The 65859-nt window shown below is 39.4% G+C and overlaps 1 protein-coding gene across 1 annotated transcript; it reads right to left on the bottom strand.

The window, feature by feature from the left end:
* Positions 1–14695: 14695 nt before the first annotated feature.
* On the bottom strand, positions 14696–48115 carry LOC105033119 (phenylalanine--tRNA ligase beta subunit, cytoplasmic). Its single transcript, XM_010907782.2, has 19 exons — positions 47912–48115; positions 47764–47819; positions 47574–47674; positions 46785–46914; positions 46484–46599; positions 46294–46360; positions 45779–45820; positions 40964–41005; positions 40704–40780; positions 40268–40394; positions 40012–40179; positions 36957–37085; positions 36720–36830; positions 30523–30657; positions 27298–27372; positions 24753–24860; positions 20679–20765; positions 20476–20559; positions 14696–15026 (listed from the first exon to the last, which is right to left on the bottom strand). The coding sequence occupies exons 1-19, from the start codon at positions 47967–47969 to the stop codon at positions 14958–14960; spliced, it is 1782 nt and encodes a 593-aa protein (XP_010906084.2). The 5' UTR covers positions 47970–48115; the 3' UTR covers positions 14696–14957.
* Between the last annotated feature and the right edge of the window lie 17744 nt (positions 48116–65859).

Below are 65859 nucleotides of genomic sequence, written 5' to 3'. Positions count from 1 at the left end.
GTCAAGTCAGAGAGGAGACTGGGCAACAGTGAAATGAAGACAGAGAGCTCAATCGAGAGAGAAAGAGGAGCAAGCCTGTGGTTTTTAAGTCGAGAAGTCGAGGGATCCTTTGCACTGTTGCCTTCCCCGATTTATATAGTGGAGCACGGTATGGCGCCGTCATTAATGGCACGGACAATTGAGGAATTATCAACTCACTGTAGACTGTCAGAGTCGCCGTAAAAGTGTCATGTCGCCGTGGGGCTGTCAAATCACTAGGGTTGACAATGCCCTAGGCGGGATAATGCCCCTAGGTGGCAGTGCCGCATGTTGCTGTTAAAACTGACAAGCTCTGGCGACTGTACGGCGATCGGAGGAGTCGACCGACCCTAGGTCGGTGGCCAGCTGAGTGGCGTCGGGTGGAGATTCGGGCCCCTCTGTTGGTCGGCGAGTCTTACGTGAGTCGGCCATCAGACTTCCAGGTTCAGTCGGTCGGGAAAAGTATGTCCGACCGACACATCCTCAGTCGGTTGTGGGCCGTTAATTGGCCGGTGATGGCGTCCGTCGGTCGGTCGCTCCGGCTGTCGGTCGGTCGGTCGATCCCTCCGGCCGTCGGTCGGTCGGTCGGTCCCTCCGGCCGTCAGTCGGTCGGTTGGTCCCTCCGCCTGTCGGTCGGTCGGTCGGTCCCTCCGGTCGTCGGTCGGTCGGTCGGTCCCTCCGGCCACCGGTCGGACGGTCGGTGGGTATTCCCCAATAGTTGCCCCCCTCCACTCCTGAGTCGGACGGTGAGCTGGCCGATGCCTTTATTTGGGCAGCTATCCCGGGCGAAAAGGAGTGGATTCGTCGTACGCCAAATTTCGACCGTACAGTAGGTTGATACGATGTCAGGCGTCTCATGCATGCCGAGCGATTCGCTGGCGTCAGACGTCTAGTCAGTGTCAGATGTCACGTCGGCGTCAGGTGTCACGTCGGCGTCAGTCGTCAGACGTCCCGTCTGCGTCAGGAGGTCGGGTGCCGGACGATTCGGTGTCAGACGATCGGATATCCGGCGCCTTCTGGGGAACGCAGACCGTCGCGGTGCCCTGTCAGGCATCCCATCGGGAACGCGAATCGCCGCGGGCGCTTTAATTCGGAACCGCGGCCTCGTTCGCCACGTGTCGGAGGTGGTTGGGCCGGCGCCCTTCCGATTTAATGCGGGGGTGCGGCCGTCCCGGGATGGGCGCGCCGAATCATCAGGCCGAAAGGAGGGCCCGGAAGCCGTCACGTGTCGCACATCCGTGAGGCTTCGGTCGGCGCGGAGGCATCTCGACCGTCGGACGGCCCTATATATATAGGACCATCCGGACCCAGGACCTCATTGTTGACGTTTTGCTGCAGAAACTCTGCCCGGGCGATTTCTCAGTCGTCGCCGGCAGTCGCCTTCCCTCCTGCTTCCAAAAGGGTTCATTGCCGGTTCGTGGACTTCCCTTTCTCTTCTTCTTCTTCCTCTTTGCTTCTTCCTCTTCTTGTTCGGTTCTGGTGCAATGGCCGGAAATCCGACTCGGGGAGCTCGATCGGGAAATCCGACCGATGACTCCCGGTCGACTCCGAAAGTTGAGGTTTCCTCGCTTTCGGGGCCGAACGTTGATCGGCTTCGGGAGCAGTATCGCATCCCGGAGCAGTTTCAACTCTCCGCCCCAGGGGCCAGCGGTCGGGTTAACAACCCTCCGTCGGGCCAGCTGGCGCTGTATGTCGAAGATCTTCACGCGGGTCTTCGGCTTTCGATTCCGGAGTTCGTCCGGAATCTGCTTGATTACTATGGACTCTGTCCGACGCAACTGGCGCCGAACTCCGTCCGACTGATAATCAGCTTCGCACTGTTGTGTCAGCTTTTGCCGACCAACCCTCGTATCTCGCTCTTCCGGGCATTCTTTGTGCTCCGACCCCACCCTAAGGCCCGAGGGTGGTGGCTCTTCAACCCCCGGAAGGGTCTTTCTTTCATCACTGGTCTTCCATCGTCCATCCATGGGTGGAAGAACCAGTTTTTCTTCATCTCATCTCCATCCTCTTGGGGCTTCCCTTCCCACTGGGGCATGCCCCGAACCGAAGCAAATGACAACAGCCGGGTGGAGGCGGACGACCGGGAGGACTTCCACCGACTTAAAGATATGTCGGTCCCGAAGCAGAGGGAGCTTGTTACCGAACAAGCTCTCTATGACGCCGGCCTGAGCTTGGTCCCCCGACTAGGTATCGCCCGATCCCCCGGTCTTCTTTTCATTCGGCCCTTGGTCCGGCTCTTCGATTAACATATCTGTCGGTATCGCAGGGACACCTCCAAGGATGCGGCCAACCGACGTCGAGATCCGACAGTTTGCAGCAAGGAAGAGGCCGGCATCGGGGGCAGGACCTTCGCGTCCTCCGAAGAAGCCTACTCCAGCGGCGCCGACCGTCGAAGCGTCGGCGACCGACCAATCGGAGCTAGTGATAGCGCTCGCGGCTCTGGCAGCGCATGCGGAGGAGAGGCCGGTGGAAGAAGCGGCCGAAGGAACATCGGCGGCCTCACCGGCGGTGGTGGAGCCGGATGATGTTCGGGAAACCGAACATCATCCGGCGGCGTCTGTGGCCACAACGGGGGGTGCCGGTTCAACCTCGAGCATCCCCTCGCTGCCGGTTCCGTCGGTCGGGGCGGCCGATCGGGGGAAGGCCCCGATGGACCCCGCGGACGAAACAAGGTCGGGGAGTCGCACTGTGCCACCCAGCGCATAGTTCCCCGAAGGTGCATCGGCGTTGGCCGACCACAACCTGGCGAGGAGGCTGTGCCAGGGAATCCTCCTCCCAGCCTACGTGGAGGCACTAAGGTCTCGGCAAGTGACCGAGATGTTGTCTTCGTTCTACCCGACCATGGTCGAAGTAAGTCCTGTTCCGCCTCCGCCTCCTTTTCCCTTAGTGTATTCGTCACTTTGTTTTCCTGACGAAACACTTGCGTCGGCAGCTGATCTACACCATGTCGGAGCTTGAAGCCGGATACCGGAGGTTCGAGAACGTCCGGGCGGCTTGGAAGGAAAGGTCGGCGGCGGTCGAAGCCGACCGGGCAATGCTGGTCGACCACTTGAAGCAGTCGGCCGACCGGAAGGCCAAGTTGGTGGACGAAGTCTCCTGGCTCGGGTCCGAGCTAAGGTCGGCCAAAAAAGAAGCCAAACGCAAGGGCCGGACCGTGCATCGTCTGCGGCGCGAGCGGGATGGCGTTGCCGCCGAACTTGAAGGCGAGCGCGAGCAGCTTCGGGTCAGCTTGGAGAAGCTCGCCAAAGCTGAGGAGGATCTATCGATCGCCCAGGCCGACACCGACATAGCGAAGGCAGAAGCAGAGTCGGCAAAGGACTCGCTCGACCGGGTGGAGGAGGAAGCAAGGTCGGCGAAGGAGTCGGCAAACCGGGCGGTGGAGGACTTCCGTGCCACCGATCAATACCGGGAGGAGATGCTCGAGTCTGGCTTCGCGTCGTACCGGGTGGGGTACGAGGACGGTCGGGATGCGGTCCATGCCTTGTACGAAGCTGGACCTCAGCAGTATCGTCCCGCCGGGGGCCGAGGAGCAAGCCACCGAGGAGATGGCCGACCAGCCATCGGGAGGCATCGTCGTGGCGGAGGAAGCCGTCCCGGAGCAAGTGGCGCCGACTGCCAGTCCCCCGCCGACCGACGGTCCTGCTTCGACCGTCGACCCAGCGCCGATCATGGTCGATACACCAGTTATCCCCGATCTTCCGTCGGTCGAGGAGATCGACTCAGAGGGATGATCGCGGCCTTGCCGACTTTAGTTTCTTTTGTCTTTTCCTTCTTTAGAGCACTTGTAATCGGGCTTCGACCCGACTTTGTAAACTTCCTTTTGACTTTGAATGAAAACTTCCTTTACTTTTTCCTCTGCTCGGTCTTCTTCTTGTGTATTGTTGAATGTCTTCGTAAGTCGCTAACTCATGTAAGTCGCTAACTCATATAGGTCGGTTAGGACGTTCGGCAACTCGTGCCGCCACGAAGGTAGAGTAAGTCCCAACTTTGGATCGGTCTTTGATAGTCAAGGTCGTCAGTCGGGCGCGTCTGTTGAGTCGGGAGCCGACCGATCGTGGCAAAGGTTCGGTAGTCGGGTCCCCTCTGACGCGTTCAGTCGAATGTCGTCCGGCGCATTCAGTCGAGGGAGCACCGATAAGTCGGACCCCGATACCCTTGTGTCGGGTATACTTACTGCGCCTCGCGATATACGGTGGTAAGCCGAATATCTTTCGTCCGGCCGTAGGCCCGATCGGTGAATCATGAATGCGACTGAGGTCGCATTGTGCGATAGACGGTGGTAAGCCGAATATCTTTCGACCGGCCGTAGCTCGGTCGGGAGTCGCGACGTCGGTCGCGCAGGCATTTCGCCTTTCTTTGGTCGGGGCCCGATCGGCGTGTTAGCCGATGGTCTGGCCCGAAAGTTCGATCGTAGAAGAAGTGTCAACTCCCGTCAATATAAATGCATCGGTCCTCGTAAGAGTCCGATGTGTCGTCGAAGGAGTGTAACTCCCATCCATATGGATGCATCGGTCCTCGTAAGAGTCCGATGTGTCATCGAAGGAGTGTAGCTCCCATCCATATGGATGCATCGGTCCTCGTAAGAGTCCGATGTGTCATCGAAGGAGTGTAGCTCCCATCCATATGGATGCATCGGTCCTTGTAAGAGTCCGATGTGTCGTCGAAGGAGTGTAGCTCCCGTCCATATGGATGCATCGGTCCTCGTAAGAGTCCGATGTGTCGTCGAAGGAGTGTAGCTCCCATATGGATGCATCGGTCCTCGTAAGAGTCCGATGTGTCGTCGAAGGAGTGTAGCTCCCGTCCATATGGATGCATCGGTCCTCGTAAGAGTCCGATGTGTCGTCGAAGGAGTGTAGCTCCCGTCCATATGGATGCATCGGTCCTCGTAAGAGTCTGATGTGTCGTCGAAGGAGTGTAGCTCCCGTCCATATGGATACATCGGTCCTCGTAAGAGTCCGATGTGTCGTCGAAGGAGTGTAGCTCCCATCCATATGGATGCATCGGTCCTCGTAAGAGTCCGATGTGTCGTCGAAGGAGTGTAGCTCCCATCCATATGGATACATCGGTCCTCGTAAGAGTCCGATGTGTCGTCGAAGGAGTGTAGCTCCCGTCCATATGGATGCATCGGTCCTCGTAAGAGTCCGATGTATCACCGACGGTAGGGTCGTCGGTTTCAGGCGGATACCAAGTCCAAGTCGGCATGTCGAGGCTTGACCCTGGCGAGCGCCGATCGTTAGTCGAAGAGTTAAAACTCCGAGATTTCAAACTGGATTTGTATTCCGACTGGTCAAGTACAGAGTTCATTGGTAGTACAATTTCAGGTTGTCGGCATTCCACGTTCGGGGGATGGGTTTCCCTTCAAGGGTCTCCAGTCGGTAGGCTCTCGAACCATAGGTGTCTGCTACCTCGTAGGGCCCTTCCCAGTTCGGAGCCAGCTTCCCTTGGTCCAGGGGCTTCGAGACCTCTGCCTTCCTCAGGACCAAGTCGCCAGGCCTGAAGAGCTTTGGTCTGACCTTGGCATTGTAATACCGAGCAACCTTCTGTCGGTACGAAGCCATGCGAATTTGAGCCTCGTTTCGCAGTTCTGGGAGGAGGTCTAGGTCGGCCCTCCGACAATCGGAGTTGTCCGGCTCTTGATACCGCTCGACCCTTGAAGACGGCAGTCCAACCTCGAGTGGGATCATAGCCTCCGTCCCGTAGGCCAAGCTGAAAGGCGACTCCCCGGTCGGGACGCGTGGGGTCGTTCGGTAAGCCCACAGAACGGAGCCTAGCTCGTCGACCCAGAGGCCTTTGGCTTCATTCAGTCGGGTTTTGAGTCCGTGGAGTAAGGTCCGGTTGGTCACCTCGACTTCGCCGTTGGACTGTGGATGCCCGACTGAAGTCAGTCGGTGTGTGATGTGGAACCTGGCGCAGAAGTCTCTGAAGTCTTGGTTGTCGAATTGCCGTCCATTGTCGGTGATGATGGTATGCGGCAACCCGAACCTGAAGATGATGGACTTTCGGATAAAGTCCTCCATCTTCCGCTCGGTAATCTGCGCCAGGGGCTCGGCCTCCATCCATTTGGTGAAGTAGTCGATGGCGACAACTATGAACTTTCTCTGACCCGACGCTGGAGGAAAAGGACCGAGAATGTCGACCCCCCACTGGGCGAAGGGCCATGGAGCAACAATAGGAGCGATTTGGCTGGCCGGTCGGTGTTGCACGTTGGCGTACTTTTGACAAGGTTCGCACTTCCGGACCAACTCGGCCGCGTCCTTCCTCATAGTGGGCCAGTAGTAACCTTGTCGCAGGACTTTGTAGGCCAGGGACTTGCCCCCCAAGTGATTCCCGCAAATTCCTTCGTGCACCTCTCGGAGAGCGTAGTCGACGTCGGTCGGTCCCAAGCACCTAAGCAAGGGGAGCGAGAACGACCTCTTGTAGAGTCGGCCGTCCATGATCACATATTGGGAGGCCGACCATCGGAGCCGCTTGGCCTCCGCGGGATCCTCGGGGCCGATCCCGTCGGTCAAATACCGAACGATCGGATCCATCCAGCTCGGTTCGGCCGTTAGTTGCTGTACTTCTTCGACCTGGTCGATGCTCGGCCGCTCGAGGTTCTCCACGAACGTCTGACCCAAAGAGTCGAAGGCCGAAGTCGCCAGTCTGGAGAGTGCGTCGGCACGGGCGTTCTCCGACCTAGGGATGTGGGAAATTTCAAAATACCTGAGGCGTGCCACGAGGTCCTTTACTTTCTGAAGGTATTTGACCATGGTCGGATCTCGTGCCTCGAATTCGCCCTTGACCTGCCCCACGATCAGCTGAGAGTCGAAGAATGCCCGGAGGCTGTCGACGCCCAGTTCCCTCGCCATCCTCAAGCCAGCGAGGAGTGCTTCGTACTCGACTTGGTTGTTGGAGGCCTTGAAGTCGAATCGGAGGGCATACTCGGTGACCACCCCATCCGAATTTGTGAGCAGGAGCCCGGCCCCGCTCCCCTGAGCGTTTGAAGCTTCGTCGATGTGCAGTACCCAGGTAGAGACTGGATCTGGCTCGGAGATCGTGTCTCGTCCCTGGTCCGCAGCTCCCGACCCTTGGTCGGTTGTCGGGCACTCGGCGATGAAGTCGGCCAAGACCTGAGCCTTCAAGGCAGGCCGCGGTCGGTACTGAATGTCGAACTCGCTGAGCTTCATCGCCTACTTTGCCAGTCGTCCAGAAGTATCCGGTCGGTGCAATATCGCCCTCAGGGGCTGGTTGGTGAGAACCACTATGGCATGAGCCTGGAAGTATGGACGGAGTCGTTGCACGGAGACAGTCAGGGTGAAAATCATCTTTTCCATCTCCGAATATCTGGCTTCGGCGTCGTGGAGCACCTTGCTGGTATAGTAGATAGGCTGATGGGTTTGGTTCTCATTTTTTCGGACGAGCACCGAACTGACCGCCTCAGAAGATGTGGCCAAGTAGAGATACAAGGTCTCCCCGACCTGTGGCTTTACGAGCAGCGACGGGGAAGTCAAGTACTTCTTCAGATCTTCGAAAGCCCGTTGGCACTCATCCGACCAAGAAAAATCATTTGCCTGGCGTAAAGTTTTGAAAAACGGGAGGCACCTTTCAGCTGATCGAGAAATGAATCGGCTAAGAGCGACGATTTTTCCATTCAGCTGTTGGACCTCCTTCTTGGTGTTCGGATGACGCATGTCGAGGATCGCCTTTATTTTCTCAGGGTTGGCCTCAATCCCTCTCTGAGAAATAAGGAATTCGAGGAACTTCCCTGAGGTCACCCCAAAAGCGCACTTGGTCGGATTGAGCTTCATTCGATGTCGTCGTAGGGTGTGGAAGGTCTCCTCGAGATCCCGAACATGATCCGAGATCTGCACACTTTTCACCAGCATGTCGTCCACGTACACCTCCATGTTGCGCCCGATCTGGTCTTTAAAGACCTTATTGACAAGTCGCTGGTAGGTGGCACCGGCGTTCTTCAGTCCGAAGGGCATCACTCGATAACAGTAGAGGCCCTTGGGAGTCACGAAGGCGGTATGCTCCTCATCTTCAGGCGCCATCCGGATCTTGTTGTATCCGACGAAGGCGTCCATGAAGCTGAGCAGTCGAAATCCGGACGTCGCATCCACCAGCTGGTCGATCTTTGGAAGTGGAAAGCTATCCTTTGGGCAGGCTCGGTTCAAGTCGGTATAGTCGATGCAAATCCTCCACTTTCCGTTGGCTTTTTTGACCATGACAACATTGGCGAGCCAATCGGGATACGTGGATTCTCGGATGAAGCCCGCTTCGAGTAGCTTGTCCACTTCTTCGTCGATGGCCCTCTGTCTCTCTGGAGCGAAGGACCTTTTCTTCTGCCTCACCGGCCTCATCGTCGGGTCGATGTTGAGTCGGTGGGTTATCGTCTCTGGGGGGATGCCCGACATATCGGCTGCCGACCAAGCAAATATGTCGGCATTGGCCGTCAGCAGCTCCGTCAGTCATCGTCGTTCGGGGTCGGGCAGTTGAGATCCGACCCATACCTTCCGGTCAGGATTTTTCGCTATCGGGATCGACACGAGCTGCTCGGCCGGCGAACCCCGTTCTTCCTCCTCCCGCTGGTCCATCTTGTCGATCGTCAGGGAGCCCCTCAACTCGTCGTTTTGAGCAGAGATCTGGAAGCATCGCCGAGCGAGCTGTTGATCCCCGCGCATCTCTCCGACCCCATTTCTGGTCGGGAATCGAACGAGGAGATGGTACGTCGAGACGATCGCCTTGAGGGCGTTCAGTCCGGGTCATCCAAGTATGGCGTTGTAGGCCGAAGGCACTTGGATGACCTCAAAAGTTAAGTGGACCGTGCTTTGTCGTGGTTCGGTGCCGGCCGTCACAGATAGGGTAATTTCTCCTTCCATCGTGACAGCGTCCCCGGCAAAGCCGATCAAGGGCATGGAGACCCTCTTAAGTCGGTCGGTTGACAGTTGCATCCGGGAGAAGGTCGAGTAAAACAAAACATTGGTCGAACTTCCATTATCAACAAAAATTCTTTTTACATCATAGTTTGCTATTGTTGCCGAAACAACAACAGCATCGTCGTGGGGAGTTTGGATGCCCCGAACGTCTTCCTCCGTAAAAGTGATTACGTCGTCCGGGCGCGGCTTTTTCGTCGGCTCCCCTCCCGCAGACGTCCCCGGGCCTAGCCGCTTGGAGATCATATTGATGACTCCGGCCGTCGGCTGATTAGTCGCCGCTTCTTCAGTCGACCGGGGTCGTCGATCGGCAACTGGTTGGGTCAGCGGGTTCTTCCGAAATTTATCGAGATACCCCCGGCGGATGAGGGCTTCAATCTCATCCTTAAGCTGGATGCATTGCTCGGTGTTGTGGCCGTGGCCTCGGTGAAATCGACAGTACTTCCGACGGTCGAGGCCTTTTGCCTTCAGAGGCGGAGGCCGTCGCAGGTATTCTTCCCCCTCGATCTCCATTAGAATCTGCGCACGAGGAGCGGAGAGAGGAGTGTAGGAGTCATACCTGGGGCGTGTCGGCCTTGGAGTCTGCTGTCGGGATGACTTTTGGATTCGTCGGGGTGGCGAGACCCGACTATCGATCGGGGGCCTGCTGGGTTCGGCGGGTTCCCAACCCTTCCTCCGCTTCTCCTTCGGGCCTCTGGGCTCGGCCAAGTGTCGGTCGGAAGCTCCTTCATCCGTGTGCATGTACTTGTATGCGCGCTCCAGTAGCTCAGCGTACGTTCGGGGGAGGGTCTTGTCCAGAGAGTAGGTGAATCGGGACACCCTCAGCCCCCGTTTCATGGCTGAGATAGCCATGTCTTCGTTGAGGTCCCGAACCTCAAGCGTGGCCGTGTTGAATCGCGCCACGAAGTGTCGGAGCGTCTCATTTTCCTCCTGTTTAAGGGAGAAAAGGCTGTCCGACGTTCGCGGCGGCTTCCGGCTGGTGCTAAAGTGGGCCACGAAAGAGTGCTTGAGCTGCCCGAAGGAGTGGATACTCTCCGATCGAAGATCGGAGTACCAGGCCCTGGCAGCCTTGTGGAGTGTGGCGGGGAAGCCGATGCAGAAAAGAGCGTCGGATGCCCCTTGGATAGTCATGAGAGCTTTGTAGCTCTCAAGGTGGTCGATTGGGTCGGTGGAGCCGTCATATGGCTCCACGTGCGGCATCTTGAACCGACTGAGAATCGGTTCGTCGAGAACTAGTCGGGAGAGAGGTTGGGCGGTTTGGAAGTTGACGTCGTTCGAAGACTTCTGGCCGTCCACCTGCAACTGCGCAAGCCGACGGTCGATTTCCTCAAACCTGCGCTCGTAGTCGTCTGTCCGTCGGTGCTGGGAAACCCCAGGAGTGGAGTCTCCGAAAAATTCTGATAGGGAGGCGGACGGCGTTCGCGGTCGCTTCTCCTTCCTCGCCCGTTCCAGCAGGGAAGGAGAGGGCTGCTGGGACCGTCGGTCATCGCGCCATGGCCGTCCCTCCTCTCTGTGGGAGCGCTGTTGCGGGCGCTCGCGCGGAGGCGACGGGGATCGGCGCGAGCGTCGGTGGCTGCTCCTGGAGGGCATCGGACGGGCCGTCGGTTGTTGCTGGAGGCTTTTGACCGCGTCCGTCAGTACGGTCATCTGCCGTACGATGGCCGCGATCTGCGCCTCCGTGGTCACCGCGGGGTGTGGAGAGCTGGGCTCCGCCGCTGAGGGTGGTGGGGAGGCCTCTTCCCGACGAGAAGAGCGCCTCGCTGACCCGGTGATCTTCGATCGCTGGGCTTTTGTCTTCGTCATCGTTATCCCCTACCTGGCGCGCCAATCTGTTACGGCCAATCGCCTCGTCATCCGATCGTCGGGGAACGAGCGCCTGCAAAAAAGGGAAGTCCACACTGACCGGAGGCGGCTCCGGCGGGGACCCTCCGACGGTCAAGTCAGAGAGGAGACTGGGCAACAGTGAAATAAAGACAGAGAGCTCAATCGAGAGAGAGAGAGAGAGGAGCGAGCCTGTGGTTTTTAAGTCGAGAAGTCGAGGGATCCTTTACACTGTTGCCTTCCCCGATTTATATAGTGGAGCACGGTATGGCGCCATCATTAATGGCGCGGACAATTGAGGAATTGTCAACTCACTGTAGACTGTCAGAGTCACCGTAAAAGTGTCATGTCGCCGTGGGGCTGTCAAATCACAAGGGTTGACAATGCCCTAGGTGGGATAATGCCCCTAGGTGGTAGTGCCGCATGTTGCTGTCAGAACTGACAAGCTCTGGCGGCTGTACGGCGATCGGAGGAGTCGATCGATCCTAGGTCGGTGGCCAGCTGAGTGACGTCGGGTGGAGATTCGGGCCCCTCTGTTGGTCGGCGAGTCTTACGTGAGTCGGCCATCAGACTTCCAGGTTCAGTCGGTCGGGAAAAGTATGCCCGACCGACACATCCTCAGTCGGTTGTGGGCCGTTAATTGGCCGGTGATGGCGTCCGCCGGTCGGTCGCTCCGGCTGTCGGTCGGTCGGTCGGTCCCTCTGGCCGTCGGTCGGTCGGTCGGTCGGTCCCTCCGGCTGTCAGTCGGTCGGTCGGTCCCTCCGCCTGTCGGTCGGTCGGTCGGTCCCTCCGACCGTTGGTCGGTCGGTCCCTCCGGCCACCAGTCGGACGGTCGGTGGGTATTCCCCAACACTGGGTATTACATAAAATCTTTCTACCATTCGCAAGCCAACACAAATAAGTTTTTCCAAGGATGTTCGACTATGGGAAATGGTGTAAGATCTACATATCAACTAATCAAATCGTTGACTACCTTTCTTGAATCAAAATAACTAACAAGAGTGTTTCTCCAATACCGCAATCATCTACGTTCAATTGAAAGTTTCGTATGTTGTGGATGGATGGGCAATTGGTTGTTTTTCTTTTTTTTTTTTTCCCATGCTTGATATATGTGGTTATCTGTAACTTATAATGTATATTTAGTTTGTTACTTATCTCTCCCATTTAAGTGGTGATTTGACAGTAGTATGCTCAAAAATTAGTTGGATATATAAGAAAAAAACAGAAAAAAAATGAAGCATGCTACATAATTCTCTATCATATAACGCTATTAGATCATCCGAAGATGTTTCAACATGCATAGCCTATTGGCTCAATTAAATACTCATTATACAGCCATTAAGTAATCTCGATCTTCTCCATCCCATAACGTCCTGTAAATCTTGCCATAGTATTGATTTTTTATATTCTTATGGATTGTAACTCTATGAATTAGAATGTCATCTACACCAATGAGTAAGCTTCTTGGCTGAGAGCATCAAATTGATTATGTATGTATGTTCTTTAAGAATGATGCTCCACTTGACATGTTGAAAGTTCAATACCTTTTGAAAGATGAAATATAAAGGGCTTAATCATTTGGATTTTATACATATTCATTGTATATAAAGAAATGTCATGAATCCTTTTGTTGATAGATGATATTGTCAACTTAATTGCCTTTTAGTATTATCATGTTTTTTTACTAAACTGGGCAATTGGATTTCCCTCCTAAATATGGACTCCTTTGATCTTGATTTGAAAATCATTCAAATACCGCTTCAAAATTGGCAAATTCATCATTAGTTAGAAGAGGAAGAGGAGTAATGGCTGATTTTATGGTAGAGGCTTGGTTGTTGAGGGCAGGTTAACATTGAATGAATCCTTTTTTAGGGCTAATAATGGTAGGAGGGGGTGAGGAAGAGGTGCTAGCATGGCCAAGAAGCAAAGAGGAAGAAGCTTTTGAAGGGTATTTACCCAGAATGCCATCTGAAGTCAACCTGAGTGAGCCCTAGGATAACAATTCTTGTAGAATGAGCTCCTCTTCTTCTTTGCATGCTGTCGTGGACACCTCCGTCCAATTCGAGCTTAGAAAAATGAAATTGCAAAAATGATCAATTTTTTTTTTCTTTACCTAGCGCTCATCTCAGGGATAACATAAAGGGAATGTTTGATTGAGAAAAGTAGGGATCTGAAATCGAAGTTGAAATGAGAATATATAAAGGAGATGTTTGGTTGAAGAGAGCGGAAGTCTGAAATCGAAGTTGAAATGGATGACCCCCATTCTAATTCCAGGATGAAATGAAAATAGCTCAATCTATATAAAACTCAATTTCTTCTCTCCTCTATGGATTCAAATTTTCATTTCAATTTCGATTTTGATCACGAATCAAATGCTTCGAAAAATTTGACCATCCCGATTTCGATTCCAGACCATTTCTATTTTCATTCCGATTACGAACCAAACATCCAAAATGGATTAGGATTAGATTTCTAGTTTCAATTATTTGTACCCTATAACCTCCTAAAAACTAACCATAATCGCAATTTGTTCTAGTATTATATATTTAAAAAGTACTAGATTTATAAGATTTTTTTTTTTTCACGATCATTAATTATTTGCCCTTACCGGTGGTGATATGGATATGAATAAATAGTATTCTCAAGTTCAAATCTTTATATCAGCTCAAAAAATAATAATTTGTTCGTTCTGTTGACGATGACACAGTCGAGCAGCATCCTTGTTCTATGACTATCACCTGCTATTTTTAATAGTCTCTAATAACATAATCATATCTAGGAAAACTCCTGTCTTAGCCTTGATTGGCAAACAGTAAATGCTATTTCCTGTGTATTAAATAGGTAATAACCATTAAAAAAAGTATGCAGAAGGTTGAATGATGGATCAATACAAACAAAAAAAGGGTCATAACCTTGCCATGTGAATAAGAAGAAAGAAAAGATAGCAAGCAACAATGGGAAAGGAAAAGAAAATAAGATGCATTTATATTAGCATCATCTGTACATCTAAACAATCTTGGAAATGCATATACTGCTATGACAAAAAAAAAGAAGAAAATTATAAATTTGAAGCTTCTTATGTTTGCAGGCAAGAAGAAAAAAGAAAATGGGAAACCAAGGGTTGTCCACCTACAAGGATTGATGAAAGTGGATCCCATCTTTCACCAACCAAGAACACCATCTAAGAGAAACCAAGATTCAAGCCATTGAAGTGGCAAAAGCAATCAACAAACAAGCCAGTTTCCACTTAGAGAAACAAAGGGAATCAGAACTTTGCTACTTCAGACGCGGATCTGGAAAGTCCCAACAACCTCCCCATAGCATCATACAAGTTCGAGGCACAGATTCTTCACATGCCATCACTCTTTTCAAGCACCTCACAATGGCATCATACAAGTTGAGGCAATGTTCCAACTTAAGGCACCAAGTGGCACAGAAAGAGGTATATGTTTGGTTTTCCTCTGAGGCTAAAGAAATCCCAGCAGGATTGGTAAGGAGAAGTGTGAAAGTTAGAGGGGAAAAATGACAATAAAATAAAGCTAATGAGTAAACCAAGAAGGATGAAATGCCACTTTAATAAATATTTGGTAAAAGAGGATAAGAACTGCAAGAGGACAGGAAACGGGATACATAAACAATTTTGACAACCATAGAAGCGAGAATTCTATGTGCATGATTTGATTTTTTTTTTTTTTAATTTCTTTCTTTTTCCAGTTATATGGAGGGATCCGAGATCACTTCCTTGCCAGCGCCAACTGCACCGTAGCATGACACGGAAGTGATACATGGACATTTTTTTCCGCCTTACCCTAGCATTACTCTTACGAAGAAAAAGACATGGAAAAATACTAGGCCACAACTTAAAAATGCTAGCCAGAAAACATTATTAACCCAAGAAACTAGCTCGTGTAGATCTGCAACAACTATGGCATAGCCAGGTATGTTTGAAAGATAACGATCACATCCTCTCTGAAATGATAACAATAATATAAATTAATGTCTATACCAACGATTTCCATGATGGTGCATTGAAAAGAAAAAAATACAGGTTTTTTTAATGGTTACCAACTCCCAATCATCAGGATTGAACGAATTCGTTAGTGAAAAATTTAAATCCTGTTGCAAATAAAGTCATATGACATGCCGAACAAAACTTGTGTCCACAAAATAATGGAACCTGTGTGGTCACAAAATTATCACACTCTACAATAAGGCCTGGATGTCAATCTCAACATAAGAACATGGATCAGGGATACCAAATTTCTTCAAGACCTGGAAAGATACATCTAAATATCAGAATAGACTGAAAAGATATCAGATATCACAAACTTTTCCAAAGAAAATATAAACTAAAAACAAAATGCATTGTGTCTGCAGTAACAACATCTGATGTAGAAGTATGACCCATGCAATCACCAATCAGAGTAGCATAAAACATTTTTATCAAACCAGAATGTCACATAGATGGAACCAGGAATATCAACAACCGGGACATGCATTACAAAAGCAGCTGATGAGCATTTATTACCAATGCAAAAGGCTCGTGGCCATCTCAGTATACAAACATCAGTTCAATTAAACCAGTTAAAATCTACTAAACATTGACAGGTACCATGATACCATATGTAAGGGCATATTTTGAAAAATTTTTGCCATTTCGAGTAATTTTGAAAACAGAATCTGATCCAGCATCATGTTTTGTTTATACCTTCTAAGTAGAGAATTTTATTTAGCCAGTAAACTAAGGTGGAAACAACCACTTTTCTAATGTCAGAATACCATTAATCCTATCATTAAAGAATAGAAAAACTTTAGGAACAAAAAGAAAATGGAAGCAATAGATGAATGAATACACTATGCAATAGAAATCAGTTCCCTCTAATACATTTCTCAATCAACAAAAATAACATCTTGTCACTTCTCAGAAAAAATGTGATTGTTCGAGACAAGGTTTGAAAAATTGGCCATACCACGATACAGTAGTCCCTGCACCAAGACACCAAGGCATACCAAGGGTAAAGTGTATTGTGGTATTCCTAATATTGGATAAACCACGAGTTAATATAAGGCATACCATAGTATACGGTACGTAGCATACCAAGGCATGAACGATATGCCCTGATACCACATCACTTCAAACCATCATTCAGTGATGTATAAACTAGCCCCCCATAGACAGGATCACAAATGGCACCAAGATGCTGATATCAATAAGATGGTTGGCTGATTAGGATATGGCTATGAGCATAGACTAGCATTCGCCGATCCGAACCAAGCAGTTCAACCTTGAAAGGAACCGACACCAAATCAATCTGGCTCGATTTATAAAACCCCTCCCCGCCCCAACCCTGATTTGATGGTTCAAGTCATCAAGAGCCTTTGAGATGCCTTTGAGGGATCTCTAATGGCACCAAAATGCTTGTTCTCTCCATCAGATGCTCCCTCACCACTCCCCAAATACACCCCACCACCGCCCCCCCCCCAAACAAATCCTCACCATCACGATGCCATCAGCCACCCTCAAGTTAAGCCTCACCCGCCCCCCTCCCTCCCAACTCCCTCCCTCCCCCCTCCCCCACTAGATGCCTGCTCTCTCTCTCTTCCTCTCCTCCCTCTCCCTCCCATGGTTTGATATGGCCTGGTCAATAGAGTACTTATTGCCATACCAAACTGGTCGGCGACCGGTACGAACCCCACGTACCAGTGCAGAAAACCTTGGCATAGATGCTGTCTACTGGTTTGATGAACTTGAGCAGAAGAGTTTAGATGATAGATCAGATAAATCAGTTACATATCCCATGTTAGCTCGGTGCAAAACTGGAATTCTTCCATAAAGAATTAGGGATTGTTTGAAGGCAATTAGCAGCAACTTTTAATTCAGATTTGAATTCCTTTTAAACAGGGGATGTTTGCTCAGCAAACTCTCTAAACCAGTCACAATTCTCAAATCTATTCAAACATTTCATGTACGCAAGAAACCTTACAGCAAATTTGCCCAGATCTGATTTCCAATCTGTTAGTCAGCAGTTATCTGATATGCAGAGCAGTGAGCAATCCAAGCAATGAAGAACAAAAGGAATCGGCAGCAGGACATTCAGATTGAAGTACAAGGAAATGAGAGGAAGAGTATGAAGAAGCCAAAAGGAGGCCTGCTGCTTTTCCTTTATTAAATTTCTCACTAAAAAGGTAAGATAACCAGTGTCTTTACAGCTGGCTGCAAAGGCTAATATTCCAGATAGATCTTACGCGTGCTACCTTAAGGACTCACAGAATAAGAAATAAACCTGGCCCTAAACCAAATAAAACATCTATGAAAGAGATATAGTTTGCTAATTTTCCTACCCATATTACAATTGCCTGACATAGAAATAAAACTGGCATAGAACAGCAGAACAAAACCCACTGTAAAGGGTTCAGCCACACACACTAATAAGCTCACTAATCCAAAACAAGAAACTAATTAAGCATCCATTTAGTCTCCAATGCATGGGGCTCACAAAAAGAAAATACTCATGCAGCTTTACATGCACAGACAATATATAAAATAGTCAAAAAGATGTCCACATGTTAAGTTCGTAAGACTTATCAAATGCACAGGCACATATCAAGGGAAAAAAGGTTCTCGTTTTTTTAAAAGAAAAAGCATTTTACATGTGAGGTACTGGTTTAGATGTTGTCATTGAAAAATAGTAATTTATGATAGTCAAATACCATAAAAATATTAAAATTAATAAATGTTGTTAAGTTAAAACCCATCTAATAAATTTGACACCTGATATAGTTTTCTCAAAGCCTATATATTTCTAAATATGCAATTTAATCAGAATAATATAACATATCAGAAATATCAAGAAATAGTTCACCAAATTTACATGTAATGGCATACTCTTATGTTCTTATTATTGAAAAGAGTAATTTATGGCAATCAACTCTCATGGAAAATTGTAAGTTAATAAATGAGATTAAGTTAAAATCCATATAATAAACTTTATGCCTGATATAATCAATCAAGGACCAAATCTCATGAAATGGTTCTAATTGATAAATGGAACCAAGTGAAATGCATATCTGGACAAAAAGTGAGTATGTATCAGATCAAGGGTTCAAATTATTTTAAATCAAATTGAAAAATTTTTAGTAATCCACCACAGCATCGCCCAACAGAAACTAAATTTTTCTGAAATTATTCCTCATAAAAATTTTGACATTAGATTAGAAAAGATTAGTATTGTGCCTTCAAACCTTCAAAGCCACCATCGATCTCAATATTTTTAACCCAATCCTGAAATTGCTGACCTTCCATCTCAAAGGTAAAGAATTCCAAGTATATAAATTGGTTCATGCACAAAACAAAGCATCTAGAAGCTATTCTCGCTCCTCCCTCTTTAAAAGGTAGAAAGCATTGACTCCCATTAGCAGATCTAAGGGATAGAAATGAGTGCAGTAGAGAGACTCAGTTGGGAATTAAATAATAATAATAATAACAGAGACTAATCTTTAATGTTGCATAGGAAACTTGGGACTCTCATGCATAGATGACAGTTACAAAGAAGTAGGGATGGTTCACTCTCCTAAATCCAACAATACAGGCAATAGGCTGGGTATTAAAATATTAAAATATGATGAGACCTGAGGGCTCTCTAGCATTTTTACTACATGATAAAGAGGTGTGCAAACTAGTTTAGAGTTGTCTCCAATCACTGGTTAAGTGTTCATCAGAACTCATGGCACACATGGGATCATGGAAACCAAGCACAATCCTGGCAGAACTCATGGAAGAGTTTGAAGTATAAAACCCATGAATGGGAATTAAATTTTGCTCCACAGTTCAGCATGGAAGTTAAAGAATGACGTGGCTTCTTTCTTTGCCCCTCCGATTTTTGGTGAACACTGGGACTTTTTAGGCTTATTGTACATACAACAAGAAAAATATAACCAGACTGTCTATTTTCTAAACCCTACGGAGTCTTGATCCTGAAAGGATAAGCAGTTAAGTTGTGATTACTAACAAAATAGTAAATATATTTAAAATAACCCATTTATATAATAATTGTTGAGGCCAGTACATATATTGGACAGAAAAATGTATAGGTTGAGAAATCAAATTCAGATGGATACAGAAAAGGACATTGAAACTTTTTTAGGTTGGAAGATGAGAACAATGAAATGGACATGTTGTCAAGCAAAGGTGACAGTTGCATAATATCGCAATAGATGAAGAACAGGCATGAACTCAATAAAAAGTACCAGAGAACAAATTAGATGGCATAAGTGTGACACTAAAGAAGTATGTAGAGTCCATAAAAAGGAGAACAGTTTGGATCTGTTCTGAAATTAGGAAAGAAAGGACTCAGATGCCTGAACAGTAGTTTTCAATGGTGAGAAAAAGCAGCCGCATATGCATCCATGTGTGTCTGCCTCTTGCATGCACATAGATTACATGTAAATTTGCACCTACTTGAAGCTCTTCAGTCTTCAGCTTTGTCGGTCTACATTAACACCAGAACACAATAGAAAACATGAGATCTAAAATCTAAAGGGTCCATCCAACTTTACTGATCAACTATCACCCTGATACACTGAGACACTGGATGATGTCAGGACCCAGCATATTCATATATCTGAAATGGAAGGAATCTCAAATGGATCGTATACATGCACTTAAATTCTTATCCGGACTACCAATCAGCACAATCTTCTACCATCAACAGTCCATGAGACACTCTTAGTAGTGGGAATTTTCCACTTACTCATCCCTTCATTCTTACTAAGCATTTCTTATTGATTTTTTTTTTTTTAATGAGAGCCGCTTTCCAGTGCCTGCACTCCCACATCCGCACCCACTTCTGGTAAATAAGGGTGCATTTCTAATCAGTGAGCTCAAATGGGGGAGTTTACAGTGGCTAAGTTTTAATAGGATACTGAAACTCAATGACAGATCTTTAAAGGAGATGCCAAGGTTTCAAATACCATCAGGACAGGACAATATTTACTGTACTATATTATTCCCATGGAGAACCAGCACCAGTACCAAGTGCGGACACCAGAACAGTTTGACTGGTACACACCAACTGGTACCGGTCCATACCAGTTTGTACCAACCGTGCTGGTGCCTGGTTGTGCACCAACAGTCAGGACACACCAAGAGTCAGTATGTACCAGTTATCTGTTTTCATTTTCTCACCTGTTTTGGTCCGTCCAACCATATATCAGTACCATACCAAACTGGTTCAAAACGAGTATGGAATATGGCACCAATATTTTAAACCTTTTGAAGCAGCAGTATGGTTCTACCTACTGATATGATACTCATTTTTTAAACCTTGGAGATACAGTATGGTTCTACCCACTGAACTCTATTGGAGGTTACAAGTAGGTAGACTAACAACTGAATGAGTTAAATACTATAACGAGTTGGAGAAAAAGGAATAACGGTACAATAACAAACCAATCAATATTAGCAAAAAGTCAAAAACAAGGTATACCGACCAATATCAGCAGAAAGGTATAGACAAAATTCTGATGCTTATAAAACAAATTATTTGATGACATAGGAGGCAAAAAAGATGTTAAGGTAATCCTGAAAATATAATATAGAAGAGTATATCATATTTCCGCATAGAAATATATGAGCTGCACCTGCAAGCATGGCTGCAAACAAGAAACTAACAGCAATTTATTTTATTTTTCAGCAGTAATCCTGTAGGGAAGGTTAAACTACCTCAGGGTGAACAATTCCAAAGTGGCCTATCTGTTTCTCCTGGAATATGATGCTACATTGTCTATTTGGGAAGAATTCTGGCTCCTGTAATAGCCAATTAATACCAAAAGCAGCAAAATATGTCACTTGAAGGTAAAACAATGTCAGATAATACAAAACAACAAGCATTATGTGGATCAGAATACACATAAGCATATCCTTACATTGGAAGGCCTCATATAATTATCACTAAGTTGGACATGTGGTGCTCTCACAACTTTCATGATTCTTTCCACCAATCCCAGTATTTCCTGGACAGTGAAGTATTATATCAAGGAATAAAAACTTAAAGAAAGATCTCTTGGATTGTGCACAAACAAGCCAAGGAAAAGACTTAAAGATGCAGCAGTCAAAAACCAAATAAGAAAAGTAAATAGGGTATTATATCAATTCATCTGTGAATGTTGCCTTGCATGATGCAGAGAAATATTAGGCTTATGAAGCAAGCACACATTATTGTCCACAACAATGAGACTTCGGTTCACCAGTTGGAACCCACTTCTTGGCGCATGCACAGAGGGGCATGTTCAGGTTCAAGTCTCAAAGGTGGCATTCACACTTTATATCACATTAGGAAAAGAAATGTATAACTGTCCTTTACCAATGGTCAACATCAGTACGAGAGCAACAGAAGATTAACTCAAAACTATTACCATGTTCTGTCCCACAGCCCATTTCCCTTTCACAGTTTAAGGTTTTATTGGAAAGGAAATCATAATTTTGTAAGGAGATATATAAGAAAATAGTATTTAGCTGATGGAACCCCTCAATGATGAAAGGCAAGTACAAATATTGAAAAGAAGAGAAGGGAACAAAGTGAATACAAGGCTGAAAACTCAGATAATAACATGACTTAAATATAAATCTCAAAGAAAAGGGAAAAAAATAGGTTTTACAAGTTGCAAAATGAGTTACTGTAATGCAAATTAAACAAGAGATCTACAAAAAAAAGGAAAAGAAGAGGACTGTAATTTATAACACATATATAGACTTTCAAATTAGTGAAAGAACATACTACATAAATTTTGAAGCGATGAAAAATGGAAATAGTAATTGAGTTCAAAATCTATTAATTTTACTAAAGATGATTTTTAAAAAAAAAATCACCAAGAATTATCCCAAGAAGCTAAAGTTATTTTCATTATTCTGGAACTTTGTGGAAAAGTCTAGACCAAGGTCTCTGTACTAGATCCCGTATTAGTACTATCCTATTACAAAATCGGTATGCAATATGATATGAGACAGTGAGGTATACCGAGTGTCTGTATAGTATTAGACTGTGTATCGGTTCAGTACTGCTACGGTATGGTACTGACCGATATAGCAAACCTTGGTCTAGACTTTAATGAGGCCCACGACATAACATGTGATGTCCATCACTAAAAAAAAAAATAAAAGACAAATGGAAAAATATATAAAATAGACAATAAAAATATATGAACCATATTTTTTATGAAAAATAATAAAATGAATCAAAATATATGTCAGTTTCATATCATATTGTAAAACTTTTATCTCCTAGGAGCTATCTAGTTGCACACAATTCCAGTGGCATGGAATAGAACTTGAAACTACAAAGAAATATTGCAATTCTATATGCATGTGACTCATCATTTGCAAGAATGACCATTCTGCGTTTGGATGTTTGCAACTCACAACTATAAATGCATTTGCCATATTTGGTTGTTTGGTACTGAATAAGATGGGATAAATCTATAACTATCTCGGGTAAAACCCCTTGGAAGTAGTAAATTGTCACTTATGCTATATATGTGTATGTATGTATGTATATGATTAACACAAAACAGTTGTTAAAATATACTTAATATTATAATTAATAGTATATAAATATAGTATTATACAACCATAGTTTAATATAATATTATATTATTTCAATGTAATAATAATTAAATTTATCATATATTATGGTAGAAAATTATTGCAGTATTATGTATTATGTTATCAATATGGTATACAATTATATAACTACATTTGTTACATGTTATTTTAATAATACTATTATAAATAGACATATAATAATATAATAAATATTGGTAATGATTATTGTATTGTATATCATGTTATAAACTTATGAATATATGATTAAATTACAAACTTACAAAGAAATATTATTGATATTATACATCATATTGATAAATATGATAATATTAATATCAATGACAAGATAATATAATATAGTAATATTCTATAGATTACTACAATTTTAAAATATATTATAATATTTCACGATCTCTGACTCTCCTTAAACCCTGCAGTGGCAGGAGCCATATGCATGGTTGTTGCTTTATTACAATATTTGTTGATAATATTCCTGTATTGCATAATCTAACTTTGTTTGTTTGTTATTATATAAAATTTTAATATATTTTTGATATATTAAATAATACGATATAAGTATGATATAATACTATTATATTATCTTATCGATCATATGTTACATTTACATATGGTTGTATACTTCCATAATGACACAACAACTGTAATGTTTATAATTACATGATTATATTATATTAACTGATGGGGTCATGCTTGAAGAGGATGGGAAGGGGTGAGGAGGGGTACATGTCAAGTTGCAACCTACAATTGCAAAGTGCACTTGCAACCAAAATCTGGCCTCAAGTACCAAACAGCGAAAAAGCCAAAACTTGCAAGTTAGATGCCTGTAATTGAAGTGATTCACAACCAACCAATGCCTACAAAAGCCTGCCTACAGGACCAGAACAAAATAACTTCCGGCTTACGCAGTTAGACAACTAGCACCATTACTGAAGGATTCCACCTTATATCATCACCAAAAATCTCTCTAGTGAAAATAAGTGTTTAAGTCTTTTCTCAAGTATAGGGCAGCATCCATTGACATGCTTTCTTCTTGAGATCCCATTCTCTGGTTTGTCATCCACCTATGCTTAGTTAGAAGTCTATGGACTCTCCTTCAATTTTGGGATACATCGGCAATCACATTTAGTCTATAAATATTATGTGAAGGCAGACATTATCATGTTAAACGTCAACTTCTCAACAATCTCATATGGATGTTTATGCTGAACTCGTGACCTCCCTTCTATAGCCTCATGAACTGTATATTAAGAGGGCTTTTATTGTTGGTTGAGTTAGAAATCGATTCTCAAGGAAATGGAAATATTGCAATCCATTGCAAGATAGAATACACAATTCTTTTCTGGATAATCATATGATTCTATGTTCCAAAAAAGTATGATATTCAAGACATTCATTCAAAACTCAGATTGTTCATAAATGAATGATTTTTAAAATACCATAACAGAAAGTAACAACAAGATAATTAGCATCCCCCCCCCCCCCCCAACAAAAAAAAAAGGATAGTTAGCCTCAAAAATCTGCTCTTGACTGCATTCAGATTCAAGCACATCTTTCCTTTTTCTTTCTCTAAAGCTATTCTATACACCAGCTAGGTATCAGGTACATATCCCAAACGTCTTTTCTCCCATGCTGCAGCTACTCTTAACAAAAATTTATATTAGCAAAGCCATAAAAATTTGATAAATCAACCTGTACCAAGCAATGACAAAAGTAGCAAACAAGGAATAAATCAACAAAGGTAATTTGAAAATCTTTCTTACATTCATAAGATATCTTATCTATCATCACAACTTTCAACAAAAAAAAAAAAAAGGTTGGCAATTTAAGTCATGTTAAGATGTCGTATTCATTCTTCAGCTCCATTGCCTATTAAAAAATTCTTCAATAACATGGTATAACAAACTCCATGAACTTCAGAAGAGATAATGTCAGGACGATTGGCTTGGTTTTTCACACTGAGATATAACCAAATCAAATCTATGGACCTGAAAGCAAGAAGCAGCTCCACCAATGATTCAAAATGGATCATTTACCATATACCTGGAAGATTGGCAGATATCCTATGAAATGAAATGCATAAATTACTTTCTGCATGAGCTTCAAAGCAAGATGTTGGATTTTCTTCAATTCAAAATCACTCCAAAGATCAAAAGTCATGGAGCCAATAACACTAAGTGCTAACATTGTTTTCTTTTTGGTCTTTACATGATTCAATCATATAAGTGAGCCAAAGCTCAGTAGGAAAATATAGATCATGCTAAAACAAATGAAAGTAGTTAACCAGAGTAGCAACTTAAATGGATAATTAATAATGTTTGACTATTAGTATGAAATAAGAGAAATATCAACAGAATGTGGTTAAGTCACCAAAATAATACCTCAAATCCTGAGGTAACATTGCAGTACAATGCCGCAAGTCGACGATTATTTGCTGCACCAACATCACGTGCCGCATCCAATATTACAACATCACCAACCTCAAATATCTATGTTAAACATCCAAACTACATTAAAAACAGCATCTTTCTAATTTTCATAAGTTGAAACACCAAAGAACATAACCAATTTCCAGACTCCTTTCAAGTTAAACCATGACACAGATTCAAAGGTGCATAAGATATAAATACTAAAACTTAATTGCAGGTCTGGCATCTGGAATTTCAAAAAAAAAAAAGGATTGTCAATTATACATGACACTTAAGCAATCCCAGAACAAGTGTTCTGGTACTTCTATTAATCAACGGCGACTAGATAAGAAGAAAACATGGATAAGTTATGCAGATAAAACACTGTAAGCCTGATGACCAAGGTTGTACATTTTCCAAGCAACAAGATCAACAAGATGGTTGGAACCAGGCTTATAAGATACTGCATCAGAAGCATTGAATGAACTAAATGTTTTAGAAATCACTGATCCAACAGAAACAGAATATGCAGTCAAACTCTTCTAAGTTCCACAGAGCCAAAACAAGAATGGCCCTTGTGCGTCCTTCATATTCGTCACTGAAAATTGTATAATGTACTTTGTATACTTGTAAATTGAATCAAGCAAGAGATTATTATGTCATTGAAACCCTTAAATATCTTTGAAATCCATGTGCATTCATAATTGTGAATCATTGTCATATTTCTAGGAAATATTTGAATAATTTGAACTCTGCATGAAACCATGGATTGTGTATTTCTTGAAGTGTTTGAAATACTTCTTTGAAAAACATGCATACATGTTAAACATTTGAAATTCTCTTCATACACGGATATAATTGAGGATTTCATGAACTGCATAAGCCATCTTTGTGAGTTGGAAATTAGATGAAATAATATTGGTGAAACAATTGGATTTTGTGTGTTTGCTGACTCTGAATGTGGCTACATTTTGGACCCTGCCAATGGGGTTTCTACATTAGCATTTCATCATTCTAGGATTTGATTACTTTAGATTTACTCCTAGGGGTTAAAACTGGTACTTTGGACCAGCTCTGCAAGGTACTGGACCTACTTTGGACCTACTGCTCCAAACCCAGCCACAGGGATAATGTAGCCATAGTGGTAAAGGCTGATGAGTTGATAGGACAACTCCTTCACTTTTAAAGCTACGCCCTCCTCTCCTTCCTAACTGTTTTAGAAAATGATCATAAAATGCTCATTGAAAGCATTGCCATAAGAAAATTTAGTTTGGTAATGACATATAAATTACTCTTTGGAATCATGTTTTGGATCTTGATTTGGAAAATCATTTATATACAGCTCCTTGAAATTATATGTATAATTTTGATTATGGAAATCTTATATTTGTTATTATATCGTGCAACCATAAATTGTTCAAAGTTCATTTGTTATAATCGATCACTTTGGTTATTGTAAATGGTTTCTTACATAGACTCTTAGCTCGCTTTGTTTCTTTTTCACAGAGACTGAGGCATAGAGGGGGGCTAGTAGAAGTTGGACAGTGAACTTAGAGCAAGGTCCTAAACTTAGTTGGACTGACCCAGGTTTTACATTTTTTGTTTGGAACCCTCCTTGATATTGTTGTTTTGTATAACTATTTGAACCCCTTAAAAACTATGTAAGGTGGTTATGTTAGCTAAATTGTGGTTTTACCTGAATGTTTAACTTGTGGTTGTTTTGGGAATTGGCATGTGGCCAACTCAAGTTTTGAAAAAATTTAGTCAGTTTTTGGAGATTGTTAGCCTGCCAAGTTATTGGACTATTGCTAGTTTGTTTGGTCACCTTGCAAGCTCGTGGTGCCCATCACTACATAGGTTGCCATGTTCCTCAGCATGTGCTTAGATCGGGGGCATGACACTATCATATATTCATATCACATTCCAAAATATCCAACAAAAAAAAAATTCCAGATCTGAGAAACATGAATCTCTTGATAACTTTTTTAGAAAATTAAAAAAAAAAAAGTACTTTCAAATATTTGTAATTAAAATGTTTTTACATAAAATGATGGAAAGACATTTTGCACATTGAGTATTTACCAAATTGAGATAAATAAGGGATTCCGTTGGGAGTTTGATTAAACATAAAAACATTGAATAACTTGAGCAACTTGAATTAAGAAATAAAAAAAATGGAACAACTTAATTGCATGAAATGAGATAAGCAATTCAAATTAATGAAAGTGTTAAATAACTTCTACAAATAATATATGATGTTTGAAGTAAGAAGAGGATGGCAAGACTTGTTTACATATTAGGAAAATACAAAACTAGGAGTCACAAAAGCAGGCACATCTCTTAGGAGTTCAATAAAATGAAAAACTCAGCAAGTTAGGCACTTGAATTTGATCATTCCAGGGTTTTTTAATGCAATTTTATCTGTAAAAAAAAATAACAGTACACAACATTGGGGGAAAACAAAAATCAAATTCTTGAGTTAAGATAATAAGCATGTGACAAGAATCTCCGTGGATACCTTTATGGGTCTTGGATGGTCAATATTGTGCTTTACAGTTTTCAATAAGCATGACATAAGGCTTGTTCGAACAACCTGTTGAATACCAAAGTGCCAAATAAAAGCACGTATAAGACTTCTGAAGAAATAAAGGATCAAACTGATCACTTATAATGAAAAAAAAAAAAAAAAAGTTGCAGCACATTAAACCATGGTTTGACGAACCCACATGATGGTGGTAATGCCAGTCTTTCACTGGCTTGGCATGCATCGTACGTACCATACCATACCATGCACCAATGCAGCTGACAGCAAAGCACTGGCATGCAGATGGGACCATTCCCATGATGCATGCCAGCAAGGCATTGGCAAAGTACAGTACCATGATGTATCATGCATGCTGTCTAGCATTTTCCATGTGCTGCAATGCCAAAGATTTTGAACTCGTATACATCCAATAAACATGAAACCTTTAGTGCATCAACAAGAACCCACGTAAGGAAGAAAGATAATGTCAAGGTTTTAAATCCCTTGGGATGGGACTGTCCTGATTTTTTAATAAAACAAGACGTGCTGCAGTCCCATCCTATCCCGACACTTGGGACAAAGGATGTCCCAAGACGTCCTAATTGGAATGCTAGGACGCTAGCAGGACGGTCCTATCCCGACACATAGAATGATACCCCGTCTCGGTGTCCCGTTGGGACCTAAATCCTTGGATAACGTAATGTTGAAGTAAACCTATAGCAGAAGTATACATTTTTATGGGACATGTAAGCATATGGGTCCAAGACAGCGGCATAACAAAATGCAATTTCATAGTTAGAATGCCATAAGAATAGAATAAATAGCATAAAGAATGGAATAAATAGCATATAAACAAGGTTGTTCAGCTTCTAATGTTCCAGATGGGTTTTTACCTCTAAAAGCATGATAAACTTCATAAATAATCTAAAAATGGATCTGGTACCTTTTACTAGAGCACATATCTCTTACTACCTTTTTTTCATTTCTCAATCTGAACTTACCTATAGATATCTCTATTGGTTTGAGTTGAAACCACAAACAATTTGATAATTGATACACAATATTTGATGTAAAAAATTGTAGCCAAATTCAAGCAATCATATATTCATATTCCATGAATGGAAGATATGAGTCAGGTCTATTAGCCATGTAAAGACAGTGGACAAGAAACTAATGAAAGAAACTCCTACACATGCAACATCCACCCTATATGTGGAGGTAGGTCCGCAAGTAGATTGGATTGAACTGCTTCTGGTCTAGAACCCGTTATAAATTAATCTAGTCCAAACTGAACTGTTAGTTGGCCTAGGCTTAGGATTAACAAACATGACCAATTTCGAGTTTGGATTGGATTTAGATTATTAAATTTCCAATTCGAGCTCAAAACATCCCAAAACAACCGCAAACTAGAATAATACATTCTTTAGATTAATCAATGAATATAAGAAATCGGTCTTCTTTTTGTCATATGGTTAGTCAATAATGCATTGTTAATTATAACTATATGCAGTTATCAATCAAATCTTACATAGAATATGTTTTTGATAATATCTATATATTGCATTCTACTATTTATTGTGTAATATGCTCATAATATAATTAGTTAATCAATTTATATATGTTTATTATGGTTTTTATTAAGATTATTGTTGACCCAATTTGACCCAAAAAAATTCGATGATTGAGAAAAAAATAGTATACTCAATCCAATCCAACTCGAATGGAAGTGAATTAGGTTCAGGTTCAATCTTTTGAACCGATTCAATTATGGATCAGGTTCAGGTGCCCATCCCCAATCCAAACCGACCTACTTGCAGCCCTTCATGGAGGCTTCACTTTGTAAAATTTGGATGAGAAAATACTACCTACATAAACCATGAGGTTTGTCTCTACCTGTCAAACATGATTCATACTCTATACAAGATAAAATGATTTACAGTCTCATAAAGACCCGATTCAATTATGGATTGGGTTTGGGTGCCCATCCCCAACCCAAGCCGACCAACTTGCAGCCCTTTGTGGAGGCTTCACTTCATAAAATTTGGATAAGAAAATATTACCTACAGGAACATTGAGGTTGTCTCTACTTATCACACATGAGTTATACACTATACAATATAATATGTTTTATGCCCTTATGTTACCAAATATAGAAGATGAAATCATGGACTTGAAGGACTTATGCTTTAGCATCAAATTATGCTTTGGATATTATCTGGGATCATCCACCTCAAGAGCCTTATGGAAGATTTCAAAATAGACACATTCGCAAGTGTCTGATTTGGCACAAGGGAAAAAACAAGATACCAATAGGGCCAAAAAAAAGGGGAAAAAATCCACATCAATTAAATTTAAATTAATTCATATTATTGTAGAATGCAAAGTATTAGAATATAGTGCAATACTAAAACGAAAGTATTAATTACTTGGAAAAGTCAAAAATATGGATTGTTAAATTGGGTTGGTCATGCATTTTTAACCTACAACTCAGATATAAAAGCCTTATTTAAAAAGAAAAAATTGATAATCCACTATGCAATGGCTATTCATCATACGTGAATTAGCAAGGTACAGAAGTAGCCATTGGTGCTTGAGTAATCCATATTGTAGACAACGGACCACAAGCCTGGCAGCAGAACCTTTTATTAAGTAATTTGGACCTTAAAAGCATTGGTCCATCCGTGAATTTAAGTGATGGTTGGCAAACACCACAATGTATACCATCATACTATGCCAATACCTTATTGCCACACTGTACTGATTGCATGCCAATACGTGACATGTTACCATGTCAATATGTGCCAAGCATTGGCGGAAATGGCAAAATGACATATACAATGCCAGTGCCAAACAGGTAAGCTAAAATTGACTATACCAGTAATAATTATCAGATCCAGCTAAATGCTTTTTGAAGTAAAATATGTCCCAACAAAAGCTCAAAAAAGTATATCAACTGGGTGATAAATAATGGACCAGAATAAATTTTTATGCTAACTCACTAAAGGAATGAGATATACTTTTAGGAGGTTAGGTACATGACTAAGGTAAAAATAAAGTCAATGGTCCAGTATAAATTTTTATGCTAACTCAGAGTCAGGGATAAGATATAAACTTTAGGAGGTTAGGTGGCTGTCTAAGCGAAGCTAAACAGAAAGATCAGAGCATTTTCAAAATAAAACATGCATCAGTTATTATATAACACAAGATGAGGAAACAAACCTCGAAGTCAGATGATCGAGGGTTTGCAATTATAACAGCTTTGTCTCCATCATCGTTCCGTTTCAACATTGCAAAGTTTTCTTCATGTGAGCACAAAACCCATGTGAGCACCTCCATATACCCAGCTCTGGAGACCTATAGAAACGTGCATAATATTCAATGACAAAGATACGGTTAATTGAAGCATAAAAGAACATTATAAAATGCAAAAATCAAAAGATGATTTCACTTTCCAGAAACAGCTTGTCCTGGGAATTTGGTTACTACATAGTGTTAATATGTATTCAAACAAAGGGAGAAAACCTTAGTCTCAAATTAATGAAAGGGCGATTATGCAAATATCAACAAAATTTCTGCTATATATAATGCAACTGTGCAGTGTGCTGGGAAATTGTGCATGAGGCAGTGAATCTCTTTTTTCCTCCTACAAATACAATCGTCTTTTCAATTATATTTTTCTCTGAATTCACCCTATAATCAATAAGAGGGGTGAGCATTCATCATTTTCTTCATTTTCTTGAGAAATATGATGGAAGTGCCACTACCTTCAGTTGAGGACAGGGACCCACACTTAATGAAACATAACCAAAAAATTCTAACTGTAGGATATTCTAGATTATATGAAAGCATTATGTAATCTTGCTTTTAAGTGAAGGTTTGGAGATTTTATAGTATGGTATGGTATAATCTATAAAAATGGCATATTTGGAAATGGATTTTGTGGAACAAAAAAATTGCAAAGTCATCATATGGTTTTTATATTCACGGTCAAGCAATGCATGTGATTATTTTTATAGAATGACATTCTGGTACATTTATCAAATAATGATTCAAGAGAAAAGAAAAAAAAATCATTTATATGAGTTAAAAGCAAAACACAAGCAACCAGTACACAAAGCGGGATGACATACTAAAAGACATGATTTGGTATGTCAAAGGTGAATTATTAAGATATAGACTGGAATATAAAAGGTTAAGTTAAACAATTGCTGAAGATATGCTTAAACGAAATTAGATTCAGTCTCTGACATGCATTCCTACATTTAAGTTCATACTTCATGGTGTTCATCTTGTCACATATGATGCCTTTAGTGAGCATATTTGCTATTGTTGTTGTTATCATTGTTCAAACCTCAATGATGACAACAACAAGCCTACAGTGAACAATTTAGGAAAGAAGGAATGAGCAGGATTCCGCAATACGCAACAAGCCTACAGTAAACAATTAACAACAAAATGAGAGAAAACTACAACATCAGTACACAAAATGCCAACAACAAGCCTACTCCATGTATGCACATGTTGGCATCCCACCATCCATAGCGCTGGGACAAGACATGTTGGGAAACGGATCGAGACAACAGGAAGCAGCATCCCCAATCCCATGTGTCCATACGGGGCATATTCTTCCACAGAAAAATTAGGACGGCCCCTTTCTGAGGTATTTAAAACCTTAACCGTTGTTCTAACAGTTAGCCATGTGGTCATATGTGTATGAACCCCATAACTAGCCTGCATAGTGCTCAAGTGGCATCATATGCAACTAGAACACAGTGGTTGTCTAGGCAGCTACATAGGCCTAGGCAGCTTGCAATTGGTCCTGGGGAGATGTCTCATGGAAAACATTAGTTAAATGTTATGAACTAGCCCACCTCTTCCACAATCTAATTTTACCGCTTCTGTCCCTTTGCCTCTACTCCCTCTCATCATTATTCTCCACCATCTCCTCTTCCTCTCTCTCCTCCTCGCCTCCTTTCAAAATCCCTTATGCACTTTCCCTCCGCTCCCTCCCACCATGGCACTTGCTAACAAGAAAGTTCTACCTAGGGGTACCCATTTCAGAAATCGCCATAAACTTGAGCCTGCACCTACCTCCGAAGGCACCTCCTTCAAGTGTTTGAAAAATATTTGCTTGCCTGAACACCGACTCACCTGCTCCCATTTCTAGCAACTAAGTTCTGTTACCACTTAATCTACCTCCCCTATTCTTCCTCCTAATCCACCTAAGAATGCACCAACACATATTCATATCATGGCCACTGAAACATTTGCTCAAGATCATATAGGCTACAAGTGATTGAAATTATACGAAACAAAAACTTTGTCTCAATATTAATCCTAGATAATACAAAAACAATCAAATTACAAGTCAACTACAAATCCTAGATAATACAAAAACTCCGTTAGTCTAAAATCCTGACATTATAATATCAACTAAAAAAATCACATTTAACAAAATAAATAACTAAAAAAACTAAAGTTCATTGAACCATCCCAAACTGCCTGATTCCAAGGATACCATATCAAACTAGAGGGAAACCGATATGGTTCAGCATTTCAAAGCCATATAGAAGGTGAATCAAGGCTAAACCGGTCAAAACCAACCAAACTTACCGATTCTGCCTGATTTTAGACTATACAGGCCCGATTCAACAGGCCAAACTGTCTAACCTCTTATAAATCCTGCCCCTCCCCTTCTGTCAATCCCAGACCCTAAACTTCTCAAGCCTCCCTCCACCTTCCTGTGTCCCCCTCTGCCTCTTCCTCCTCTTGAGCCTTTCCTCATCTGCAACAATGACGACAAATGATAATGTCGATGCACAATGACACATGGTGCCTGCCCCCCCCCCCCTTCTTTCCAATGTAACCACTTTAGCTTCCTCTCAAGTCCAACAACCTAGCTCCCTGCTTCGGCCACTCCCTTGCCATCGTGGCAGCCACTAAGCCCCATGGTCTGTCAAAACCCTTGTGCCTACCTCCATCACCCCTGCTCTCAATCTCTCTAGATTTAGCCTGAAATGGCTGTTCTAGCATCGGACTATATACTGTGCATCAATACGATATGGTACCATACCATACCCAACCTGGTACCTAACCAATACAGGTCAAAGTATCAATTTCACAGACCTTGGAAAAAAGAAGTTGCATTCCTCATACGAACAACTTCTCTTTTTGTTTTCTTTTTCTTTGTCTGTTTAGATACGTAAACCCACAATTAAAATACAAAGACACCTCAAATTGTAACCAGCTTAAAGGTCAAGCAACTAACGTGGGAGAGCACAAACAAAATAGCCACCTATCTTTTTCCAATCAATATAGCGATCATTTAGGTTTGTTATCTGATGAAGCTTATAACCACAATAGAGCAACTATAATTTGGCTAGATCATACAAAAGCTTATGTTAGGTTCATAAGTTGATGATAAAAGAATCTCAATCAAGAAAAAATTTAGTAAAACAATAAATCAAAGAAATTCTAGTCCTAACATGCAGCAAATAAGCCATTTGCCAACTTATCTTAGTACCAGCATGGCCTCAAATACTAACATGTATTCTCATATAACCCTCAAAACAATCCATTTAGATCTAGTATAGTACCGCAACACATAATCTTTAGACTTTTATCAAAGGCAAGGCAGCGGATGGCTGCTCAAAAAGAGGTGGAGAAGGAAAAGGTGGATATGGGGATCATCTCTTTATCTCTCTTGGTCTCTCGCTTCACTCTAGGCTCAAGAGACAGAAGAAACCTAAGGGGGAGGGGGAGCACGCGTGCACGAGCCCGCACGCGTGCGCGCACGAGAGAGAGAGAGAGAGAGAGAGAGAGAGAGAGAGAGACTAACGAGGTGATGGGGTGAGAAAGAGGTCAATTCGCATGCAATGCCTGTAATGGAGATGAGGGGAAGGAGGCATGAAGCACAGGCAAAGAGAGAGGAGTGGGAGGGACCCAGGCCTTTAGTGCCGGCTGCATGAGCTAATCCACAGGAGCACATGAGAGCACATGGATCACGATCTGAACTGTTGGATCAACATAAGTGGGCAGATCGATTGTGATCCAAGGTTTTACTTTTTTTAATAGGCACTCTGTTTTCATAGTTTAAGTATTTTAATTCAGCTTGTGAAAACAAAATTATTACTTTGGCTAAGTGGTTAGGAGCAAGAGTTAAGAATCTTCTTTCACACATCCGCATCCCATGTTCAACATATCTTTCTTAAAAAAATATACTCTTTCTAAATTTTCTATATTTTCTATATATTTTATATACTGTATATATTACATTTCTATATTATCTATCTTTCTGTATGGACATTTACTAGATGCTTCCTTCTTCCAATTTTTTAACTTTGCTGCATCTGTGCACCTGCAACCACTTGAATCTACTATGGTGTGATTTGATTTAAAAAAATCATTTGTAAATAACCCTATTCCGGTCTGGTCCGGTATGGAATGAACTTATAATCTGATGATCGAGTCGATTCCATGATTATAAGTTCATAACCCCAGCCCATTCCCTCCCATTTTGGGCGGAACAAATCTACTAATTCTTTTATTCCAGTTAGTAAGAGGGATCTTGAACTAAGAAATAGACCTAAAAGCTAAAAGAGGGTATCCTGAGCAATTGCAAGAATTGGGTTGATGTGTTCCATTTATATTTAGCTCTTCAAAACATGCTTTGAGAGAGGGAAGGTCACCTATGATAACCATTGAAAAAAATGGAAATTTTAGAACTCTTAAAAATCCCACTACATCCATCCAACAATTCTCACCCACATACACATCAGGTCGAACAACACCACTACAACCACTGAGTACCATCCAAATATTCAGAATCACCTTCACAAATCCTTCTTTCTCATTCATTATGGCTAAAGCCTACATCCTCGATCACAATCAGCTTTTCCAAATACTTTCCACAATTTGCATCTTATCTTATACCTTTGCCTCCACTATTGTCGACCCACTCCTATGATGGGTTCAGGTTGTATCTTTCACGCGAAAGAATGATTGATGTTCTTTCACAACGTCAACCACTGGATCTCGCCTCGCACAGATCGCAAAGTAATCCGAACTTGTCTTTCATCAGCCTGCACAAATCTCGAAGTGACCCATGCGTTATCCAACAGTTGAAGTGATGAAAGAAGGTGACTCATTCTTTTGCACAAAAGATACAACCCGAACCATCCAATGACAAACATCTAGGTTTGGATGAGGCCCGGTTGCATCTATACATTGTGAGCATGGCATCACATTTTAAGCCATCTATAGTTGGGTTTAGTCGGGTCTTCAAGTCAATCCAATCTTGCCACCAAAAGACTGGCCTGATTTGAGAACTGGGTCCAGGTTTCAGGCACATCAATATTATGTCCATATTTATTATTTTAATCAGGTGAACAGAATAAAGCCTGAATGACTGGCTTGCATGCCTAGCAAGCATATGCCCCCATTATATCTAAGAAAACATTAAAAGATGGGAAGAAAGAGTTATTTGTTAGACTACTGCAGTAACATATTATATTACTTTCCTAAAACATTATTTTCCTTTTCATTATACTAAATAGCTTTTAGATGGTGTGCTTGCTACCAAACAGGAGAATGCCCTTGGTTCTAGACACTGCCCTTTCAAAAGTTCAAAAAAAAAAATTAATTAATTAATTACCACATCTACGTTCGGCATTCAGCACACTTCACTGTGCAACCTGGGCAATGGCATTTCATGTGAAGAAGTGAGTCGAGCATATTGGCATATATCCCTCTTACTCATACTTCAGTGTTTGAAAAGAATAAATCGATATATAAGTCAATTCACTTCTGGCAGTGCACTAAAGCAACTATTTAGGATTCCCACACAAACTTGACCAGAGATTGAACATTAATATCTTGGATCACACATTAGATTCCACCCATATGGACTGAATATTAATATCAAATAACTGTCTTCATCACATAAAGAGACTGAAGTCATGAGATGCCAAATTACATGATTTTCAAAAGCTCATCAAGTTAGGTAATTAAATATGACTAACAATTTCATGTTGAATGGAAATGAAAACTAATGAAAAATTCTAGAACCGAGGCTGAACATTTGGGAGACATTATTACTTGAATATTTGGGACTTTAGGATAATCTACAGGCATAATAAGTTTATACCCTTCTATCAGGTAAAGTAGACTTGTACTATTACCTGGATTGATCCTTTGAACATGCATATCACTTAAACAGTAGTGCAAATTTGGACATGAGCTAAAAATGCTGTGCATACAAACAATCCATCAGGATGATGGAGATGGCATCAGTTAGATAAGCAGGACACCACATTTGCAGTTCATAAGAAATCACATATCAATCAGCCACAAATGAACTATGAATAACAAGGTTATCAGCAGGTACCCAGAAAAGAAATACGAGTTCTGTTGACTACCTCAGCTCTGATTTTATCAGAAAATCGGTTCAATGGTTGCCGCCCTCCTGTTGTCATGCATTTAGGTTTTGATTTTGGAATGTTATTAAATCCATAAGCAATAGCAACGTCCTTTAAATAATGATTAGGAGGAGGAGAAAAACCAATGTTAGCCCAAGATGTCCAAAAAGGGAGAATTAATGAATATATATGTAAAAGTTCATTGATCTGTCAATAACCACCAGTCACATTCCCTACCTCCATCACATCACGAGCATGTAGAATATCACTTCTAGTGGGAGGTACAGAAACAATTATATTACAGTTTCCATTTGTCGTCAAGGATTTTCCAGCTTGCAATTGCATTTTGTTCAACAAGGGAACAACCTGTCATTTGTAAGTAGTTAGGAGTGGTTTGAAAATGACTCATAATGAGTCATATTCGAAGAATGATATAGCACCAAATTAAGAGGACTGTCGGTTGATATGACATGACTGATTGAGTTAATAAAATGCAAAAAGCTGAAGAGCTGGGGAAAAAATGAACTGCTAAGAAAATAGAAAAACATTTGGCCAAATTACCTTAGAAGATTTTAGCCTGTTCCTCGAAAGAAAAGAACAAGCTGGACAAGTCCGACATATGCAAATAGGCAAACATGTAAAATATCCTATATGATGTACAGAATTAGGATAACAGCGTCATATGATAAGATCCTACAGGACTGTAATGTACGAAACTCAATGTTAGAGAAACTAGCTGATGATAGATAGCTTACAAAAAAATCACAAATTCTACAGTTCTAGGACGCTCTCCAAGTCCAACTCGTTGCACCATTCGTGCACATAGGAAGCTGATTTGTTTGATTAGATATCTCACAGATGTGGAGCATATGAACTGACATATTGAACTGGCATGCCATAATGATACTCATTTTTATCTAAAATTGTATATGAACCCATCCATGGTACCTGAGTTTTAGCTTAGAAATCCTACACCATCTATGTGGGTTGAAATCAGACTGTTACTTATAAGCATAACTACAGTGGAACTAGCCACACACTAAATTAAGGTAATCAAGGTATAAAAATACATATACATCCTTTACCATTAGCAGAAACTTGTTTTTCTACAAATCTAGAGGACAAACTTCATAATTTACAAAAACATGTTTCAGTCCATCATACCCAGGTAACAAACCCTACAAAAGAACTTACTAAAATATACAGCCACTATAGGGTGGTTAAATGCTATAACAGGTTATAACACCTTTGATGTGGTTTGCTTGTTTAAAGACAAATCATTACGTTTAAAGGGCAAAATGTCTCCCCAATGACCACCTACATTTGACAAGATTAAAGTCATTGACGTAGGGAAGTTGGACTTAGCATCACAACTTACTTTCAAAATCAAACCTTAAGTAAGGTGACAATTAATTGGCCAGCTTGCTTGGTCAGTCAGAAAAGCACATAAAACATCTGACTGCATTAGAAAAACATTAAATAAAAACTTTAAAAGTAATTTGCTGCAAAAGAAATAACTTTTGGACATCCAGCAATTTTGCTGATGTGTCAAGTTACTATTCAACTTTCATGTAGATTGATGTTGATACTGAATCCTAAAGAAATACCTAGGCAAAATGTAGCAAAGCTCCAAGAAAGAGAGGAATGCCACAAAGAGATCAGAGTATCCAGTCATGAAATATGAAAGGACCAAAGAACAAAGAAAAGGCGCCATGAAACAATACATCCTCAAGAATGAACCTTTTGAAAAACTAATTCACACCCATCTTCCAAGCATCTCTAAAATCTATGGCAGACCAGAAGTAGATAAAGGAATGGTTATCCTTTTTTTTGGCTTGAGGTTGTCCATGGTTGTTAAAAGTGGTACATTCACTATCTATATCAAACAAATAGTCTTGACAATATGCAACAGTTGTCGGATTAAATAATTGCGCCAAAGACTTTGTTTTACTGAAATAGTTCATTGTCTCTTGTTAAGTCAAACTGCATATGCCATTTTTACAATTGAACATCAAAAAATCTATATTTCTAGTTCATGGCTATATCTACCCCTTGAATGTTTGCATCCACTCACCGTACAAACTACAACTTGGACAAACTCCAAGTTGGAATCAAATTTCTCCCAAACCTGAATGATCATATTATAATGCAATCAAGCTTTATAGCTGCAGTTTAAGACATAGCACCATGCTGCTGGAATTTGTAGCAATGTTGCAAATCATTTAAAAGCAACAGATGAAGCAGAAAAGTATCAACAACTATTTTGGGTATAAATGTAAGGCAGAGAGGAAAAAAAAATGAAGAAAAAAAACGAAGAGGAGCGATTTTTTTTTTTAATTATGTTTTTTGGGGGGGGGGAGATGGAATGGAATTATCTTGGCACCATACAACATACTTTTTTGGCAACATATGGATGAACAGGGGTTTGTGCCCCTGTACCATCCATATTTATCTATACCAGTACCTATCAGACCTATACTCACTTGTGCAAACCCATTTCATTCGCCATGAGCTCTGCCATGTGACTGGACATGTGATCGGCACACTTCAGTGTGACACACACTGCACTATATGTGTGTGCCGGTCTATGAACGGCATGGGCATCGCATGCAGTACTTTAATCCTTGCAAGATGTTAATGGCATTTGATTCTTGTAATAATCTTAAAGAGAAGCTAATATTCAAGATAGACCGCACACTACGGCATAGGTTGGAAAACTCAACCCCTAATGAATTTGTGAGCCTTCAGAATAAGGTGCTGAAGACAAAACAAACCTCATTGATTCACACAGGAAGCATTTGGAAAGGAGTTGTTTGGTTGTCCGGTTTTGCTAAAACAAAGTTCTGCAAAACCTAAAATGAATGAGATTTATGCAAATATTTGTTTGGTTCAGCAGTGGAGCCAGATATTTTAACAGAGGCAGGCTGGAATAAAATTGCACAAAGCTTTTGATCAAAATAAATATATATCACACATATCTGAAGTTGTGCTTCACATTTTCTCAAGCATCTAAAGAAAGTAACCAAATGAATTAAAATTTCAGTTCTCATGACTCGATGACTTTTTCCTCTTTTTATTTGCAGAGAGATGGAAGGTCTGAAACTCCAGATTTTATGGACTTCTTTCTATTCTTAGTCAAGGTGACAATCAATCACTAACAAGCGAATTGAGCATAAAAAGATAGGTACCTGATCATAATTAAAATAAAAGAAACATCGATCTACATCATACAAATTGCCCACAGGTTTGTGCAACACTGTAAGAATTACTAAAAAAGCACCTAAATTGATACCTCTGATGCCTCCAGTGCAATACCAATGGGACCAGTAATATCAGCAAGGGAGACCTCCATATTGCTAACTGTAAGATCCGGGTAAATGCTAGACCTACCATCAGAGTACACCACCTCAACAGGTTCGACCTCAAATTTCTTTCCACAATACTCTGAAAACATTGTTACCTGCGGAATCACAAGAACAGCTATCATCATCAGAACTTATTAGATCATCTTTAAGGCAAAAAAAAGGTATTTAAATGATTTCACCAACCATCGTATTCAAAACAATGTTTGCCTTTGTCAGATCAGTAGCTGTGCATTCAATGAACACATTTTTTGTCTTCAGAGTGATCGCTGAATGAGCACCATTTATAATCGGTGGCAGTGACAAAACAGTTCTACAGAACACACATCACATCAATATGTAAACAAAAGTAGCATGAAAATTGCTTGGACTGCAAAAGGTAATTTTAAGCTACCAAAAGCTCTCACATGACAAGTTATTGTAGAAAAACAGAAATAGCTGCATGCTCATGGTAACACAGTTACATACATTCAATGCTTTAATAAGTGATCAAAATATAAAGAACATGATTGAAAGTCAGTAGAATCATAAGCAACACAAATAAAATCAGTTAAAAACCAACAGGCAAGAGTAAATCTTTACATTCAGAAAAGCACATACTGATATTGACTGGCCTACTCACCTATTGCTGTCATATATGACAGGATATACAGGAGAATTCTCGATTATGTGCAAGAATTTCTTCAGTTTCATATCTGACTGCCAAAAGATGATAAAATTTTTGCATCAGTGACAACACAATGTTGCAATTTCCAACAGAAACTACGACCAAGTGGGACAAAAGGAGAACTTTCAGAAAGGAATTATGTCAGCCATGTTTGTCACAGGGAACTAGCCTGGTGCTTCATAAGAATTAAGAGAAGATGAATTATTGGTGCTTACTCTGTAAAATTCCAATAGTTCACCGGCCCTGAAACTTTTTACCTAAAAAAGAAATCAGCAAGAATAAAGATAATGTCACTTAAAACTTTTGAACTGCTAATTCTCACTGGGAAGCAGACATCTCCACAAATATATATACATATATATAAAGATAATAATATAATCATGACAGATCATCTAATATCCAAAAACAAACCATGACAATTAAAACATATATAGGAAACCAAATCCACAATATATTGGAAGATAACAGCATATTTAGGTTCTATACAGTAGATTTAACCAGTGCCCATAAATTATTGTGCAGGAACAAGTCATGAAAAGGTGTATTAACATCTAGTATTGCTTCAAGAAAGTACGAGTCTACCAATGTTTGAACCCATGTTTGAACCATTCTTCAAGAGCATGTATTTTATGCATGTTTTGCTTCATGTGTAAAAACCACATCAGCACAAGAGTTCACCAATGCTTTAATCATGATGATATTGCTCATGGCATGCTCCTTTGTATTACACTCAATCCTTTAATCTAGCCTTATGTGGTCATAAATTAGCCTTTGTCTTGCATTCTCATTACTAGGTCACAACATGTTAATTAGAACTTAAATGATGGTCATACAATTTGTTGGTAGGTTTACTAGAGAATTATCCATAAACATATGGAAGCAAATTACAGACATGTATGTTGAATTTGTGTTTTTTGTTTTCCTTTTTCCAATAATACGGCAGAATTGTGCCAGTACAAGGTTTGGACCTTGGAGCTCTCCCACGAGCAAACCTTTAGGTAAGGGCACCAAACAGCTGAGACAAGGTTGCTTTGCACCTTGCATCCGTGTTGCTTATTTGACTTTTGGGGAATCACCATGTGAAGCCCATGTATTGGTTCCACTATTTCTAGACTATAGCTATGTTAAGTGCAAGACTCCAGATAGCATACAAAGTGGCTAGCCAATCAAGATATTAAATTCAAAATAAGTTTTAAAGGATTATATATATGTCACCCAAATTAAATTTCTAGGCATAGATCTCGGTATGTAAAGACAAAAATTTGGTGAACTATAATGGAAAGATGACTTGAAATATGGGGGGATAGATATTGTGATAGTGCTTTTCAATAATAACAAGAGACTATTTACAGCATGGTTTGTTGTACCACCCTATACCGCCCAATACGGGATATTCCATACCATTCCAATCTTATACTGGTATACTGTCTCATACCGTATTGATACTCGATACACAATCTCATACCGTACAGTAAATAGGATGGTATCAATATAGAATCCGGTACCAAGACAACGAACCTTGATTTACAACCACTTGCACCTCATTTATAGTATTTGATTCTGACTAAACATATCTGATTATGGATTAAACAACAAAGTTTGATTCTCAATAAACAGCAAAGTTTGAAAGCTCTTCCCATTTCAGCATCTATGACAGAAGCATCCAGTCAGGCAGTTAGTATTGACTATGTTCGAGAAAGGAAAAGAAAACCAAAAAAAAAAAAAAGATTCAACCACCACAGTCAAGTACCACAGCATGCAAAAACAAAAAAGAAAAGAAACAGCAATTATGGAGGTTACTTCCTTTATATTGATAAAATTACAAAAGGTCATTGGCATGCTTTTGCATCAAAAATATTGGTCAACGACGTGCTAACTCATCTGCAGCCTAAATATCAAAAATGTAACCAATAAGACAAAAGGACATGCACCCATTATCAAAGATTAATTCTGCATAAGACTTTATATTCCATGAGAACTGCAATCACAGGTCCAACATTTTAAAGCAGATTAGTGCCACTAACTCAACTGATGAGTTTCAACTACTTGTCATCCATGACAAAATTTTGCCTATTATGCATGTTTACCAACAAAAGATCAGTTTGAAATCTTCCTTGTTCATCTAGTGGCTTACTTCCAATTAGTCCGAGAAAAGCAAGGTCTTATTGGTATTCCCACTGACTCAAAAATTTGAGACTGTACAACATCCAGCATTAAAGTAAAAAGAGGTCCCCATGAACCACTTCACTTTAACTTGTCAAATACTCTTTAGCAACTGATCTTATCCTAAGAGCAAAGTAGTTTCTTGAAGGAAAAAAAAAGCAGACCTACAACCTGGAGTAACATATTCCACCCAATAGGATGATGTATTTTGCTAAAAAGTAGAGTCAGTTGCAAGTAGTTTAACACATTTAATCCAGGCCAGATTACTTGTGGCAACCTAAAGCATTGAAATGCCAAAATAAAGCTTCAAAAAACCTTAATTTAAGAACAAATATAAGCTGAGCTCACTGCTATTAAAAAATCCCTTTTACAGCATATTTTAACCTACAAATACAGAATGCAATAGTGTTTGATATTCCACTACTAGTGACCTATCATAGAACATCAAAAATTACTTTCAGGAACCATCAATACAAACTAAATGAGTTCTAAAAGAGGATATCTGACTCCCTGCAAAGTTTCATGTGCTAAATTTTAAATCAATTTGCATGCTTAAAAAAATTCCAAGAATTATTGGACGGTCCCAAAAAAAATCTCTGTATATACTCCAGTATCATTAAACTATCTCAAACAAAACCGTATATCTCTGATGGTCAAACAGATGCTAGTTAACCTAAATGACCGGCCAATATTTATTTCCTTTCTAAATTCTAACATTCTGTGCCCTAGATGTTCAAATTTACAGGAGTTCTGGAGCATTGAGAGTTGAGACTTCTGAACTCCTGAACACAATAAGACAAAAAATTCTCAGCACTCCAAAAATGGACTGACCTACACATACCAACCACCAGAAAATATCAACATCCATTGAAGCTTTTCTCTACTGTCATTTACTCATTGGACAGATTAAATGGGCTACATCTTTCATTCACAGCAAAAACAGAAAGGGCAAATTGAAGCTTCCATTCATTTTCCACCCCCAAGAAGATGGTGAATTAGTCACTTCATCTTTCTGAATTGAGGAAAGGTTGACAGGTCCTGTTAAAGGACATCATGAAGCAAGTTTCAACACATTGAGCTCTTGAACCATTCCAGAGTCATATAAGATTGATCTAATTTATCTAAGCACTTTGATAGAAGTATCATGTCATTTTTCCAAGTAATTAAATACCATCAGAACAGGATGGTACCACTAGTATCATATCATTCTGATGGAAAGCTGGCTTCTGTGCGACCCTCAAGATGCCGAAAGTGATTGAATTGCTATATACCAACAGTACGAGTCCATAGTAGTTGGTATCGGATAGTACCCATAGTCTATACCAATACATAACCAGTCTGCACTGTTTGTTTTCTGTTTTCATTGATTCATTTCTTTATACTGTGTGGAAGTGTTTTCTTGCCAAAGTTGATGGATGTTTTAAGTGATATAGACTTCATGACATGACATCTTGACACTCAGCTAGCACATGAAATGCTCAGGAACCATGCTGATAGACATATCCTTGACTTGATCTACTCCCAATCTATTCACTCTGTCAATATTCATGACCATGAGATATCGCATAATTGCATACTATATAGGTTGTGGAAAAACTGAAAAAGCATTCTGCACTTTAAATAGCATAAAAATGACAGATAAAAAAACAAGTACAATTTCTTAATTTTTTGGTTGGCAGATAGGATATTTGACCAGAAAATACACATGCTCAAGCTTACATACTAATACCGTGTTACATCACTATTTTGTATTTTCATCGAATGCCAACATCTGTCTAATACAGACTCCCACCTATTATGGAGTAGGTCTTCCACTGGTGCCCTTTGGACTTGAACAAACTCTTATCAAGATTTAAGTCATTAACGATTGGGCATTCAAAAGCATGGAAACCTGAAATGGAGAGAAATTCCCGTTGCTCTCATATTCATAAGTTAGCTTGAAGTTTTTTGCCATGTATTGCAATGAGAATCCCAGCAACCTTCTTACGATCATCCATTATTTACAAATAGGTAGAACTTAGCAACACTATCTAGCATTCAATAATTAGATAGCTCCCGGGCTCCCCTATAGAAAACTTCAATTTTTCATACCCAGAATATATAAGCATATAAGAAACAAGCAAAGTGGCCTCCTGTGCTAGAGGTATATCAACCACAAAAATCCTGCACAAAGCACTTCACAAAGAGCTTTTCAATTGTGAGTGAGTATTTGGTTGGTCTTTTTTTCAATTAAAAGTATAATTGGCTTGTCTTTTGATGTATATTTATTTTCTTAGCGTAAGGCCCGACATTTACACTGAAAGAGGTGTAATTTACAAAGAACAAGGTGACTGGATGAGCTTTGTTTGTGGATCAAACGTGCTTTCTATATGTTGAGACACTTCACAAATTTTTGACCATATCAAGAACCTGTACTTGCACTCAAAGCCTTGGAGCTTAACTTGTCTATTATATGATAGAAGGCCAAGTGGCCAACACATATATTTGGTTAAATATTATCAAAATCTGGCAACTCCATATTTGGACCTCTTTCAACTTGAACATTTGTCTTTGTGAGCTCCAGTTATTATAATTTTGCTCCCTTCTACCTTTTTGTTTCTTAAGAAAAATGATTATATGCTTACCATCACTTTTTGTGAGGAAGTACAAATGCAAAAAACAAAAATATAGCAAGAATAGTGACTGGAGTAGTAACAAACAGAGATTATAGACAAGTTTTCTAACAATACTAATAGAAACTTAATGCACTGAATCTTCATGAAGATAAAAACATGTATTTATTGATCTTGTAGAAAAAGACAAAAATAAGGTAATTATACAAGCATAACACAACACATTAATTTGAAGTAGTGCATGCGCGCACTCACCTGCTTCAAAGGGACAAAATTTATGTCCGGCGGTGGCAAAGCCTGGAGAAAAGAGGATAGCACAGTGTAAGATATGGTCTTGAGTAGAATGGCAAGAAAGCAGTATAAGAAGCTCTATTTGGTGGTGGAACCAACAAATGGCCACGTTCTAGGTTACGTTGACCATAAATATTAGAGTTGACTCATCATAGAACACTGCCAGATATGTTTTTCTTTTAGCTATAAGTCCTGAATAGAGGCTATAACACAATTGCCAACAACTGAATTAGGTCTCTATAATATATGCCTCTGAAAATAGCTTGTAGAGCCTTCTATTCAAACAGAATCATACTTAGATATTTTGGTCATTTGAGAATTGAGATCCTAGTTTATTTTATCTATACTCTCAAACTAATTCAAAGTGATCCCATATGAAACTCAAGTTCAGTTGGGGCTGATTTATAAACATTGAACAAGAATAAACAGAATAACACAGTGTCCAAAAAATATAATAACATATTTTGATTGAAAGTTACCTCATATGAGAAGGGGCCTTGTATTGTGTCCAAATCATGGGTGCCAATAGCAACTAGAGACCTCTTCCTAAAAATTAGGAAAACAGTGAACTTTATTTCTAGAGAATTAATACACAATTTATCAGGTGCTTTTTGATATAAAAGAGTAACAGTAAACATAAGGTAGGTATATTGCCAAAATATGCTATACCGGCAAATATTTTGGTGGAGCTTATCTTGCAGGTCGATGAAGCTGTTGTATCGGGCTTCATCAAAAGTTATTCCTCTTAGAACAGCACAAACAACAAAGGGTCGAATCAATGCAGTCTGTTAAGTGATGCTCGCATCAGAATATTTTCTTAAATTTCAAACTCACTTACAGATAAAACAGAACAAAGAACAAGGAAATTGGAAAAACGAAAGACATGACTTCATAAACAAAGCCCCTTTACTAATGAAGGCCAATAAATAGGCATAACCTAAGGCAGAAAACTCAATTATTTAACAATTACCTCAGGCTTAACATGCATTTTAAGCATAGATTTGGGGGGAACATCACTGACTTTAAAGACAGGAATTTCTTCCTTCCCAATAAATATTCGAAGGGCTCGTACAATCCCCTCAAGGCAAAGCAAATCGTATCTGCAGTTATTAAATAAAACAATATAAGTAGTGAAAGTTACAAATTGTACATGGATTTTAAATTTGAGTTGCCAATATCAACAAAACAACATGAAGGCTAATAGTACTAATTCAAATATTTAGAAGTATGGTGAACAATCTAATTTAAGATGTCAACTTTCAAAGTTGAATTACATGCATTCATTCAGCAACACATAGTTGATGCACCAGTACTTTTTACCCATTTGGATCACAATTACTGGATGAGCTAATCCAGCAAACAAGAAAAGACACAGAACTAAAAAACTAGAATAATCATCTACCCTTTCTCTTGTCGAATGATATCCACATTAACATTTTTTTTTTAAAAAAAGAGAAAGAAGAGAAAAGAGTGTTTATAAAATCTGACTCTAATCCATGCATGACAATTTGGCAAAAGACTACCGCTTACCGACTGTAGTTTAGGTTAGATGGGGAAAAAGAAAACACATTGCACGTTACTAATCACACAAAGACATTTCAGCTAGAAATAGTTCTTTAGTTGCCGATGACAAAGCATCATCCACCAACTTCTGTTTAATTTTGTGCCAAACAGTCAGATTTAAACTACATGAAGAACTCTCTGCTTTAATTAGTGTTGGAAGGGCAGTAAATGCATCAACTTGTGCAGAACCAATTACCTATTGGCCGCGACTTCGATCTTGTAGATGACCTCCTCGTCCTCATCCTCTTCTTCCCCTTCCAGATGTCTTTCTTTTCTAATAATCGCCTTCTCCGTAGTCTATAAAGCAAGGGAATGCGGGATTTTAGCATCAGATAAAGTGATCAAATACTGAAAAAAAGAGAGGAGATCGGATTTAAGTAGCTTACAACGTCATCGAGTTCGATGCCGAATTCAAAGCAAAGCTTTTCGAAATCCTCCTGCGCTGCGATTCAGAGAGAAAGATGGCATCAGATATAGACGAAGATAAAGAGATTTAATGAGTGGAGAAGAGGAAGAAGAGGACATCGGCCTTACTGTAGGTCTCGCCGAGGGCTTCGAAGAGGCGGTCTCTGCCGACGCTCACCGTCGGCATGGCGGCGATCTGGACACAGAGAGAAAGAAAGGGCGAGGTGGGGTTTGAAAGCGTCGGCGGCGGCGGCGGCGGCGGTGGCAGAGAGAGAACCGGCCAGAAGCGTGAAGACCTACCAACGACGCCGAAATGGGGTAAAGAACTCGTTCGCCAAGTCGCAGTGACTTGAAACTCCGGTACAAGGGCCGGTTGATGAAATGCACGTGACTGGCTATATAAAGCACGTGCGTGATTGACCGGGATAAACCCGGTCTGGTTTCGGTCGAACGGAAACACAGGAGTTGGAGTACTTATCAGTCGGGTCGGAGTCGGGTTTTAGTAAATCCAGACCCGGACCTGTTAAGATTTCAAACCTAAATTTTGTCATATCTGGTCCATTGGAACCAGGTTAGGTTGGATAATAAAAACATTTTAAATTCATCAGGTTTCTGAGAGGGATTAAGATAAGTTAAATCTAGAATCTTATTGGATACAAAACTGTATAGCTTGAACAATTTATTTTCCTAAAGGCATCTATACTTTTAGGAAGTATCAATAGAATATCCAAATATATGCTTCAAAATTAAATATGACCAACAAGTACATGATAGTTAATTATACAATAATGAGTGGAAAAAATTGGAAAGATATACTTAATTTAACATCAAGTACAAACATCAAAAAAAAATCCTATGTATGGAGACTTTTCAAATTTAATGGTATATAAGTAAAAATAATATTATACATAAAATGGGATCATTAATTGGACCGGAACAAGTTAGCTTTGTGGACATTAAACCCAGCCTAATTCAGAATTTTCAATGAATATTTGGACCCGTAGCCAATCCATTTTGGTTCATATCGAGTCCGAGGGTTTGTTTAAATATTCCTACAAAATTAGACTAAAAATCCTATAAGAATCAAACATGTTGGCCCGTCTAGATTACATTTATTAAAAGCTTGTTTAAATCCAGCCCATATTTTTGCCTTTGGACTGCATGAAGAAAAAAAATAATCTATAAAGACCTTTTTTCCCTACGAGATTTAGATTGAATGATGGTTTGTTGATACCAGGCCACGCTTCCATGAATCCTATAAGATTTTTAGCCTAATCATGTAGAAATATCCTAATAGACTCCGAGTTAGAAAATACATCTATAGGCTGGATTGACAGTCTTATTCAAAAAAAAACTGTAAAATATTACCTTCACTATCATAGCTTAATTAAGGCTACAAATGGCTTCGGTTAATCCATGACCCGGCTCGATCCAACCTACTTAGATCCAATCCAACCCACTTTAAAAAACTCATGGGGCTTGGTCAAGTTCTAAAATTAAACACGTTCTATTTTTCAGGTTGGATCTAAGTTTACTGAATTTTAAATTTCTACTTTAAATTTCTAAAATCCGATTCAACCTATTTTATTTTTGAATCAATTTCAAATTTCTACTTTATGACTTGACTCAATCTAAACCCAATATATCATTAGAACCTGAACTCGTTTGAACCTATAAGTTTGATTTAAAATATATAGGAGCGTTGCTTTTAATGTAAGGATTAGCTTAAAATTATTTTTATATCCTAATTTATTTTGAGACGAATATTATTTTATTATCTATTTTTATGGCTAACAATCGTTTGGTATGTGGTAATCAAAATGTAATTAGCTATATTAGATCCAGATCCAGTCTAGACCTGAATTTTTTGCATTAGGGTTGAGTTATATATGGACTTGATTGTAAGGACTTGTTTCCAGACCTATGGAGTCTTTTACACTAGCAACCAACCTCTGGAACCAGGTTGGAGGCGGCAACAAACAAGATTGGAGGAGATCTGTGGGTGGTGGCTAGGGTTTCAAGGATCAAGGGCCTTGGCACCCTTGGTCACCTTCCTTCTATAGCTAGGGTCGGCACCCCCTAGATGAATTTCACCTCTTGGGCGGTGGCAGAGAGAGAGAGAGGAGGCTAGGGTTTAGGGAGAAAAAGTTTTCTTCATTCCTTATCATAAAAAACCATATATATAACATATATATAGACACCTTGAGTAGTGACTCGACCCAAAAATTTTTCTGGCTAACTCAATGAGATTGAGCTCACCCCAAGCCCATGTACACCCATGACTTAACCCAATCTCAGATCCTTGGACTCAAATCTAACCCAAATACAAGTTAGCCCTTTGAAGCCCAAATCTCCTAGACCTCAAGATCTGTGGAGGGCCAAACATCCACCCTAAGACCAAACTTATCCTAGTCCTAGGATCCAAACTGGTTCTAGACTCTATGAGTCAACTCCATGGCTCATCTCTTAGCCTTCCAAGAGTTGGAAGCACCATATCTAACCCGATAATCTCCACCTTGATGTCCCAAGTCTTAGCAAACCTCGTGCGGTCCATCTGCACCATCCTGCTGTCGCTACTCGTGTATTCTGACAGCATCCTGTGCAAATCCAACGTCAATGCCAAAACCTTCACCGTTTAAGCTCCCTTAGAGGCTGCTGAGACATCCGCCTCCCCTTGGACTGAAGGTTTGTCCTTGCTCTTTGATATCAAATTTCTTCCTCGTTGGCATCCTTCTGCTGGACAGCTGCACCAACCACTGCTTTAGGTTCCCCTAGAGAAACTGCAGACTCCCTGGCATACTCTGGACCCACCTATCATCTATTGGATTTATCTCAGCCTCCTCATAGGTACCTGAGCCTCCACTCGCTGCCACCACTGTATATGACACCATCTCCTCGGAGCCAATCCTCTCCGGCAGCTGCATAATCCACATCGACTCGTGCCGTACGCTGCCACCATTAGTGCTATAATTTTTCACCTTCTCTCGCATCTCTTGACTTTAAACATGTGCCAAACCTCTCTCCACCTATGGAGATACCTCTGGCAGGTCCTCCACCTAAATATGAAGCCCTTCTAATGTACCTACAGAAAGAAAAATTGGAATCGAGGTCAACTGCACAGTGTTGCTCTGTTGCGCCTCCTGCTGCACCTCCACCGCTTATGCTATCGTTTCGGATCCTCTACACACCGTGGATCCTTCCGAAACCATCAAGAAGAAGTCCTCTTCTGAATCAACAATGGTACTCAAGGATTCAGATCTTATCCTTTTTCCCTTGTCCTTCTTTCAAAGAGGACAATCCTGCTTAAACTACCATGCTTCATTACAGTTGAAGCACCTAGTCTCCTTCTTGCTCTTCCTGGACTTTGACCATCCTCTGTGCTCACTCGTGTCCTTCCCACTCCTAAGCCTCTCCCCTACGATGAGGTTCTCTTGGAGAATATCCTTTTTTGTCATCCATTTTCTCTACTTATTGGATTTGAGAACTGAGACTATGTCCTCGTACTGCAGCGTCTCCTTACCATAGAGTAGAGTCATCACTAAAGGATCAAAGACTTCGAGCAGCGAGCATAACAGGAGCAATGCTTTATCTTCCTCCTCCAACTTCATCTCAATGTTCAGAAACTCGTTATATATCTGATCAAACCTCTGGATGTGCACCACGATATCTCCACCTTCTTGCATTCGAAGGCTGTACAGTCGCTTCTTTAACATCAATTTATTGCACATATTCTTTTCCATATACAAGATTTGCAATTTCGACCATAATCCTTTCGAGGTCCTCTCCTCTAATACCGAATAGAAAGCCACGTCTGCCAAATACCCTCTGATCACAGAATACGCCTTCTTCTCCAGGGATATCCATTAACGATCCGATATCCCTTCAGGCTTCTCCTCCAATACTAGATCCAAATCTAATTGGACCAAGAGATCTTCTATCCAAACTTTTCAAATAAAAAAAAAAAAATTTTCCATCAAACTTCCCAAGAGTTTTGAGAAATACCTTGATAAGAAACCTTGCTAGTTCAGATTTCTGCATGATAGTCTTTCTGAAATATCTTCATTTTCCAATCCACCGAGGATCAGCTTGGCTCAAAACCAAAATAGTAGAGGTGTGAAGATGGAAAACCTACTGTTTTGCTATCTAAAATTGATGGGACTTAGGCATGAAGAACCAGCAACTCGAAGAAGAGACATTCAGAACCCTCTACAGCAGATTTCAGCACCTAAAGATCTTTAACTTCTGGCATCTCCTTCTCCACTTAACTCTGACTCTGATATCAAATATAAGAACTTGTTTCCAGACCTATGGAGTCCCTTGCACTAGCAACCAACCTCTGAAATCAGGTTGGAGGCGGCAACAAACAAGATTGGAGGAGATCTGTGGGTGGCAGTTAGGATTTCAAGGATCAAGAGCCTTGGTGCCCTTGATCACCTTCCTTCTATGGCTAAGGCCAGCGCACCCTAGATGAATTCCACCTCTTGGGCAGCGGCAGAGAGAGAGAGAGGGAGAGAGGAGGCTAGTGTAGGGAAAATTCAGTGCAGGGGCAAAATAGTAATTTTAAAACTTTTTCAAAATTACTATTTTACAGCGAAATTATTAATTAATCTCATTAATTAATACTAATTAACCCTACACTAGAATCTAAATATGATACAATAGCATGCATTTAAATTTGAAATTCAAATTTGAAACACTAAACCTTTTACTGTACTGTGTTCAGAACACATCACCTTTTGCGGATAGTCGATCACCGCAATCTGATCACCGTCGGGAGATTTTGATCATCATGTCATAGTCACACTAATATCTGGCCTCTGCGGATCGTCCACACGAAGCTCCCGTCTGATCGGCTCCTCACGAATGCTAGTTCGTGATTTTACCCTTTTGATGGCTGATGTTGATCGAACTCCTTCGATCGATGTGTGCCGACTCCTCGGATGCTCCAGATCGTCTGTATGATTGGTTGAGAGGCTGATGGATCTCTTTCTGAAATTTGGTGGACTCACGACACTCGTGGCACACCAATCTCACTTCCCGAACCCTAGGTAGAAACCCTAGGGTACACATCAAAAACCCTACGCCCAATTTTCTTTCTTTTCTTTCTTTTTCTCTCGGAAGGTTTTGGACCTTCACCTCACGCACAAGGCTTCCTCACGCCCCACTTTCTTTCTCAAAATTTTTCTACGCATTCTCCAGCTCCCTATCTCTTTTAAAATAGTTCAAAACGTGTCTTATCCGCGTGAGAGGATAAAGACAAGTGGTTACACATTTGAATTCAAATCAAATTTGAATTCAAACTAAAACCAACTCATCTCTATCCACTTGGGCGTGAGAAGAGAAGGTGCGAGTCTGCTTTGTGCGTGGAAAGGTTTCACGAGAAACTCTTTCTCGTGTGAGATGTGGGGCGCTAAAGTGGATAATGTCATTTATGCGCAAGAGATAAGTTATCCATTCAAATTCAAACACGCTTTGAATTTGAATGGCTAACTAATCATCTTTATCCAAATATTGGCGCACAAGAGTGGGCATTAGAAGGGCTTTGCATGAGAAAAAATTCACGAGAAGTTTCTTCTCGTGAATTCAAATGGGCGCAGAGATTTAAGGTGGTGCAGGGATTCAAATTCAAATGGTGGTTTGATCTTAATTGAACCAACCTAATCAAAATAGGTTAAGCACAATTAAACTAAATTAAACCCAACTTAATTAGACTTAATTAGGCTCAATAAAATTTTAATCAAATCAGAAATTGACTAAGCTCAATCCCTGATCAAATCAGGGACCAAACCATCTCGACGATTAGGTCAACTCTCAACCTAATCGGGTCAAACCCAACTGAATCCAATTCAATTAGACTTGATCCAAAAATAATTACTCAATCAAATTGAGTTAATTAGTGATCAAATCACTAATAAAATCTCTCATAATTATTGAGTCCAAATCCGATGGACAATCGGGTATCAAAGTCCATCAATATGAAATCTTGATCGAAGAGTTCAAATTTCAAATTCAAAATTTGAAATTCAAAATTTTGACCCCGGTACTCAAAATGTGTGAAACTCATGATCAGAGAATCTTAATTCTCAATCATAGAGTTTTAGACACATAAGACTCATAATCAACCATCAGATCAGAAAGGAACCTCTAATGTGTGTGACCCTGCAGGTTCGAACCTAAGTCGGTAGCACAGGAACCAATTCCTGTACTAATCGAAGTGACCATCTAGCAATGATACCCGATGACCGGATAGGTCGAATAGTCACAATCGCAACATTCAGAACCTACGTGAATATAGTTACTGTATAATTCATCTCTTTTGATCCATGTGTTTAGGATGACTCAGGGTTAAACTGTCAACCCTGATGAGATCATCCGAATCGTGCTCAACTCAATTAGTTCTGTGACTCCTCACTAGGACTACCCTGGTCAAGGTTTTGCTAAATTGAAATACGACTGTACACAGCTCCTAAACTGGAGTGGTCAATCCCATCTTGACACATGCACCGACAAGTCAAGTACTTGACTACACCCAGTAGCCTTCCGTCACTGAATTAGAAATTCAGGTAGTCCAGTGCCTAAGTGCAGTGAGTTGCTTGCAAGTCACCATGACGGTCTCAGATCGAAGGGATATTTATACCCATATCCCATCGGAGCAAATCTTGACAGTAAAAATAGCTTCGGAGTCGGTCACGTTCAGTGCAGATATACTATTATATCTCACCTGTATGCCATACCAGTATCTCCACACTCCTTGGTTATGAGGACAACTAACCCATATGGCACACAACGACCTATGCTCGATAAACGTTATCGTCCTTGATAACAACGTATCATTTGGTCGCGAACTGGTTTAAGGACTAAGCGACAAATCCTCCTTTGTCGAGTCTAAATAGTCCTAAGGACTTCACCACAACATAGGAGTTCATTAGAAGATGAAATATTTGTGATGAAAAAATATTAAAATAACTTTTATTTATTTATAATTCATGTACTAATACAAAAGGAGTACAACCGTCAACAGGCTGACGATTGGCTTTGGGACACTATTCCCAACAGCTAGGGTTTTGGAAGAAAAGGGTATCTTCATTCCTTATCACAAAAAATCATATATAAAACGTATATATAGACATTCTGAGTTAATGTTACTCAGCCCAAAAATTCTTCTGACTAACTCAATGAGATTGAGCTCACCCGAAGTCCATTTGCACCCATAACTTGACCCAATCTTATATCCTTGCACTTAAATCTAGTCCAAATACAAGTTAGCCCCTTGAAGCCCAAATTTCTTAGACCTTAAGACCCATGGAGGGCCAAACCTCCATCCTAGGATCAAACTTGTTCTAGCCCTAGGACCCAAATCGATCCTAGACTCTATGAGCCAACTCCATGGCTCATCTTCTGACCTCCCAAGGGTTGGGAACACCGCATCTAACCCTACATTGATTGAATCTGAATGACCCGTAGGTTGAAAATTTTTATTATGGACCCAATCCGACCCAAGTCGATCTTATATTAGGTTGGGTTTGGTTTAATATTAGGACCTAATTAAAGATCAAATTGGATTGGGATCACTCATGATTTGATCCAATCCGATCCATTGCACCCCTAGACTTAATGGTTCAACCACTAGCCCACCTACCCTTCCTCTACATCAACCTGATGCTATCACCACTATTCAGACCATCCCGCTATGTATTCTCTTTACTCTCTTCCTCATTATCATAACAAATAACCTCTTAACCTTGTCTGCTCATCTTCCTGTTTGATTTTTTTTTTTGATGTTTTTAATGTTCAAAATGACTATAATTTCAAAACTTGCTAATTAAACTTAATTTGAACCAAAAATCTGTAAAAAAATAATAATAATTCAATAAATATTAGTCATTAAACAGTCTCATTGATAGTTGAATTCCATTATCTATCAAGTTATAATTAGGATTTCTATTTTAGGCTTATATTGATCATTGATCAAATGAAAATATTGAATAGAAGTTATAGCTGATTGATGTATTTACATATGGATTGTATGTTAAGAGAACACTTGAAAATCAAAATCGAATAACAAAAAAGTTATTTGCTAAAATAATTGATGTTATATGTAGTTATCAATCAAAAGTGATTGATTTATTTAAGTATTAAGTAGTAATGTGCATATACCATGCATGCAGAGGACTTCTTGTGTAATCTTATGTAAAGCATCAATAATATAATAAAGGGTTAATTATCTAAAAAATCCAATATTTTTTGGAGATTTTTAATTTTAACATAATCTTTTAATTTTTTCTATCAAGTATGTATACTATCCAATTTATTGTAAAGTTGGCCTACCATCAATCAATGTTAAAATTTGCTGTTAGGATGCTGACATATCATGTATGGCATCAACCTACTAATTACTAATGTGTTATGTTATATAGATAACGTGTCATCCATGTCGTTAAGCATGGAAGAACGGCATGGGAATTTGGGATAGAAAAGAGATAGAGAGATGGAGATGAAGAGAGAGGTTTTGGGGAGAAAAGTTGAAGAGGGTGAGGGTTGAGGTTAAGGTTTCACTGACTTCTTTCTCCCTTAGTGGTCTATCAACCATATGTGATAGATTAAGATAAAGGGCTAGTTTTGGGTATAGAATTAAAAAATCACAGGTTCAAGGGCCATAAAAGCTTCGATACGATGACATGGGCAATCATCTTAGTAATAGAGTGCTGATTTCCTTCTCTCCCAGTGGTCTCTCATTGAGCTTTTATTTTGGTGTTTCCTCGTCATGCCTCTCCCTCGATTATCCCTCATTGACTCCTCCATCAGTGATCCCTCATCAAGCTATTTGAAGAAAAATTTGTGAAGCCTTTTACAATAAAAGATAAAGATGAGTTTGATATTATATTTAGTGAACTATTTATTTTATTAATTAATTATAATTTTATATCAAATTTGGATGACAAATAAGTAGAAATTATTAGATTATTGCCTAACTAGCATAGTGGTTGGGTAACACCCGGGCCTATTGATTTTGCAAATGCAAAAGAATAGCCACCACAATAATAAATTTTAATATAAAGTAAATCATAAATATAATAATTTAGTTTGTAATTTAATTACAGCAAATAAAAAAATAAATCAAATATTCAAAATAATATTTCAAATCAAAACGAGCTGGAACAGTGAAATTATTTAGAAATTAACAATTTATGATGTTTAGAATGTAATAGATATGATAAACTATGGAGCTTATAATGTTTTATTTCAGATCATTCAATCTTTATCAGAATACACAATTATATTTTTTTTTATTATTTAAATATGATTGATGGTTGGCATTCATGGATGATTTCATCAGTTATCTTTTCAAGATCAATCTCTTTTTGAGAATCATCTTTTTCATGTTTGTCCATACCATCACTATTTTATTTTAGTTGAATCCATTCTATTATATCTATTATATATATATATTAAAAATAATTAAAATAATAAAAAATTATATTTTATATATAGTATGGATTATAAGTTACCAGACAAATCTTGTAAAGATCTGACGATCCTGATTCTATGAAATTCCTTCCTAAACCCTTCATTTTTTATTATTTTTATATTTAACTATTTTTAAATCCTTCCATATCTTCTTTCTCTTTTCCTTCAATTCTCTTCTTCCACACCTTCTAAATTTTTTCAATAATATTGTCCATCGGTCACCACTACCACCAATAATAGCAGCATCTTCAGGCTTAAAGCAGAGTAAAAATATACCAATATATGGGATTTGGTTATAAAAATACCTTCGATGATCATATTTCTATCTCTTATAGAAGGAGACAGCAATATGCAGCCGCCTTGTGTGATAATGTGATGAAATTAACATCCTCTCATCTTATATCAGTTGGTTGCTCATACAATCAGAATTGTTAATTAATTTAATTACCCAATTAACCAAATAAGCCCATCTAAACATAACTGTCAATCTACAGTGAGCAATGTGTAAATGAAGCCTCCTGCAACCTTTTTCATAAACTTAAAACAAAGTGAAACAATCAAAAAGTAATGCTATATACTTTTGAAGTCAATCACTTGAAGGCAAAACAGGTTTCCACCAACCACAATATATAAATGGCTTACATTTTGGATTAGCACAGTTTAAACCTTATTTATTCTTTTCAGTAATATAAAGCACACTAGGAGCCAAAAACCACATTGCATATCGTGTATTCTTCTTTTACCAATAAAAAGAAAAATAAAATTAGGAACTTGTATGCTCTTTAGAACTCTCGATGCAAATAAAAAGATGAATAAATCTTTCAAGTGGCTCGTAGAAAATCTCATCATTGAAAATACTTTAAGAACATGACAAAGAAAAAATAGGAAAATAATAACCCAACCTGTGAACACTGCGAAATAAGTTTCGCCTATGCCTTCGGTTGCACCTTCAAGACTTGTTTCTTCGGGAGTTCCAATGGCACCAACCCCAATTGTTCTCCTTTAGTTTTCATTGTTTGCTCTAAAAAAAAGATAAAAAGGTGAACTTTATGAATAAAGTACAAAAAGAATTGAGAAAAAAAGGCCACCCTCCATGATAAAGAACTGCAGGAACCTTGGGTTGGCAATTGAAGCTCGAAACTCTATCCGCCTCATCCGTGGGCCTCTTCTCCTATTCCAATGAAGCATGGCTAGCCTCCCTCAATGGATCAGCTATGGTGGATGGATCAGGTGTGACCTAGCAGTCCTCAGGATCCAACAATGCCTCCTCCGACAATTGCTGTTGTTCATCCTGGTGCCTCCTTCTCCTCCGATGGTGGCCATGAGGATGGATCCGATGCTTACTCCCATGAGTGCCGACCACTCAAAGCCTCTCAATCGATTGGGACTCATGAGGATGGGAAAACAAAGAAAAAATACCATGAGTTTCGACCACTCGAAGCCTCCCAACCGATTAGGACTCCTGAGGATGGAAAAACAAAGAAAAAATGAAGAAATTAAAAAAAATATCATGGAGATTTTCAAACTTGACATGTGGCGTGTTAGAAAATTATTCTATAATCTTACATATCAATACGAAATGTTACCCCTAATATATATTATCACTTTGCTATTATTATATAGATGTTACATGCATTACATAGCATGTGTCACATATGTTGTTTGAAATTCTTGATTATTTAAATGAATATCATATTATTTTAATGAATATCACCATATTATATTTACTAATAATAGATAATAATGTGATTTTATCTTATAGAATGGAAGATAGGTTCAGCATACAAATGTATCATTGGGGTACTTTGTAAAGGTATTCGAAAATGACGTATGTAGGAGGAAAGGTCGATACATGGGATAGCTATAATCCAGATTTTATTTCGTACTTTGAGTTAATAGGCATGGTCAAGGAGTTAGGATATGAAAAGGTATCAAAATTTTGGTATAGAGTTCCAAACATGAATATAAGTGAAGATATTAGAGAAATTAAGAGAGACAGTAAAGTAATGAAAATGGTACCCATTGCACTTCAATATAGAATCATTGTGATATATGTAAAAGTTGTGGCTGTTTAGAACTTAAAGGATAAAAATATCATTGAAGTTATGGAGTCTAAAGTGGAGGCTATAGTTATTGATATTATAGATATAGTTGATGGAAGCAATCAAGTTGCAGTACTCATAGATAGTGAAAAGCCTGCAGATGAAGATAATGATCTTGAGTACATGCAAATAGAGCCAAGCGAATCTCATGACAAATGATAAAGAGTATGTACAAACTAGGAATAGGAAGAATGATATGAGGCAAAAGGATAGTACTAGATTTCATGATCTTAGATTTGCTGTTGATGGAATTGAAAGTAAGGCTGATGATGTTGGTTTAGATGCTATTGGAGTAGATATACTTCAACCAGATGCTATTGGATCAGATGCAAGTGTACTAGATGAACAAGGATCAGATGCACTGCAGTCAGATTTTGAAATAGATGAGGATAATAAAGCTTACCATTCTGCATAAATTTATGATTACCACAGTGATTATGAAGCTTCAGATGCTGAACTCTTAACTCCAAATAGTAGTGAGGATGATCAATTTGAATCTAGAAGTAAGATAACGATAGGGCACACTTGCTACAATCCAAAGTGTGATAGTGAGGATGTGAAGTTTGAATTAGGAATAAAGTTTCAGGGTCTTAAGGAATTTAAGAATACTGTTCAGAGATATACTATAGCAAATGGATATAATATTAGATAGAAAAGAAGTGATGAGAAAAAGATGGGGGCCAAATATATGGACAAGTATTCTTGAAAGATATATGCAAGTTGGATGCAGATCGAGAAGGCATTTGTTGTAAAAACTCTTCATAATAAATATAAATATTATTAGAGTTTGAGAAATAAACAAGTTAATTCTGAATAGCTTGCTAAGGAATATGTTAATAAGTTTAGGGTTAATCATATTTAGATTGTGAAAGAAATGAAAGCAAATGTGAAAGAAAAATATACCTGGACTGTAAGTAGGATACAATTATTATAGAGCCAAGTAGAGGGCATTGGCAATAATTATAGGTTCTCTAGATGACCATTACAGCAAGTTGTGATTCTATGTTGCAGAGCTAAGAAGGATAAATAAGAATGGAATTTTTAAGATTGAAGTTGATAGGCCAACTAATGGGGTCAAGCCATATTTTCATTAGTTTTTTATGTGAGATTTGATGCCCTAAAGAGAGATTGGCTAGCAGGGTGTAGGCCGATCATAGAATCAGATTGTTGTTTCTTAAAGATATTTCTAGGAGACCAACTTCTTTGTGCTTTAGGAAGAGATGGGAACAACTAAATATTCTCAATAGCTTGGATGGTTGTTGAGGATGAATGTGAGAGTACCTGAACTTAGTTTCTAAAACTGCTGTTTGATGATGTTGAAATTCATAATGGCTATGGCTACATAGTAATTAGTAACCAGCAGAAGGTACTTATCTTAGTACTTCTATTTTTTGATTGTTTTTCTTATATTATGTTACTAACTTAACTCGTAATGTTTGTTTGCCATAGGGCCTTCTTAATACAATTAACAAGTTGATTCCACATACAGAGCATAAAAATTGTGCTAGGCATATATATGCCAATTAGAAAAAATCTAATCCTGATCATGTACATAAAAAAATATTTTGGATAGCTGTATAGGACACAAATTAAATAAATTTTAATAATGCCATCAAAGAGATGCAAGAAATATCAGGGAAAGCTATTGAAGACTTAATGAACTAAGGTCCACCATACATTTGTAAGACATTCATTAGTACCTTTTCAAGATCCGACATAGTTGATAATAATCTATCAGAGATTTTTAATAGTTACATTATTCAAGCAAGGTACAAACATATGATAGATATGTTGGAAGACATAAGGGTTGCATTGATGAAGAGGATGTTTAATAAGAAACAGTTGATGGTAAACTCAAATGACAACATATATCCAAGAATAAGAAAGAAGTTAGAAGATGCTAAAGTAGAGTCCAAGGTCTGCACTCTGATGCCTAATGAAAAGTTAAAATTTGAAGTTAGCTTCTAGATGATAGGTATATTGATCTCAATGAGAAGTCTTGCTCATGCAGACAGTGGGATTTAACTGACATATCATGCATCCATATAATCTCATGCATCAATTGGATAAAATAAGATATAGATACGTATGTTGGTGACTGCTATAAGAAAAAAGCATATTTGATGGCTTATCAGTATTCACTACAACCATTAAATGGCCAAAGGATATGATCTTAAGAGAACACTGAGACTATCTTACCTCCTTCCATCAAAAAGATGCCTGGCATGCCAAAGAAGAATGGAAGAACAAGGATGAATCAAGCAACAGTATTAACAATAGCTAGGATTGGACTGCAAATGAAATGCAAGACCTACGACCAATATGACTATAACAAGAGAACATGCAAGCATAAGGATCACTTTGAAAGATCTAGACCTCCGAAGCTCTCAGTATGTGTAAAATATAGAATCTAAGATGACTTATATTCCTATATAAGTCACAGTAACTATACCAACTTTTTTGTGCTACTTACAGATTAAGAGAAGAGCGAGATTATGAAAGGATCAAGCTACAGGAGCTACTTCTCAGATACCAATGCATGTAAGGAGGCCAAGAGTCTTGCAAAGACAAGGAGGGCAAAATTCAATTGTAACTGATAGACGAAGGAAAATATTGTTTGAAGTTTAGTCCAGTATAAATGTTGCTTCTTTTTAATTTAAATTCTATGTACTATAATGCTAAAATTTGATGTTTTCATCATTATAGGTCATACAAGATTATAGTGTTTATCAATCTCTCAAGATTGGATTAAATTATCTTAGGATAAGTCATTTATCATTACTATGTACTGAGTCTATATGTTGACATTAATTCGAACCATTGCAAATGTTTATAATCTAAAGATGCTTGAAAGTACAATCATTCAACTTCTTAAAGGTTCTAAAGGCTCTATACCTATAGTTGGAGGTGTTTCAATTACAGAGAGATTTTGATGGCTCTAGACTTGTAGCTGAAGGTGCTTCAATCATAGAAAGCTTTAGGGTTAGCCAAAGCTCCTCATTAACTCGGACTCAGCCAAGCTAGGAAGAAAAGGAATGAAGTTGTACCAATTTGACATTTTATAGGAAGAAAAGGAATGGAGTTATACTATTTTAGAATAGTTTGATTTGCCACTATTGATCTAGACATTGTATAATCAATTTTTTTTAAAAAAATTTAGAATATATAAGTTGTACTGTTTTCTAACAGGAATGAAATAAAATTCTGTTTATTACAAATTTATTTGGGTTCATAAATTTGAGATTTTCATATTATAGTGGTTCAGTTTCAGTATCATTATGTCTTGTTCTATCTTGAACATGGACTAATTATTTGTGTTACTTTTAATTGATCTGAATTTATATAGGCAAATTTCTTGATTTGTAAATTTGATGTACTATGTCATTATGTTCTTTGTATACTTTGAGCCAATTTGCTTGCAATAGATATAAAACTCGGTCCCCCTTCAATCCCCCACTTATGATGTGCCAATGATGCTAATTTGATGTGCCAATTTGATGTATTTAGAGAAAGAAGATCTCCACTTGCCGGTTTTCTGGTTCTGGAGGCAAGGTTGTTCTTCCTTAGATTCTAACTCCCCATTCATAGCCAAATCTTTTTCTTCATTGTCAATGCTGTATAATTGATGTGATTTAGTTGTAGAATACTCAACAGGTAATGTATTAGAAGGTCCCTCTGCTACTGCAGATTTCAAAATAGCTTCCATCTTAGACTTGATATCAGGAGTCAGAATAATATCTTTCTTTATCTTCTCAACAGAATCTTCAATGCCTTGGTCTGAAACATCAGAAAGGGAGCCAAGTGGATACCTTTCTTACACTACAAATTTATTTCTCAGTTTCAACCTTTAAGCCATATGAAATTGGTTTATCATAAATATTTAAAGTTGTAATAGGATCAACACCTCCACAACATAACTAAAAATAGAAACATTGCTGTGCCAGTCTGAAATAATTAAAGTTGGTAGAATATATGACAATATAAGTTGCTAAAATAGTCTTAAATAACCTAAAACATGACATTAAGATATATATAAATATATAAATATAAATATATATATATATATATATATATATAGATATATATATATATAACATAATACAATTTATCATTATCTTCACATCCTTGTCCTCACATGAAACATCAATATAGATGAGGATCAAAACATTGAAATATGTACTTTAATCACTGTCTCAGATGAAAAATTACAAACTAAGATAAATAATGCTGAGATTGTTTTCAATCCATCCCCAGCAATAGCTAGTACAATAGTAGAATCATTATCCATGAGAATACAAGGGTCCTAATATATATTTTTTCCCTTCCTTTCTGTCTTGAAATCTTAAGCCTTAAGTATTTGTCCTCTTCCTGTAGCTTTGCATATTCCATTTTTATTTTTCAAAACTCATCCTTCATTTTTGTCTTCAAAATTTTTAATTTAACAATATTTTTTTCAATAGTTTTGTCTTTTCTTCAGCTACTTCTTTCATCTCCTCCATCAGTCGAAGCTTTTCTTTAAGCCTCTCCCTCTAGTTACTCAATATGATAGCCACCTCCTTCTTATGATCACATATTTCAAGATTAACCCACTAAAAAAAATCACAATTATTATTCTACAAAAAGAATAGCTCAATCAACAAATACTAGCTTCCAATTTCAGCTAATCATTTAGAAAAATGAATATCTTCCGAGATCGGCATTGCAAGAACCTCCTTTTTGGGTTTCTCTTACTCCATGAAGTGTACAACATATCTTTTACTTGATGACGATATTGGACTTCATCTTTGGACACCATTGAACTCACTGAGATAGCTGCTCTCTCAACTACATCTAAGCTTCTAACATCATCCATTGGATGTCTTCTAAGAATCCTAAGCTTGGCCCTTCACCAATCACCAACAAGATAAATCCTAAAACCAACTCTCTTTCTGTATTTATCCTTCCTTCCAACTCCCATTCCAACTTATTTCAAATATTTTTATTAAGTTTAACATCTTATTTTCATGTATGCATTTTAACAGTAAACTTCAACACCGGTTGACAATAGGCTAACATTACAATAAATTAGATAGTATATATATTTGATTGAAAAAAATTAAAAAATTATGTTAAAATTGAAAATCTCTAAAAAATATAAGATTTTTTAGGTAATTAACCCTATAATAAATAATTTTTCTTTTTTGAGTATGAAGATGATTAAAATAAATAACAATTATGACTAAATACAATAGATGTAAATAAAAAGTAATTAACTTTTATTTGTCTTATGCATGTCTTAGAACCTAGAGTCAAATATTTTTTTTTTCTGAAAGGGCTTAATGCTATGGTTAAGCAAATTATGATAAGTTGGAAGGGGTTTGTAGCATAATTTGGTACACAGCTTAAGTTTGCATAAGTTTCTATATATATGTATGCAAGATAATACTTCTTAATATCAAGTAGATATGCTACTTGTGTATATTTCTTAGAATTAATTTTATAGAAAAGCTAATATTGTAATATTTATGAAAGTATCAATTGAATTGCACTTGTCTCATAATATGTTAGGTAATTGTAAGATAATATTATAAACAATCTTACTTGTTAGAGACCTCATCAAGACTTCCTAAATGAGTTTAGATTGAGAAATAAATTAACTAAGTAGATAAAAATCATAGCTTTTTGCACTACATCTCAACAACCCAGAAGACAGTAATAGGCAAGCACCACATAGACTAAGTTTGATAAAATCAAACAAATGGAAGTCATGTGATCCTTACTAGGCTTGATAAAGTTTATTCGTGATAAATTCTAAGGAGGGATAGGCCAAAAGATGATTATTTGACTATAAGCTGAATGATCAAGATAGCAGTAATTAACCACAAGAATGGATAAATTGGTCTCAATGGTGTTTCAAAACACATAAAACTTTACTATAAGACAATAAGGAAAAAACAACCAATAAAATCAGCTGAAGAAAGTATCAAGATTGGTAAATATGAATATTGATTTGATAGTTAATGGATTATAATGATTATATAATAATAGAAAGATAATTCACATTGGTTATCAGAACTATTAGGATGGAGGCCACATGTGGATGGCAATTATCAAATTCAGTAGTTGCTTTATTTTTATATAAATAATATAATTATACTTTGTATTAAATCTTTAGATAATCAATCCAATAAATTTTTATCTATTTTTTATCTTAGAAGTGGATGTAATTTATCTTTCTATTGTAATCCAGTACTATATCCTTACTATAGCCCAATTCCACACCTTTACTATAGTCCATCACTATATTCTTCTATTATAGCCTAATACTACACCCTTTATTTAACTTCAAATGATGGTGTGATGGTGACAAAAGTTCTTGAAAGTCAAGATAATTAAACTCACACTATCTATTCTTCCTTCAAACCTCATCCTTTTTAACTAATTAGATGTCGACAGTCTGCCCACACACACCAATGCCATCATTGTGAAAGACTCAATACTTTTCTTTACTAGCCAAGGAGTTTTTGG

This window comes from Elaeis guineensis, chromosome 13, assembly GCF_000442705.2.
Source record: "Elaeis guineensis isolate ETL-2024a chromosome 13, EG11, whole genome shotgun sequence".
In the NCBI taxonomy this organism is placed as follows: Eukaryota; Viridiplantae; Streptophyta; class Magnoliopsida; order Arecales; family Arecaceae; genus Elaeis; species Elaeis guineensis.
The sequence above is the reverse complement of the archived record's forward strand: the minus strand, read 5'-3'. Positions and strand labels throughout refer to the sequence as shown.

What these genes read in the sequence shown, in the direction of transcription:
- LOC105033119 (XM_010907782.2), bottom strand. Translation starts at nt 47,969, where the DNA reads ATGCCGACGGTGAGCGTCGGCAGAGACCGCCTCTTCGAAGCCCTCGGC. An exon ending in CTGATAAAATCAGAGCTGAG is followed by an intron (nt 30,658 to 36,719) that starts GTAGTCAACAGA and finishes ACGTTTCTATAG; the next exon opens with GTCTCCAGAGCTGGGTATAT. An exon ending in CTCGATCATCTGACTTCGAG is followed by an intron (nt 27,373 to 30,522) that starts GTTTGTTTCCTC and finishes GGTATTCAACAG; the next exon opens with GTTGTTCGAACAAGCCTTAT.